The sequence below is a fragment of the Ursus maritimus genome, unplaced genomic scaffold, assembly GCF_017311325.1.
Source record: "Ursus maritimus isolate PB19 unplaced genomic scaffold, ASM1731132v1 scaffold_26, whole genome shotgun sequence".
NCBI classification, from domain to species: Eukaryota; Metazoa; Chordata; class Mammalia; order Carnivora; family Ursidae; genus Ursus; species Ursus maritimus.
The window spans coordinates 7,859,799-7,928,495 of NW_024425119.1; the positions used below are offsets into that span (position 1 = coordinate 7,859,799).

Genomic DNA, 68,697 nt, shown 5'->3' on the forward strand with positions numbered 1-68,697 from the left:
CAACTAGGTTCAGTGGCTAAAGGACTCCCACCTTGTATGAGAGCAATTTTGGCAATCATACTCTTATGCAAGGCCACTGAGGAAATAATAATGGGCTCCCTTTAACTGTTTATGTTCCACAGTCAGTTGAATCTCTTCTATATTCTCATCTTATTCAACATTATTTTGTAAGTCAGATAGCCCCTTAAAAAGTAATGTTACTCTCCACACCTAATAGTACTCTAGCTTGATGAAATAACCTTAACCCTGCAACTTTACTTCCAGATCTACATGGAAGACCTTGATCATGATTGTACTTCATTAACCAATTATCTTCTTACCCTTAGAAATGACTCGTGTAAGACTCGCATTGGTAATGCTGACTTAATTTGGTTTACAGATGATCACATCTTTTTTTTAAAAAAAGATTTTATTTATTTATTTGAGAGAGAGAGAGTGAACAAGAGAGAAAGCACAAATTGAGGGGGGGGGTAGGGGCAGAAGGAGAAGGAGAAGCAGACTCCCTGTGAGCAGGGAGCCCGATGAGGGACTGGATCCTAGGACCCTGGGATCATGACCTGAGCTGAAGGCAGATACTTAACCAACTGAGCCACCCAGGTGCCCCTACAGATGATCATATCTTAAAGATGAACATTATTGAGCTGGATATGCAATTACTTCTGTAACAGATATAATAGAAAGTTCTTATTATCCAAAATAACATCTTCATACTCTGGATTAATTGCACTAACTTGAGCTTGTCAATTGGCTAAAAATCAAATAGCAAATATCTATACTGATAGTCATTATGCCTTTGGAGTAGCACATGACTTTGGAATGTTATGGAAACAAGGAGGATTTTTAATTCCTCAGGACAACCTATAAAAACGGAAAGCAGGTTGCAGAGCTGTTAGATGTGATACAACAATCAAAACAACTTGCCATTATTAAGATGCCTCGACATTCTAAATTTGATACCATAGAAGCAAGAGGAAATAATTTGATTGATGTAACTGACAAATAAGCAGCTCTAGACAAAAATTTTGTCCAGCATCAAGAATGTTCATTGATCCTTGATACTAATTCTATTAAAAGGTTTTCTTTTAGGGCGCCTGGGTGGCTCAGTCGTTAAGTGTCTGCCTTCAGCTCAGGGTGTGATCCCATGCTCCTGGGATCGAGCCCTGCATTGGTCTCCCTGCTCTGCTAGGAGTCTGCTTCTTCCTCTCCCACTCCCCCTGCTTGTGTTCCCTCTCTCTCTGGCTGTCTCTCTCTGTCAAATAAATAAATAAAATCTTTAAAAAAAAGATCTTCTTTTACAGACTTAAAGGGGGAAAATTCAACCTCATCACTCAGATATGGGTTGGGTCTAACAAAAAACCTGTTGTTCCCTTTGGAGCACAAATACCTTTACTTTCACATACTCATGAGTTGACTCATTGGAGACCTGAAAAAATGATTTTATGGGGTAAACAATATATATGGAAACTTTCTCCTACAGTAGTCTATCAAGGGTATGCTTGTTGTACTATTTGCCCAACATATAATCCTGAAAAGCTATTACGTGGATCACAAGGCCATTTCTCTCTTCCCAAAGGACTATTTGAAGTATGGCAGTTGGATTTTGTCCAGATGCCACCATCTCAAGGATATTAATATGTTTTGGTTATGATTGGCATGTTTTTACATTGGTTTGAATCTTTTCCTTGCAAAAGAGAGCTATGGCATTAACAGTAGGCGAATTATTATTAGAAAGAATAATTCCTGTTTGGGGAATTTCCCCCTGAACTATATCGTGATCAAGGTTCCCATTTTACTGGACACATAATTAAAACCATTTGTAATACTTAGCTGATAATGCAACATTTTTGTTGTGCTTACCATCTGCAATCCTCTGGACTGGTGGGAAGAAAAAAATGGTACCATCAAGAATTAATTGGTAAAATTTTCAAAAGCATTTAAACTTCCATAGCCAAAATCTCTCCCACTAGTACTTCTAGGTCTGGGATCTACTACTTTTCAAAAGTATTAGTTATCCCCTTTTGAAATCACAACTGGACAACCCATGAGGTTAGATGAAGGAATGTATGAACCAACTTTATTAAAATTATTGACATTACTCTCAAGGTCTCATTATAGCTCTTAAACAAAATGAAAATTTGGTTAACAGTTTCTTTTATAGTGAGCTCTGGGGAGATGAAGATTTCAAAGACCATGGATTGCAACCAGGGGATTTTGTTTATTGGAAAAGACATCAAATAAAAGTCTTTGTAACCTTGCTGGAAGGGACCTTATCAAGTATTACTAACTAATCCTTGTGTTGTTATGTTAAAAGGTGTAAACTCATAACCCACATTTCTCATAAATCCCCTTCACCAGAGTGAACTTCAACTCTGTCTCTTACACTTGGCTCCAACTAACTAAGCAATGGTTGCCAGACCAGGATGAAAGTAGATGACATCAGGGTAGACTACTTTTCCCAAGACTTGGGACCAGGCCTATATTTCTACTCTTCTTTCTTTTTTGATTTGTAGCACTGAATATAATAAACCTATTTGTTTTCATTCACTTCCCTCTTTATTACATCCTGATAAAATATCATAGTTACCTGTGGATTTAACTAATATAACTTCAAATACAACCCTGTACTTTACTATGATGATAACTTACAAAAAATGTTCGTGATTCCTTGGACAGACTCTAATATTCCTTTAGCTTCTGATGCTTGTTTTTTTAGGATATATATATTATAAAGGACTTCTGTCAGGAAAAGCCTTTCAAAAAGTACTACCTAACTCAAATTTAACCTGCATTGTTTATGACACTTAACAGACTGACCATTGTGTCTCTATAAACTTAGATGATGATTTATTAAGAAAGTCTCCTGGGTACAATGGGAGAAACTTAGGGCAGCTTGTCCAACATGCCAAAATACCCAAGGTATTCACAAACCATGTTTTTGTGGATGGAATGGCCTAAGACCAAAAAAATAAAAATAAAAAATAGAAAAATAAAAAAGCGTATCTATCAAAGATGCTGTTTTAGGAGTGACTAGTGGATTCATCCACCTTCTAAATCTAACTTCAAACTTCACCATATGACCCAGAAGATTAGGAGAAGCCTTACGGCATACTTAGACTACATTACATTTAGGAGCTCCTATTACTCATTTAACACTAGTCTGGGAACCCAACACTTTTGGGTTCAAAATGTTCATCCCAATTGTACTAAAGCTGTTAGTTTACAATGGCAACAACACATCTGGTGGATAACTCAACATCGGCCCCCGTGAAGAAAGTGAGCTCTGGGTGTCATATGATCAGGTCTGGGTATCCTCGGTCAAGCTGAATTTGCCTTTAATAAAGATATGCCAAAGAAAAAACACTCTTGCCCGAAAAGGAAAATTAGAAAGATTTTATCTCAGAAAGAAGGTAAAGGATGGAAATCTGCTTGGGTTGCTAATCTAGCATTAATTAAATGGCTAAATCAAACAGCATACTATGACCAAAAATGCTCGTACCCAATGATAGGGAAAAGCATGTACTTTGACTGAAGGGTTCCTAGCCATGCTAATCCAAATGGAAGCAGAGATATCTATGGGCCAATGGCCTTCTTAACTGCAGAAACTGAAAATATATGTTTATGCAAATTATATAGCTCTCCTAATCTGTGGAAAATCATTAAAGTCTCTTGTAACTTATATAAATGTTCAGTTACTGCGTTAGTACTCAAGCTTATGGCCGACCAGACTTACGATGTTGTTTAATTAGTAGGAACAGGAACTGTTGTAAATACCACCAGAATTCTTCCCACTGGATGAAGATGGACCTTAATAGCCAATGATTCTTACTGGATTCCAATACTACTGATATCTGTGAATTCAGGCAAAGTACACAGTTATGCCCTGAACAACAAGGGAACCCTGAATTCACTCCAACTTGGCCTATAAGGGCTATACCTATACACACTAACGTGGTGTATGGGAAAAGAAGACTTTGCTGGGAAGATTTGTAAAACACTTCTGTAGTACTCCTTGATTTATTTTGTAATGAGAGTACTTTTCATCATAACGTCACTGCTATACGGTGTAATACTGGCTTTGCAACCCAAATAGAGTTGCCTGATGCTAACAAAAATTCTACTAATATTGATACTGATGACCAAATGTTTTGGGAGAGAGAATTACAACCACCACAAGATGTAATATCTATGGAAACGAACAGGCCAGAGAAATCATTACAGATAACCAGAAAATTTAATTACTATTTTAAACCAATCAGCTCAAACATACCACAAAGCACAAATAACCATAGATAAAGAAGATACTCAATTCAAGATTATCCAAATACCTGTAATGGATTTTTTTGATTCATCTCTTGTCTTTCTAATTCTGTACCTACTCTGCATTGGTTGCTTCCAATGCTATTAACTGGATTTTTATTGCTATTTATGTATTTATGTTATGAATGTTACAAAAAAGGCAAAGGGAAAAACTCACCACAAAGCACAGCTACAATGTTTGCACGATGGTTTGATCACATTGAAGAGAAAATTTAGCGGTAATATTCCTTATTAAAAGCCATACTGTTGACCCCCATCCCTATTCCCACATAGACTCCTAGGCCCCCTAAATCAGGCCTAGCATCAAGGGACAGAATGGACCCATGGCAGATAAGGAATCACCCTGACATCAAGGGACAAATTAATGATCATCAGTGCTTTCTGCCAGAAGATTACTGATCAAAGGCGGGGGGTGGGGCGGGCGCGGGGAAGCAACGAGAAAAAGACTCTCTAAAAGCCCTGATATGAGAGACGCCATTTTAGATTTCTTCCGGAGTCAACATGACGACACAAACTTTGTTTAAACCAAAAGCCTGACCTAAGGCCTGCCAAGCATCGGCTTTACAAAGGAGCAGCCTGAAGGAAGTCCTCCTGCCCTTAAGATGTCGATCAATGCTCCTACCCCCTCTGTTCTGTGATGTTAAAACTCGTGATTCCTGCCTACGTATTAATCTAGAACTTTTTTGAGAGACGGTACCTCTGACATATTGATTTATGGCTCTTTATGTAAAGAAGAATATAACTCCATAAAAACTGTTCATTCCCTGGAGCTCTTTCTTCCCTGTGAAGATTGTGTTTCCTGGGCAGCTGTCCTAATATGGGCTCGAAAAAAACTCTCTCTTTTCTGCTCATATTAGAGTTCTTTCTGGTCAGTTTATCTTGACAGAACTAATACAGCACTTTGTACTTTATAAGCCAGCATGGCTGGGCGGGGACCCTCTTTGGAGTCACAGAATTTTCGTTGTTCTCACATAGGCCTAGGGAACTATCTGGGGTCTCTCTCTCTCCTTTTTTGCCCCCTGGGGTCTCTTTTAAAAGAGTACTAAGCCCATTCTTTTTTTTTTTTTTAAAGGTTTTATTTATTTATTTGTCAGATACAGAGAGTGAGAGAGAGAGAGAGAGAGAGCACAAGCAGGGGAAGCGGCAGGCAGAGCGAGAAGCAGGCTCCCAGCTGAGTAAGGAGCCCAATGTGGGACCCGATCCCAGGAGCCTGGGATCATGACCTGAGCTGAAGGCAGACACTTAACAGACTGAGCCCCCCAGGCACCCCCACTAAACCCATTCTTGACCCTCATGACCTGATCACCTTCCAAAGACCCCACCTTCTAACACCAGCACATTGGGCATTAGGATTCCAACCTGTGAATTTGGCGGGACATAATCAGACTAGTTACTGCTTCTTGTCCACATTTACTTTCTTTTAACCCTCTCCCTCAGTTACACTTTATTTGTTCTGATATAGCTACACTTTTTTTCTTAGGATTTTTCTTTTTTTAATAAGTTTTAATTTATTTATTTGAGAGAGAGAAAGCATGAGCAGGGAGGAGGGGCAGAGGGAGAGGGAGAAGCAGACTCTGTGTTGAGCTGGGAGCCTGATGTAGGACTTGATCCCAGGACCCCAGGATCATGACCTGAGCCCAAGGCAGCCGCTTAACCGACTGAGCCACCCACATGCCCCTTCTTGGGATTTTTCTATGTCGGGATTTTTCACTATTTGGTTTTACTGAACAATAAACGAATTGGTATTTTGGCAAGCACTGTTTATATTAGATTTTTTACAATAATGCTGTAGTGGTGGGATTCTTTTCATGACTCCTGGCGTTTCCTTATAGGAATCCTCCTGTAAGGAAGCTGAGTTCTACACAGGCTACAGAGCCCTGGGGCGATTGTAGCTTTCCTATTGGAGTGGCTGGCTAAGGGAGGCAGTGCTAATTTGGCCAATGCCATTCTACATTCAGGGCCAAGGAGGAAATTGTTAACACTGATCTGGAATTCAAGCGGCTTGTTCACAGGCTGGAGAGTTGCAAAGTCTCAAAAAATTGCTGGGTGGGTTTCAAGGTGATATACGTATTGTGGGTAGGCTTGCTGGCATTGCCTGTGCCCTAATTTGTGGTCACTGTAATCTGTTAGTGAAATTAAAAAGGGGAAGAAAAACTGGCATCAGAGCGTCTGTCTGGCAGAGGTATTGGTCCTTAAGCTAAGTGCACAGGGTTTGAAACTTCAGGAGGAACTGCAGTTTCAAGAATCTACTGAGGGTCCTTTCTCCAGCTGAAACAAATGCAGGGACCAAGAGAAAGCCTTCAGATCTTAGAGATTCTATACAAGTGGCAAAAGCTGCTGATTGGAAACCATCTGTCCTCTACATTGTGGAGTCTGGATTGTAGGCAGAGCTCACCTGTCAAGGCGGCACTGGGCGCCAGAAGCTTGGCACCAAGGGCTGAACTGGAAATGAAATGTTCCATACAGAGGGACCCCCAGATGTTAAGTACACAATGCTCAAATTTACCTTTTTCTAAATGATTTCTTTCACTTGTGCTTAAGTTCACGAGCTATGCATTCCGAATGGTTGGCATAAACCTAGGGGCCTTAAGGTGAGGTCAAAAACGAACATTTTCTTCTTCCCTTAATACTACTGAATTTCTTGTTCAGTCTTTGGCAACATTAAGTACTGGGCTTTGGAAATAAAATTTTAATTTTTCCTGGGATGTCTGCTTTGGGGTCTGGGGATGGCTGGTTTTAGAAATTTTGTAGTTGTGGGGCTGGTGTTGTGATATTCTTGTGTTTCATGAACTCTTCGGACTTTTCAAAACGGGGCTCAGGAAAGGTTGGCCTGGGAGCTAGCACGGTCTCCGAAATCTTGCAGGAACTAACTCGTGCAGATTTCACTCGGTCGTGGTCGAAATCCCCAGAGGGCAATGCTGTGACCGCCTAGCACTAGGGATAGGAAGGGCGCCCGAAGGCACAGCTGGGCTCCTGGGACAGCCCCTGATCCCTTGGATGTCAGGCTCGCCTTCTGTTGGTTAGAATCAGCAGCTGTACTTCCGCACAGGCACACCAATTGGGCCACCTGGAACTTCTCTAAATTCCAGGCGACGTTGTTGCGGCACACGGGAGACCAGGTGATGAACCTGAGGTCGGTCCTGACCGCAGTGGCGGTGTCACCGGGAGCAGGCAAAGCCCCCGCAGAAAGGCGAAGAGGGGTGCGCCTGCGCGCCGTTCACCTCGCACTTGTCAAAAAGCGTCAAGGTGGGCTCGAACCAGCTGCCGGGTCGGACGTACTTGAGGGGATTCAGGATCTCTTGGTTTCTGGTGTTCTCCTGATGCAGGAACTGGTTGCTCGGGAAGCCGAGCAACGACCAGTCCCTAGAGCCCGAGGCCCTGCCGCAGCTCGTTCATCTGGGCGGAGTCCCAGACCTTTGGGCCTCAGAGCGAGGCCACATTCTCCCTGACAGCACCTTGTCCGGCAGGGACGCCAGGCTCCCCCGCTCCCCGCCGGCCAGGACGCTAGCAGAGAAGGCCTACACCGAGGCGTGGGGGCCACGGCCGGGCTGGCTGTAGGGCCCAGTGTCTATTGTTAGGATTTAACACCCTCATTTAATCTCATTGCTGAGCTCAGATAGCTATCGTGGTTAACAAGGCTGAATGTAATCTGGGATGGGAATGGAAGAGATGAATTTCCAATCTTGGGTGCAGAATATATTTAAATGTTAATGTATTGCTCAGAATCATTTTGAGGGTTTCTTGGGCCAGTGGTGCTGGAGAGCTCAAAAGAGGAGCAGTGGTTGACCTAGGGTGAATGGAGCCCTAATCAGATTCCTGATCTTTTCTCCCAGGTGGACTGCCACATCCTTAGTTGATGATATGCTTAATTGTTAAATCTAACAGGTTAAAGAGAAAAAGCCGTGGGAATGTCAGGGTGGGGGGGATGTTTGTACCACCTCTGATAGATGCTTCCTGATGGAGAGAGCCTCATATGACTCTTGTGGCCTCTCCATTCCATCTCTCACTTAGCGCTGGAGAGGAAGAGTGACTATCTAACTGGTAAAGATGGGAAGAACAAATGGGCGCGCTGCCCTTACCTTGGCCCTTCTTCCTCTTGGGAGTGAGCTGCCCACAGGGAGTGTATATTCTCTGCTTGAGAAAGCCTTCCCTGGTCTAATATTGTCTGTGTCTAGAAGGGTTATTCTAATTCTGGGGTTTAATTAGCCACCATTTAGCTTTTACACTAGGCTACTTACTCTATCTTGGCTTTACTGCTATTAAAGATAATATTTTGAGCTCCATTTGTTGCTTTTGTTTGCTTTCTCAATTACTCTAGAACTTGGAACAGAAAGAAGGATGGTAACTGACAATTGTGAATATGATACTTATGATTCTAAGTAACACTCGTGATTATTTTCTAAAATGTCCTTAGGGCACCTGGGTGGCTCAGTTGGTTAAGCGTTCTACTCTGATCTCATCTCAGGTCTTGATCCCAGGGTTCAAGCCCTGCACTGGGCTCCATACCGGCCGGGTGTGTAGCCTACTTGAAAAAAAAAAAAAAGAAAAGAAAATCTAGGGTGCCTGGGTGGTTCAGTTGGTGAAGCATCCAACTCTTGATTTTGGCTCAGGTCATCATCTCAGGGTTGTGGGATCGAGCCCAGCACTGGGATCCATGATCAGTGCAGAGTCTGCTTGACCCTCTCCCTCTGCTCCTTCCCCTGCTCAATCTCTCTAAAATAAATAAATAAATAAATTAAAAAAATCTAAAAAAAAATGTCCTTTTCATGTTTATACACACATGTGTTAGTTACATTTAATACTAAACATAAGGTTCTAATTTCTGGTTTGTGTATTAGCATTATCACATCAGCTGGGGTTCGGATGACCCTGAGGGTAACAATAAGCAACATCATTTTTATGACTCCCCATGATACTGAGCAGATTATGTAGCAGTTTCAAGGCTGTCACTGTGAGAGGTCTTGGCTTGAGTTCTTGGTGAACTGGGGAAGGTGGCAGGGCCTAGAGATGCCATTACATGTGTTGTCTTCTTGAGATTTAGAGAGAAAAATAAAATATTGTAGTTGGATGGCAAAATTGGAGATGGTGAAGTCAAAACACACGTGAGGGTAGGAGAGCCACTAACTTTTCCCGTGAGTGTTGAATTCAGCAGGCAAAGGAGAAGCAAGCTTGGACAATTGAGTAAGATGCTCTTTTTTTGTGCTGTGTACCGATGCATGCTGGGAAGCTCTTGAGGAGACCGATGCTGCTATTGCTGCTGGTGTTTGGAGATGACGCTGTTGCTGTTTATTGATGAAGGGCTTACTAAGCACCAGATATATGCTGATATATATCTATGTGCTAGATATTAGCGATCTCGTCTATTCATGGCTACTGTAGGTCCTGATGTTACAGGATTGCGGGGTTCTTGTCTCATGGAGTCAAACAATGAATTTCATGGACACAAAAGGGCGAAGTAAAGTGAAAGTTTGTTAAGTGAAAGTGAGAGCAGAAAGGAAAGAGAAAAGCTCCCTAGAGTGAAAGGGGTCCTGAATGGGTTACCACTGTGGGCTGTCACTGGAGTCTTTTATTGAGAACTGACGGGGAAGATTGTGGCCTTGAAATTCTCGTGCCATCTTTGTTTGAGCAAGGACTGCTGATAGCATCCTTAATGGCTCACTTCTCTGAGGTCTGGTCATTTTCCATGATTACAGTGTAGCTGCCAAAAAAACCCACACCACCCTCCTTAATACCCAGGTCCAGGTGGTCTGCTTTGTTCCCTTATTTCTGGTTTTGTATGCCTCAGCATTTCTCCATATTTGGGATTTCTGTGAGCCTGGTCAGGGGAATCATGGCCTCCTATCTCTCCCTGCCTAGACCTTAACTCTTCCCTTACTCACTGACAATGATTGCTGTTTCTGAGAGAAGTGAGATATATATATATATATCTCCCCCCTAAACATGGTGCCTGATGTGGGGCTCGATCCCAGGACCCTGGGATCATGACCTGAGCCCAAGGCAGACGCTTAACTGACTAAGCCACCCAGGTGTCCCTGAGGGAGATGATATCATCCCCATTTTACACATGATGAAGCTGGAGCTCAGACGGATCAAGTAACTTTTCCAAGGTCACACTCCCAAAAGCAGCTAGTAAATGGTCTGAACTCATTGGCTCATTCAGTCAGTCATTTCTCAGGTACTCACTGAGCATGTTGTATCAGCAGTTATTCCTAGTTGCAGGCAGTGGAAGCCAACTCTGGTAGATCTGAGCAGAAGTGAAATTTATTAAAGGGATCCTGGATTGATTGCTCACAGAAATGCCGGGAGCACGGGAGTACCAAGTGTGGAAGCTTCACAGCAGCAAAATGGTCAGAATATGGCTGCCTTGGGGCACCTGGGTGGCTCAGTTGGTTAAGCATCTGCCTTCAGCTCAGGTCGTGATCTCATGGTCTTTAGATCAAGCCCTGCATACCGCTCCTTGCTCAGTGGGGAGCCTGCTTCTTCCTCTCCCTCTGCCTGCCACTCACCCTGCTTGTGCTTGCTTTCTCTGACAAAAAAAAAAAAAAAAAAGAAAGAAAAAAGAATATGGCTGCCTCTGAGGCCGCTGTCTTTGCCAGGCCCTAGACACTTCAGTTTGTGATGCTCATCCACTGGGGCTGGACACTGGAAGCAGCCTGTGAGCACTGCTTCCTCCCTCATCTTTGATTTATTTATTTATTTGAGAGAGAGAGAGTACATGCGTGTCAGTGGGGGGAGGGGCAGGGGGAGAGAGAATCCTGAGGCGCACTCCCCGCTGAGCACAGAGCCCTTTGAGGGGCTCAATCCCAGGACCCTGAGATCATGACCTGGGCTGAAATCAAGAGGTGGCTGCCCAACCGACTGAGCCACCCAGGCACCCCTTCATCTTACTGCAGCCATCATTGTCCTTAGAGGCTCCGTAGTCCCTGCTTCTTGGTATGACAACCTCTGGATTCAAAGCCTAGGCAGATGCCTCTGATGAGTGAAGTGGACTGCATGGGCCCGGTCCAGAGCTGCTGGAGTGGGGAGCAATACACTTCCTGCGCTTCCATCTTCTCCCCTGGGAGGTGGACTCTATTTCCAAGACTCATATGACCAGGAACTCCCCAAATATGGTAAGGACATTCAAAAGCTGGGCAGCCAAAGGAACATCAGTCATATGTACATCTACTGTACGAATGGCACTGCTAGACATGGTGGAGAACGCAGAGATGAATCAGACCCTGAACCTGCCTTCAGAGACCTTATAGACCCATAATTCTCTTCCTTTTAATGTGTGCATTATTCAGCCCCATAGTTTGCAAATCTCTTTCACTCTCGTTATTTCATTAGATCCTTCTGACAGCACAGAACTGATGTTACCTCCATTTTATACTTGAAGAAGCTACAAAGTTAGGTAATGAGCCAGTCCTCTGACTCCAGGCTCAGTGCTGAGTGAGTCAACCAGCAATTAATTCCAAGGCATGTGGTTTCCCCATTTTGTTTTAAAGATTCTATTTATTTATCTGAGAGCGAGAGAGCAGGCAGGGGGAGGATTAGAGAAGGGGGCTGGATCAGGAGCTGAAGGCTGATCCCTAACCCAGTGAGCCACCCAGGCACCCTTCCCCCACATTTTAATGCTCCCGAAATCAGGAAGCATTTTATAATTAATGGTATATTATAGTTTAATTGGCAGCCCTTTATTCCTAGTGATATGTAAACTAAGGGAGCATCTTCAGTTGATAAGGTGTAGCTTCATTGGAATGCAGTCATTAGATAGGGGTAGGAAGTAAAGTAATAAGGGACATAAAGGTGATGCAAGAGATCAGGGAAGACTGTGGGGAATCGTACAGCCCACCATCCCTTGGGCCCTTATCTGCAACTCTGAATTCCAAAAGGCTTTTTTTTTTTTTCCAAGTTTGGCACCAAAACTCATTTGTCAGCAAAACCTAACCTGATGTGAAGTAATTTATAACTATAAGGGATACATAAATATAATATATAATTATAACCAAGTTATAATTTTAATTATTCTACTTACTGTGAAGATCAATATGTGTAGCTGCAGAAATATTAATGTTTGATAATGAAGCATTATTCCAGCCCCTCGAGGGGAGGGAGAGGGGGAGGTGTTACCTAATATTGGGTCCATTTACTGCACTGTCTTTTTAAAATATGTAAAATTCTGAATTTTGAAACCCATTTAGACCCAATGGTTATGGGTAAGGGACTCTGGATTGTATCTGAACTGGGGCTTGATTGGTGGATAGAATTTAGATGTTTGGAGATGTGGAGGGGATTTTAGGAAGAGGAAGAGCATCATCCCACACCAGCTTGGGTCTAGGTCTAAGTCATTATCCAACCATTAAATTTGCTTTAAGAACAGAAAGGATCTGCATTTTTGATAAGTACTCTCCCTTAAGTCATGATTCATACACAGTTGGAGGGTTGGACTTTCTGGGTTTGGCTCCCCCCCCCCCCCCCACAGTATTAATCTTCTCCTTTTCCCACAAATCACCTGACTTCCCTGAAAACTCTAACACACCCTTTGGCTGGAAAAGAACATTAGGCAATCGGTGGAATTCCCCACTCCTTTCTCCCCCTGGAGCCCTGGATGGAAGGACTTCAGGCACGACAGAAGTATGCAGTTCTTGTTTCAAAAGCAGAGGGAGCTCCAAGATCAAGGCTGAGTTACCCCTTCCCTTGTCATGGTCTCCCAGCCCCCTCTTTGTTTAGATCAGGGAATTTCAGACATGCACACTGGGATAGAGAATCATATGAAACAGAACCAGGACAGGGAGGCCAGCGGAGGTTCTTGCAGAGGGAGCGTCCAGGCCCGGTGCTGCTCTCCCGGGGAGCTGGCAGGGTGGCCCAGCATGCCCACTGGCACCAGAGAAGGGACTGACCCACTTGTTCCCATCCGCTTCTGAAGGTAAAAAAACTTAAAAATTGAAGAGCAGAGCTTTGATGGAGGAAGAGAGAAAGGCAGAGAACTTCACATGGGAAGGTTTAGGGCAAAGATGGAGGGCTGGAAGGAGCAAAATAAAAGAAGGCAGAATACAGGCAACTTCTTTACCTCACTACTTACCATTGTTTGCAGGGTTAGACACATTTTTGGCAAGACTTTTTGAGGAACTGTGGAAAGATAGCTCATCTTTTTAGTAAAGGAAAAAACCCCAAACCCTGGAAAATTCACATAGGAAATTGAAGGGATACCTTTCCTTTCCTTTTGTGTTTCTTGTCATTCAGCTGCCCTTTGTCTCATTCCCCACCCAACCCTGTCTCAGACCACTTCTCCCAAGGTCACCGCCTTCCCCTAGTAAAAGAAGCTCATCCCTCCATTGGTGGTCATTGGGAGCACCAACAGAAATATGCACAATAATAAACTTAGTAAAGAGAGCTGGTGTGAAGTGATAAAGGGGATCTTTGCCAAAAGAGGGGGAGAAATGTCCTAGATGGATAGTCGTGATGGGGAAAGACTCCTGAAAACCTGAGTGGAAATCGGGATATTGTTTTGTGAGGGCAGGAGAGAGACTGATAGAGAGGGGGCAGGGGTCATACGGGTGGGGGGTGAGGGAAGAGGAAGAAAACTGGGAGAAAGCGCTCATTTTCTGGGAGAAAAACTAGGCGACAATCCAGAGGCGCAATGGGAGAAGGGTAAGATCTAGTTTTAGTCTAGAAAATGAATTGAAGTAGAACCAGGGACGGTGTGAGAGGACAGGCATCCTGTGGTGACCAGTGTATGGCTTTGTTTAACCTGCGTGTTACTGTTATGGAGGTGACACTGAACGCCAGGTGACCCCCACCACCAAAGCAGGTGCTTGTGTTTGTTTGACAAATACAGCCAGCCCTGCCACCCCTTTGCTCCAAAGTCCAGAGGTGCTGCGAGCCAGGACCTTGAGGTGTGCTGTTCACCAGGGATGAACAAATTTCCAGAGATGTGGTAAGTGATCATGAGTCTGCAGAGATGTACGTGGACTCTATTCCCTTTATCTTCTCAAGAAAACAGCTCAGATCTGAAGCCCAGGTTTTGGTTTGACCTAAGCCTTTTTGCTTTATTCCAGCCTAAGATTCTCCTCCATGTGCTGTTGCCCTCCTCCCTTCTACCTGTTTCCCTCTCTTTCCCCTCCCTTTTACTCATGACAAATGCTAGGGCACTATACTAGTCTGCCAGTAGCTGGGTCACCCCCGTCTCCATATGTCTTTTTTTTTATTTTTTTCAGGTGCATTGTCCTGTTTTCCCTTTTGGCATCTGTTTATGCTGAGCCTACTATGTATGGAGAGATCCTGTCCCCTAACTATCCTCAGGCATACCCCAATGAGATAGAGAAATCTTGGGATATAGAAGTTCCTGAAGGGTACGGGATCCATCTCTACTTCACCCATCTGGACATAGAGCTGTCAGAGAACTGTGCATATGACTCGGTGCAGGTATATTAGAATAAGCACATACAGGATAGGGTTGGGGTGGTGGTGGAATGTTCTATTTTTTCTGTCCCCTTCTCTGACCTCCATGCCAAAATATTACCCTTTCTTAGCTTCCTTTCGACTCTTCTCTTAGATAATGTCAGGAGACTTTGAAGAAGGGAAACTCTGTGGACAGAGGACCAGCAAGAATCCCAACTCCCAAATTGTGGAAGAGTTCCAAGTCCCATACAATAAACTCCAGGTGATCTTTAAGTCAGACTTCTCCAATGAAGAGCGTTTCACTGGGTTTGCTGCATACTATGTTGCTGTAGGTAAGGCTCACCCTTCTCTATGTGCCTTAGTGATCCAGCCAAAAGATTAGAAGCAGAATAAACACTGAGTGATTCTGTGAATGAGGATTCCGTTTATAATTAAAACTCTTACGAAGTGTTGACTGGACTTGGGTCTATCCATGAATTGCCTTTGTGAAATTCAAACACAAGGTTGTATCTCAGTGGTGATGATGATAATGGTAAAAATAGGTAAGAAATAGTAATTTATTGAGAACCACTATAAACAGGACACTGTATTAGGAATTTTACCTCTATTAACTTAATCTTCACCTCAGCTCTTCCAGGTAGGTATAATGATCTCCTTACTTAAAGATACTTAAAGATAAGGAAAGTGAGGGCTAAGGAAGATAAGTAATTTGCCAAGAATCACACTAAAAATGCATGATATTCAAAACCATCCAATGGCAAACAAACCTTCAAATTCTGTGTGCTTCCACACCTAACTCCAGGTTAAAGTGAAGTTAGAACATCTCATAAAGCCAAACTATTGTTTAGATTTGACAGAAATGCCCAAATCCTGAAATGCTCTGTTTGTGAGGAAGGCCAAGAGTCTCTGGCATTGAGAGCTCCCTTAGAGCCATGCAATGGCAGGGCACAACTCCAGAATCATATTTTAGGAGAGTAATATAGAATAATACCATCCTGAAATGTGATGCATTTATTCACGTTAGCAACAGGCCTTTCCTACTTTTTCTTACCCTTGCAGTTTTGGGTTTAAACTCATTCTTCCTTCTAGGTCTTTGTTCTTGACCTCAATCTTTCTCTACTTTTTCTAGATATAAATGAGTGCACAGACTTTGCAGATGCCCCTTGTAGCCACTTCTGCAACAACTTCATTGGTGGTTACTTCTGCTCCTGCCCCCCAGAACACTTCCTCCATGATGATATGAAGAATTGCGGAGGTGAGCTTGGCATCAAGTGGAGTGCATGTTCCCTGGGATTTGGAATGGCTTAAGGCTTCAATTAGAGCTTTGTTGACCCTTCCAATTTTGACTAGCTTCAGCCTTGCTTTGGCACATCTCTTTAGTTACCCATAAGCTGCAGAGGAGCCACAAGAGTGGAAGAAGACAAGCTGCAGGGTCAAGTTAAAGGAGAGGAGAGATAGATGCCTGTGAAGAGTCTACCTGGGACTGTTCATTACCACGAGGGCTCCATCATAAGCCATGTGATGGAAACCCAATAGGCACTGGGTATCTCTGTTGATTTGTATGCGATGTGTAATTGTGGCATGTGGGCTCCAGTCAGGAATGGTCAGTTCATGAGAAGAGTCACAGAATGGGGCAGGATCTCCTTTGCTTGACCCTATATTTGATACTTTTTTTTTTCTTTTCTTCTTTTTCTCCCTTAGTCAATTGCAGTGGGGATGTATTCACTACACTGCTTGGGGAAATTGCAAGTCCCAATTATCCCAATCCATACCCAGAGAACTCAAGGTGTGAATATCAGATCCTGTTGGAGGAGGGATACCAAGTGGTAGTGACTATGCGGAGAGAAGATTTTGATGTGGAACCAGCTGATTCAAAGGGCCACTGCCCTGACAGTTTAGTTGTGCGTGATGAATGATTAGTTTTCCTCTCAACCCACACAGAGAGATTTCTCCTCAAAGACAAATTATCTTTCTTTCTGACCTCTCTTTTCCTCCCCTCCTTCTTATTTTATGTTTCTTTTATTACCTCCTTTACTTTTATCCCCTCCATTTTACCTCTTTCTCTTAGTTTTTTCTCTCTTCTGATTCCATCATTTCGTTTCTTTTCAGTTCGTTGCAAGAGACAAGCAATTTGGTCCTTACTGTGGTAATGGACTTGCTGCGCCACTGAATATTGAAACCAAGAGTAACACTGTTAATGTCATCTTCCAAACTGACCAAACAGGGCAAAAAAAGGGCTGGAAACTTCGTTACCGTGGAGATCGTGAGTATCCTAGAAGTTGCTTCTCGTACAATGTAAAATGCCAACAGGTAGATTGTTATATGGCTAGGTATCCTGAGAGACTTCACTTCTTCAGCAAGATCTAAACCTGTCAGTAGTTGTAAAATGCCTGAACCTCTAGGAATCCTTCAACTGGGCCTGCAGGTGCAGACAATTTGGGGTGGTTGGTTAGTATGTACTAACATGGCTGGGAGAATGGAGCTGGCTCAATGACTCTTCCTGGAGTGCCATATTATTTTAGACATCTCCATTGGAATGGTAGGCATCAGGATTAAGGACTACTGAATGATTTCAGAAAGTGTGAGGATGATATATATAGAATAGAGATTCTCCAGCTCTTTGGTAATTTTTTTTCCTGTCCTTTCCAAGCAATCCCTTGTCCCAAAGAAGTCACTGCCAATTCTGTTTGGGAGCCCGAGAAAGCAAAATATGTGTTCAAAGATGTGGTAAAGATAACCTGTGTGGAAGGGTTTGAAGTTGTACAGGTAAAGTACCATTAGGGTCTTCTCCCCAATCTCTACATCAGGATGAGCATAGTGGAATTGTCTAATGGTTCACTGAATGTCCTTGTTTGAGCAAGGTCTAACACCTTTTCCATAAACAGAACACCTCAGGATTGTCAGTCCTTCCTTGTGAGTCATGGAGCTTCTTGGCCAGATTGACACTCTCCTTCTGCCTTTAGTCTTCCTGGGGAAGGGGATCTGATATGCTGGGGCTATGTTGTCTTTTAGCCTCAACTCCTGGGTGCTTTGGGTCATTCTACTAAGATGTCCCCAAGCTTCTTGTGGTCAGGACTCCTCCTTGATCCAAGGCCAGAGATCGATTACATTTTTGATTTTGATTTCCCATATCTCTCCTTATAATTTAATGGTGATGTGTATTATTCTCCAGGGAAGTGTTGGCTCGACATCTTTCTATTCTACTTGTCAAAGTAATGGAAAGTGGAGTAATTCCAAACTGAAATGTCAACGTATGTATTTTTTTTAATGGGACTCTTTCCCCCCCTTTGATGGAATTTAAAAGATCAGTTCATCAAGATTCAAATTCATGTTTTCCTCTTAGACTTGTGAGAGAGTGGGTTGGATTTTTTTAAAAGATTTTATTTATTTATTTGACAGAGAGAGAGAGAGAGAGAGAGAGAGCACAAGCATGGGGAAAGGAGAGGGAGATGCAGGCTCCCTGTTGAGCAGGGAGCCCGATGCAGGGCTTGATCCCAGAACCCTGGGCTCATGACCTGGGCTAAAGGCAGATGCTTAACCGACTGAGCCACCCAGGCACCCCATGGATTTTTTTTTTTTTTGAAGGGAATCCATCCATGAAGTGCCAGCCCAGATCTGGTCCCAGACTGGCCAGATCAGCAGGTTTCTTTCAAAGAAAGAGGCTGTGGGATTGGTAGAGTTAGTAGCACCATAGATGTCCATTGCTGGCTTCTGCAGAGGCCTCCACCAACCACTGAAAAGCAGGTTCCTCCTTGTAGCTTTGAAGGGGCTATCTGAATTGGTCAGTGGTCTGGGGAGATTCATCTCAGATGCGCTTATGGATGTGAGGGGTGGGAAGGAGTGAGGGACACGGCTGGGAGGATGGAACTGGTTCAGTGACTCTTCCTAGAAGGGAGTGGCTATCCTGATCATCATTCACCTGTCTTCTTCTTGTAGCTGTGGACTGTGGCTCTCCTGAACCCATTCCGAATGGTAAAGTCGAAGATCCAGAACATACTTTATTTGGTTCTGTCATTCATTACACTTGTGAGGAGCCATATTACTACATGGAAGATGAAGAAAGCGGTAGGTTTCTTTGACTAGAGAAAAGAGGAGAAAGAATAAGAGTGCTGGAGAGGGAATAGAACAGTCTTTCTGGGTTTGAAGAGAGTTTGGAGAGAAATGAAGGTGATGAGATGGACTTTGTTTATCCTCTTGGCTTAGTCTAAAGATAAGATGTTCCTATGGGGATATAGGATCATGCATAGGGAATTATAGAGATCACCGAGCTCAGCTTCACAACTATGGCAGGAATTCTCCCTACAATATCCATTTTCATGTGGTTACCCAGTTTTTGACCAATTATTTAATGTAGAACCTACAGGAGTAATGCTTCCGGTGTCAAGTCACTATACTATGTGACTGGCTTTCTCAATGGAGAGGTCTTGGTCGTACTAGATGAAGGATTGCATAAGGCACAATATGTACCATTTCACTGATTTTAATTTGTTTTTACTTTTTAAAGATTTATTTATTTATTTTAGACAGAGAGAGCATGAATGGGAGGGCCAGAGGGAGAGGGAGAGAGAATGTGAAGCTGAGCACAGAGCCTGTTGCGGGGCTCGATCTCACGACCCTGAGATCATGATCTGAACCGAAACCAAGAGTCAGACGCTTAACTGATTTCACCACCCAGGCACCCCACTTTTAATTTAATGTATTTTCCCACCTGAAGCATTTTTCTAATTTTTTCTGTAACCCTCTTCTGCTTGGAGACTGTTCCTTCCCCTCCCTTGGCAGGACAGAGGCTAGAGGGATTGTGTAGAAGGTGTTCTCAAGATTCTTTTCTAGTTGATTTGATTTGATCCCCTCCTCAAATCCTAGAGGAGCTGAGGCTCTGCATGAAAGGGGGAATGGAAAAGAGGAGATGTGGTGGTGAGTGTGTCCTGTGTCTCTTATGCCGTTCCAGGAGAGTATCACTGCGCAGGCAATGGGAGCTGGGTGAACAAATTGCTGGGCACGGAGCTGCCAAAATGTGTTCCAGGTAATCAGGGCTCAGTCTTGGGGAGAGACCATAGATGCAGGTGCTGGTGTGTGGGGCCACTCTCTGAAAGTAGGTGCAGTCCTTTTGGGAAAGGACTTAACAGTCTGGCCTAGCAGAGTCTAGCTTGGTAAGGTGGAGTCAACACTGGGTTGTGGGCCTGCCAGGACCTTGGGGGAATTCCTCCAACGCACTGAGTCAGGCCAACTGACAGGAAATAGAAAATCAGCCAGTGACAGTTGGTATCAGATTCGGGGCCAGTTAGGTTTGGTAACGTAGCTGTAGTAGTAAGGGGATGTAGAATTGCTAAAAACAGGACCTGAAAATTGAGAGTGAGGAGTCCACACACAGAAACAAGACCAGTTGACCAGCCCTCTTATTATGTAAAAGTCTGTCTGGCAACAAGATATAGAGCAATGAAAGAAATGAGGAGTTTCAGACAGATCAGAATTGGATAGAAGAAGGCTTTCAGACAAAGCCATAATGATAGTAATAATAATAATAATAATAATAATAATAATAATAATCCTGGTAGTAACAACAGTGTTATTGAGAGCTAGGGGCTCAGCCAGTTAACTGCATTTATTATCTCATTCAAGTTCTTGCAACAACCCTTTGAGATATGATTAGTCCCATTTCACAGATGAATGAACTGAGTACAAGGTCATAGAGTTAGTAAGAGGGAGAAGTAGACCTTGAACCGAGGTCTGTCTGAGTCCAAATCCTTTTATGCTTACCTCAGAGTCTATTCAGGCTGACTACTGAGAGATTTAGGTAAGCTGACTTCATCTGGAATATAATTCAGTTTTAGTTGTATTTGGTAATAGCAAAGTGATCAAACTTGGAATCTGTGGGGAATGAGATGAAAGACGAAAAAAGAGAACGCTCTCTTTGTCCTACTTCCTTTGGATTGCTAGGAGGGACTCAGCTGCAATTAGGACTTCAGTAAAGAAGGTGATAAACACTCCATCTGGGTATCAGAAGAAGGTGGAATGCTTGCCTCCTCCACCATCTGTTTGAGGAAAGAGTTTCCCAACACTGTTTTCAGTTGGGCCCTGTCCCCATGGGCTGAACCTAGGATGAAGAGCACCTCTAGAGGGGCTGTTCATGGTGTGAGGCCCTAGCTCATTTGGACTCAGGAAGTCACACACCTCTTCAGTTTAACCAGTCTCTCCCACAAGCCTGCCTGTGGCTTTGGAAAAGCAAGATGTTTGGTGATTACCTTCAGGATGAATCTGGTACTGAGGTGGTTGACCAAATACAGGGTTAGCTCTATTGTGCTAGAGAATTCTTTTTTTTTTTTTTTAAAGATTTTATTTATTTATTTGACAGAGATAGAGACAGCCAGTGAGAGAGGGAACACAAGCAGGGGGAGTGGGAGAGGAAGAAGCAGGCTCATAGCGGAGGAGCCTGATGTGGGGCTCGATCCCATAACGCCGGGATCACGCCCTGAGCCGAAGGCAGACGCTCAACCGCTGTGCCACCCAGGCGCCCTGTGCTAGAGAATTCTGAAGCCTGGCAAGTTTTTGAGTCATTGGAGGATTTGCAGGAGGCCGGCAATTTATTTCTTGCTCTCTCTCCACCTTGTTCTTTTTCCTCCCTAGTCTGTGGTGTTCCCAGCAAGCCCTTTAGAGGAACACAGAGGATATTTGGAGGAATCGTTGCAGAGATTCAAAATTTCCCCTGGCAAGTCTTCTTTTTGGACCCATGGGCTGGTGGGGCTCTCATCGATGAGTACTGGGTGCTGACAGCTGCCCACGTCGTGGAGGGAAACCGTGACCCAGTAATGTACGTTGGGTCCACCTCAGTGGTCGCCTCACAACGGGCAAAAGCCCAGATGCTCACTGCTGAGCGTGTGATTATTCATCCGGGTTGGGAATTCCTGGATGCCCCAGAAACACGGAAGAATTTCGACAATGACATTGCTCTTGTGCAGCTTAAAGAGCCAGTGAAAATGGGACCCACTGTCTCCCCCATCTGCCTGCCAAGCACCTCCTCAGAATACAACCCCTCAGTGGGAGACCTGGGACTGATCTCAGGCTGGGGCCGAACCATGGTAAGAGATCATGTGATCCTGCTCCGAGGGGCAATGTTACCTGTTGCTCCCTTAGAAAAATGCCGGGAGGTGAAAGGGAAAAATGTCAATGTGGATATAAATTCCTATGTTTTCACTAATAACATGATCTGTGCTGGAGGAGAGAAGGGTGTTGATAGCTGTGAAGGGGACAGTGGTGGGGCCTTTGCTCTACGGGTTCCCAATGAAGAGACCCTCAAATACTATGTAGCTGGTCTGGTGTCCTGGGGCCCCCAGTGTGGAACGTATGGAATCTACACACGAGTGCAGAACTACGTTGACTGGATAATGAAGACAATACAGGAAAATAGTACCCCCAGAATGGACTAATCCATACATACACCACCGGTCTCTCTAAGGGCTATGACCAATCTTTTGCTTTCTGTTCTTCTCAATATTCCCGTTATTTCACCGTGATTGAGAGAAGACTTGGGAATATGATTTAAATAGAACTTGATTATTGGGATACCTAGCCGGAAGTAGTGTTTGATCATTACATCGTATTGGTCATTTGGTGTGGTCTGAATCGTGGGGTCCTCTCCCCTGAATTCCAACTATGAATAACAACATGAGAAAGGTGCTCCTATCTTACAATATTCCGTAGGGAGTTCCCTTTCCTGATGATGTCTGGTGTTACAGTTCTGACTCTGAAATTTATTGTTGGGCATCCCCTTGATTTTTTGTTTCCCCTTTCCCTGTTTGAAGTTCCCTTTGCTTTATCATACTCAGTGTCTACTATCTACTTGTAATAAATCATGGTTATAACCCAGTTCTGGCTGACTTGTCTTATTCCACACCAAGACCTGAGCCCCAGAGAAGGTTGATAAAAGGCTGTCGTGTCATGGAGATTCAGGCAGCTAGCAGCTCGTGTTGAATTGTTATGAAAACAGGGAATTCAGATTTTCTCCTCTCTTCCAATTGAGATTTCTTGTGGATCGGCACGAACATCATCAACACAAGGTACCATAGTTTGCTTTTGAAACTTATGAAATAAACCTGAACCTCCTTCGGAAGTCCACATACAGAATTGGCTGTTTAAGATCTTTAAGCATAAAATTTTGAGGTATAAGTTGTTTCAGTGTCTTCTGAAAATTAATTTTCTTTTAATACTTTGTATAACACAATATTTTTTTGTATAGTACAATATTACAACTTTGTAAAAAGGAAAAAAAAAGAAATCGAACATGCTCTCATCTGCTTTCCTTGTGGTTTTGATCAATTTGTCAGTCAGGCAACAATGTCTTCTCTGGGTTAAACTCTGTGGCAAGACATTGCAGCTGAAAATTCTGGTGAGGATGCACCCAAAGCCTCTCCCCTCTATTTTTTTTCTCAAGGGAATGGAAATTAAAAAAAACCCAAAAAAACAAAATCTTCTTCCTCACCACAAATTGATTAGTAATGAAAAATGACCACACAATTGAGACTAATTATTTTTTAAACTGTGGACAGGAAGCCTCTTTAGGGTGGCAGTTACCCCAACAGGGTGTCTTATGAAAGCCGTGGACTAAGAGTAAGAGTTGGAGTTCAGGAAGACTCTGGTCTGTTGGATGGGACATGAGGTTTCAGGAGAGCAGTTTTTATCAGAAGCCAAAAGGTGTGTATTTGGGGCCCATCAGGAAAGGACTTTGATTTTTCATAGACCAAAAGGGCTAAATTCAACAGTTGACCTTAGGTTGGAGGTTAGCACATGATGAAATAAACAGAACTGTAACTGAAAGTTCTGAAGAATTAAAGGAGAATTATAATAAGGAACCTTGGAAGCACCGTGTCAAGTCAACCAAGCAGCATAAAGCCATTTACATTATTCCTTGACCGTGTACCTCATAACCACCTTTGCCTACCTGCCTGTCATTACAAATCAATGGAATTGACAGTATAACCTGGACTACAATGTTTTGGGTGGGAGAAAAAAAGAATTGGAAAAATATTAAGAAATTTCCTCATGATGCAGAAACTGTCCTTTTTAAATAATTGAGATAATAGAAAAAAAATAACCTGAAATCAGACAAAGGAAATCCATTTATGCCAGGGTCTTCAGTCTATTTGGTTTATTCATTTGCAGGTGACCTGGGTATTAGTGACAGAATCCCCTCACTGTTACTGCCTTATGCAGTAGGATGGTTATGGTTAACTTTACTACAAGATCCTTTCCCTGAGTGAATGGCAGAGAGGGGTTCTAAATGAATCACCATCAGAGACTTCAGAGCCAGGAAGGACTCATTGCCAAGGCCTGGAAGGGCTAAGGAATTATTCATTGTGACTTAAAGGGTATCAATCATATTGCCTCATGCGTCACTTGGGAACAATGTGTGTCTGCTTCACCTGAAACTTGGGAAAAGACAACTTTTAAAAGCAGGTGAATTGTCACATTTCTTTGGTCAGAAGAAAATGGACTGGTGGATCCGTTTCTCATGCCAGGGAGAAAAGATGGTACCCAGGGGCCAAGAGGACTTAATGGAAGGAACCTAGTTGAAAGTGGACTAAGACAGAAGGTTCTGGCAGGATTTCGGGACCCTCTAAAATTGCTTTTAGTGTGATACCTAGAATCAGCAACATATTCCATAGAAATGTGACATTACACTTTCCGCATACCTGTATTTTTTTTAACTAAAAATATTTTTTAACTAAAAATAAGAGAAAGCTGTTTTTTTAGCTTTATTGAGGTATAATTGATAAAATTGTAAAATATTTAAAACATGTAATGTGATGATTTCATATACATATATATTGTGAAAGGATTCCCCCATCACATTAATTAATTAATCACCTCACATATTTACCCTTAAAAATATTTTTTTGGGCAAGAACACATTAAGTTCTACTCTCTTAGCAAATTTCAATTATATGATATAGTATTATCAACTATAGTCACCACATTATGCATCAGACCCTCAGACTTTATTTATCTTATAACTGAAAGCTTTTACCTTTTTACCGACCTCTCCCTATTTCCCCTACACCTCACCCCCTGGCAACCGCTTTTCTACTCTCTTTCTATAAGTTTGACTTGAAAAAAACTTTTTAAAAAGTTTCCACATATAAGCAATACCATGTAGTATTTGCCTTTTTCTGTCTGGCTTATTTCACTTAGCATAATGTCCACCAGATTTGTCCATGTTGTCACAAATGACAAGATTTCTTTTTTTTTAAGAAGCTGAATAAGGGGCGCCTGCATGGCCCAGATGGTTAAGCATCTGCCTCAGTTCAGGTCATGATCCCAGGGTCCTGGGATTGAACCCTGCATGGGGCTCTCTGCTCGGCAGGGAGCCTGCTTCTCCCTTTCCTTCTACTGCTCCCCCTGCTTGTGCTCTCTTGCTCTGTCAAAAATATAAACAAAATCTTTAAAAAAAAGTTAAAAGCTGAATAATATTCCATTATGTGTAATATACACCATATTTTCTTGATCCATTCATCTCTTGACAGACACTAGGCTTGTTTCCATACCTTGGCTATTGTGAATAATGCTGCAAGGAACATTGGAGTACAGATACCTCTTTGAGATATGGTTTAGCTTCTTTTGAATATATACCCCAAAGGGGTACTGCTGGATCATACGTATTTTTCTTTTTAATTACTTGAAAAACCTCCATACTGTTTTTCATAGTGGCTGTACCAGTTTACATCCCCAAAAACAGTGTACAAGTGTTCCCTTTTCTCCACATCCTTGCCAGTATTCGTTATCTTTTGTCTTTTTTTTTCATAGCCACCCTAACAGATGTGAGGTGACATTTAATTGTGGTTTTGGTTTGCATCTCCCTGGTGATTAGTGATGCCGAGGACCTTTCAACGGACCTGAGAGTCACTTGTATCTCTTCTCTGGAAAAATGTCTATTCAGGTCCTTTGCCCATTTCAAAATTAGGTTATTTCCCTTTTTGCTATTGAGTTGTACGAGTTCCCTGTATATTTTGGATACTAACCCCTTATTGGATATGTGGTTTGCAAATTTTTTCTTCCATTCTGTAGTTTGCCTTTTCATTTTCTTTATGCTTACTTTTGCTGAGAAGAAGATTTTTAGTTTGAGGTAGTGCCACTTGCTAATATTTGCTTTTGTTGCCTTGGCTTTCAGTGGCAATTCAAAAAAGTCCTTGCCAGACCGATGTCAAGGAGCTTATCCCCTATATTTTCTTCTAGGTGGTTTATGGTTTTAGGTCTTCTGTTCAAGTCTTTAGGATTAAAGACCTTTTTTCAGTTGATTTTTGTGTATGGTGTAAAATAATGGTCTAATTTTATTGTTTTGTATGTGGCAATCCAGTTTTCCCAACATCATCTATAGAACAGACTTTCCTTTTCCCATTGTATGTTTTTGGCTCCTGGTTTTTTTTTTTTTTCAAAGATTTTATTTATTTATTCAACAGAGATAGAGACCGCTGGCGAGAGAGGGAACACAAGCAGGGGGAGTGGGAGAGGAAGAAGCAGGCTCCTAGCGGAGGAGCCTGTTGTGGGGCTCGATCCTATAACGCCAGGATCACTCCCTGAGCTGAAGGCAGACGCTTAACCGCTGTGCCACCCAGGTGACCCTTGGCTCCTGATTTATTTCTGGGTTCTCTATTTTGTGCCATTGATCTATGCATCTGTGTTTATGTCAATACCATACTGTTTTAATCACTACAGCTTTATAATATAGTTTGAAATCAGGGAGTGTTGTGTTGCAACTTTGTTCTCCTTTCTCAAGATTACTTTGGATATTCAGGATCTTTCACGGTCTCATATAAATTTTAGGATTGTTTTTTCTATTCTGTGAAAAATGCCATTGGAATTTTGATAGGGATTACATTGAATCTGTAGATGGTTTTGAGCAGTAAGAACATTTTAACAATATTAATTCTAGTCCATGAGCATGGAATAGCTTTCTATTTATTTGTATCTTCTTTATTTTCTTTCATCAATGTTTTATAGTTTTCAGTGTATAGATCTTTCACCTTCGTGGTTAGATTTATTCCTATGTATTTTATTCTTTTTGATGCTATTGTAAATAAGATTGTTTTCTTAATTTCTGATAGTTTGTTGTTAGTGTATAGAAGCACAACTGATTTTTGTATATTGATTTTATATCCTGCAACCTTACTGAATTTATTGATTAGTTCTAACGATTTTATTTTGGTGGGATTTTTAGGGTTTTTAAATATAATTTCATGTCATCTGTAAATAGAGATAGTTTTACTTCTTCCTTTCCAATATGAATTCCCTTTATTTCTTTTTCTTACCTAATTGCTCTGGCTAGGACTTCTAGTACTATGCTGAATAAAAGTGATGAGAGTGGGCATCTTTGTCTTGTTCCTGATTTTAGAGGAAAAGCATTCAGATTTTCACTGTTTAGTATGATGTTAGCTGTGGACATGTCATGTATGGCCTTTGTTATTTTGAGGTACATTCCTTCTATACCCAGTTTGAGAGTTTTTATCATGAAATCATGTTGAATTTTGTCAATGCTTTTTCTGCATCTATGGAGATGATTATACGATTTTTATCCTTCATTTTGTTAATGTGGTGTATTCCACTGATTTGTGCGTGTTGACCTATCCTAGCAACCCTGGAATAAATCCCACTTGATCATGGTGTATAATCCTTTTAATGTACTGTTGAATTCGGTTTGTTGATATTTTGCTGAGGATTTTTGCATCATCTCTTCATCAGGGATATTGGTCTGAACTTTTTTTGTACTGTCTTGTCTGGCTTTAGTATCAGGGTAAAAGCTGGCTTCATAAAATGAGTTTGGAACTGTTCCCTCCTCTTCTATTTTTGGAAGAATTTGAGAAGGATTGGTGTTAATTTTCTTTAAATGTTTGGTAGAATTTGTCAGTGAAGACTTCTGGTCCTGGGACTTTCGTTTGTTGGAAGGTTTTTTATTACCAATTCAATCTCTTTACTAGTAATTGGTATATTCACATTTTCTATTTCTTCATGATTCAGTCTTGGTAGATTGTATGTTTGTAGGAATGTATCCATTTGTTCTTAGGTTGTCCAATTTGTTGCCATATATTGTTCCCAGTAGTCTATTATGATCCTCTGTGTTTGTATGGTATCAGCTGTAATGTCTCCTTTCACTGAACATTTTATTTATTTGCGTCCTCTCTCTTTTTTTCTTGGTAAGTCTAGTTAAAGTTTTGTCTGTTTTGCTTCTTTTCAAAAAACTAGCTCCTAGTTTCTTGGTAAAGCTAGCTAAAGGTTTATCTGTTTTGTTTATCTTTTCAAAAAATCAGCTCCTAGTTTCATTTTCTATTGCCTTTTTAGTCTCTACTTTATTTATTTCTGCTTGGATCTTTGTTATTTTCTCCCTTCAACTAACTTCAGGCTTAGTCTATTCTTCTTTTTCTAGTTCCTTGATGTTAGGTTGTTTGTTTTGTTTCTTAATGTAGGCATTTGTCACTATGAACTTCCCCCTTAGACGTGCTTTTATTGCATCCCATAAAATTTGCCATGGTGTATTTCCATTTTCATTTGTCTCACGGTATTTTTTGATTTCTCTTTTGATTTATTTTTTTGACCCACTGGTAATTCGGAAGCATGTTGTTTAATCTCCACATATTTGTGAATTGTCCAGTTTTCTTCTTGTCACGAATTTATAGTTTCATACCATTGTGGTCAGGAAAGATGCTTGCTATGATTTCAATCTTCTTAAATTCAATTAAGAGGTCTTTTGTGACTTTACATGTGATCTACGCTGCAGAATGTTCCATGTGTGCTTGAGAAGAGTGTGTATTCTGCTGCTGTTGGATGGGTTGTTCTGTAAATGTCTGATCTAACGTTTCCTTATTGATTTTCTGTAGGGATGATCTGTTGTTGAAAAGGGGTAGAGAAACTTGATTTATCTTGATCAAACTCATGAACTCTGCCATTATATTTTAATGATGGCTTAAAAAATTATTTCCTTTTGAAATATAGATTCACAGGAAGTTGCAAAGATAGCACAGAGAGGTCCTGTGTAGCCTCCATCAGTTTCTTCTAATGGCTACATCCTGTGTTAACTCCAGCACAATAACAAAAACTTAAATTGGCACAATGTGTGTGTATAGTTTTGTGAGAGATTGTAACATACTGAAATGATCACTTGTGGAGACTCATAATCACCCCTGCAATCAAGATACAAAACTGTTTCATCACGGCAAAGAATTCTTTTAGGCTACCCCTTTATAGTCACACTCTTTTCTTCTTTATTTTCTTTTTCAGTTAAAAAAAGACAATTTTGAAAGATCCAGCCTTTCTCAGTTGTGCTAAGGAGCTGAGGGAATAGGACTTCTGGTGTGCCCACCCTTCAGCTAGAGAAAGAGGGCAACAAGATAAATGATGGAGGGCAATGAAATTGTGGTAACAGGAACCACAGTGGGGGAATCCCAAAGCGGAGAGCATAAACTTAAAGTGAGAGTCCCATAATGGGTCTTGTTTCCTGGAGTGCAGGTTCTGTTTTTAAAATCTCTTATTTTACTACAAGGGAAAAGGAAGAACATAAGATACCAACAATGCCAGTAAGGCTCTAGTTCTAATTTTAGTCACTTTATTCTGTCTGACCTCTAAATAGGCTGTTTGCAATCTCTGTCTCCCTTTATGTTTAGCGTGGAAGCAAATTATTTTTTTTTGTCCTCACTGCTTGGGACTGACTGTGAAATATTTTTGGCATAATATGCTCAGGTTTTTCTGGGTATCCTTCTATTCATGGGTAAAATAAAAATGTTTCTTGATCTCTTTTAGATAAAAAGCAAGAAGAACTAAGGTTTCCAACAGGAAGAGAGAGAGAGAGAATGTTTAGAATAAAAATTTATAGAAGCCAGGAAAAAAGAAGCAAAAAGTCCCTGAGTAATGGTTGAAAAACCCAGGACAAAAGAAACAAAAAATCCTGCCATCACTAGATGCCAATGTCCCAAAGAACTCCCAAAGGAGAGACTCTGGTCTTCTCGTGGAACGAAGCACAGGCGATGAGTGTGGGGAAAAGCTGAACCCTAGAGGCTGGCCAGAGAAACCCTGAGAGAGATTTCAGAAAACAATAATCATTTCGGTTGGGCCTAGGCGAACTCTACTTCCACTTTGGGAGTGTGTGATTGGAGGTCTCTACTTGTGACACAATTTAATGACAAACATTTTCCCCCCAGCAATTTACGATGTTGTGTTAGTTTGTCTTAGGCGGCCCTGACCACCTTTCCTGGTCCTTTACTGCTGGAGCCCCTTTGGGCATCCTGTACTGTCCTCGCTACCATCCTTTATCCTTCAGTGCAAATAGATATAAATCAACTCATCAGGTTGACCTATATCTAAAGGTTTGAGGGACTTCTGCTCCTTGTTAATGACATTTCAATCATTAGCCAGAAATGGGAGGGATTTCTTGGCGGGGGGGGGGGGGCTCAAAATTTTCCTGAGACCCTGGAAATCATACCACTTCCCTACTCCTATCCCTTTAATGATAATAGTAATTTTTATTGCATTACATCAGACTGAGTGAAAGGTGTGTTGAGAGGGTCAAGGGATAAAAAGTATGATTCTAAGATCACAGTCACAGAGAAAGACTTTGCCCTCTGGTTATAGAAGTTAAAGCTGCAAGATACCAGAAGGACATCTCCCCAGTGTAGCCCACAATAATGCCTGGCACTTCATTAAGCCTGTTTCATGTATTTGTTCATTTAACTTCAATATTTGTATGAGATACTATTGAATGAAATTGGTGTGAGATACTATTATAGACAAACTGAGGCTCAGAGAGGTTAAGCAGCTTGCTAAGTTACCATGGGTAGAAAGAGACTAGGCCCCTTGACCCAAGAGCGAATTCCCTGAACGACCATACCCTCTTGCAGCTCACTCAGTGGGTGACTGTCTTTTCCTCCCCAGGCCGGCTTTCTACAGGGCCTGGCAGTGTGTGACTCCTCCAGCCTCATTACCATGTACAGACCATTCTCTTGTTTCCCCGGCCGCTCAGTGTTGAAGGTCATGGCATCAGACTGTATCATCTACATCTCCTGGAACCTGGGTCATTCCCCTCATTTCTCAATGATCTTGGTTCCTGATTCACTGTCTTTCTAACACTATTCCTGTCATAATTTTTGGCAATTTCAAAATACAGATAGGCGATCCTTCTAAAGCTTTGGCCTTATAGTTCCACAAATCTTCAACACTTTTAACCTTCCGCTTTATCTCAGCCACACACTCTCGTGGTCATGCTTCGATAGACCTTCTCATTCCCGGTAACTGTAACCTCTTCTATTATCCCGGCTTTGCATATCCCATTCTTTTGCCCCACCTCCTATTTTTCCAAGTCAATTCCTATAGGTCTACACTTCCTATATTCTACAATACCAGAAACCCTAATACATCAATCCTACTGCATATTTACTGTCCAGTACCCTCTCTGTACTTGGTCCCCTCTTTACCCAGCTTAAATTCAATATAATAACTCTCTTGCATACAACTTGGACTCCTGTCCCCTTCTGTGGCTTCAGTATATTCACCTGGCAGAACGAAACCCGCCTCCTCTATGCCTGTATTGGTGCAGCTGATAGTGGCTGGTGGAAACCATACAAGCTAACTCATATAACGGTCTCACGAAGGTGAGAACAACTATCTCATTTTAATTCGTGACCATGAATCCCCAGTGGATCCTAATGCTCCCAGGCAATCAAAATTCCCTAATCCATTCTTTCTCCCACTCTCCTTGGTGATTATTTCATTCCTTCTTCTCTCTCCTCAAACCCCCAAATCCTTCATCCACACTCTTAGCCAATAAGCTTATTTTCTACTTCACCAAGACAAAGTAACTTAACTGAGTCCCAGAACAACGCTCCAGAATATTTATAGAATACAAAAATATCCAGCACCCAACAAGATAAGAATTAGATGAAGAATTAGACAAATGAAGAATTAGAGAAGAACACCTATGGAAATACCAGCATCTTAAACTCTACTTGCCTCCCTGTTAGCAGAGATAATGCATCCGTGCTTCCAACTGGGTTCTATCTCTCCCCCACTTCCACCGACCATCATCATTTCCCCTCTCTATCATGTAATTCCCATCAGCCTATAGACATGTTGTTACTTCTCTAATTAAATAAAAACCCTTCTTTTGACTCCAGTTCTTCCAATAGCTTGCCCTGTTTCTTTGTTCCTTCTTGCAGCAAATTCCTTAAAATAATGGGTTATACTTTTTGTCTCTGGTTCTTCTTCTCCCACTCTCTCTCCAACTCCAGTCTGGCTTTGCCCCCATCATTGCACCAAACTGCTTTTCTGGCTCTCCAGTGACCTAGGCATTGCTCTATCCCAGGATCAATCCTCAGTCTTCATCTTGACCCATCAGTGACATTTGCTCAATCAATTGATCACGCTTTTGCCTTGATGCATTTTCTTTCCTTGCTTCAAAATTCTGAACTCTACAGGTTTTCCACCTACTTCAGGGGTCACTGTCTTAGCTCAGGCTGTTGTGATGAAATATTATAGACTAAGTGGCTTAAACAATATCTCACAGTTCTGGAAGCTGGGAAGTCCAAGACGAAGGTGCTGGCAGATTCTGTTTTGGTGAGGTACCTCCTCCTGGCTTGCAGACAGCTGCTGCACTGTGTGCTCACATGGCCTTTTATTGGTGCCTAAGTGTGGAGAGAGATGTTCCTTTTCTTATCCCACCCTCATGACCTCATCTAAACGTAATTACCTCCTAAGGACTCCAACTCTGAATTCCATCATACTGGGAGTCACATTTATTCCGTAACAGTCACAATTTCTGAGCCTCCTTAGGCTGATTGTTCCTGTTCTCCCAGACTTTTATAATGACATGCCTCAGGGCATAGGCATTGATTTTTTTTCTCTTCTCTATCCATCTGTACTCCCTTGGTGGCTTCATTCAAACTTGTGGCTTTAAACACCCATCTATATACGCACCAATGACTCCAAACTTTGCATTTTTAGCTTAGACCTGTTCCCTCAACTCCAAATTTATACATCAAACAGAGTATTCAGCATCTCTTGTTGGGTGTCTAGTGGATATTTATTTAATTTTCTGAACACACGGGATGAAGTTATAGCAATTGTTTTAATGTTCAGTCTTCTAATTCTTACGCCTGTGAGTTTTTGCTTGGTTTTGATGCATTTTTCTTCTCATTATGGATCATATTTCCCTGCTTCTTTGTATGCCTCATATTCTTTGATTGGTTGCCAGACTTTGTAAATTTTATCTTGTTGGGTGCTGGATATTTTTGTAATTCTATAAATATTCCGGAGTGTTGTTCTGGGACTCAGTTAAGTTACTTGGAAACAGTTTGATCCTTTTGGGTCTTGCTTTTAACATTTGTTAGATAGGACCGGAGCAGCGTTTAATCTAGGGCTAATTGTTCCTTACCACTGAGGCAAGACCCTTCTGCATCCCCTACCTAATGCCCCATGAATTCAGTCAGGCTGGTGGGATCAGGCACTTTGCCCAGCCTTACTGATTGCCCGCTACTGTTCCATACGATCATGTCATAAAGCTTTTTTTCTCTATCCTTGAATAATTTTCTCACATATGGGTGAGAAAATTGTAGGGCTCTTCTGCAGATCTCTGGAATTCTCTCTGTGGCTTTCCTCTCTCTGATCCTCAGTTCTGTGAACTTCAATAGCCTTGGTCTCCCTGCATTTTTGGCTCAACTAGGGAGTCAGCTGAGTGCTACCTGGGTTTCTCCTTCCAGTACCTCATCTTGGAAACTCTCTCAAGGGAGTAAGCTGGGGCAATCATAGGGCCATCATTGTCCATGGTTACTTGGAATTTAATGTTTCGAGAACTATTGTTTCATATATTTGATGTTTTTGTTGTTGCTGTTGCTTGTTTGTTACAGGAGGGCGGGTAAATTAATCCCTGTTACTCCATTTTGGCCTTAATCTAATAGGCATCTGAAATTCAACATGTGCAAAAGGGACCTCCTTCTGTTTTTCATGAGATCTGCTCCTCTTGTAATCTTCTGCATCTAGTTGACTTCTCTCTTTCTCTCATTCAGCTCTCTCCAATATTTATTCCATCAGGAAACCTACTGGTTCCTCCTGCAAATTTTATCCATAATATGACCACTTTACATCAATTCCACTGCTACCTCTTGGTCTGAGCTACCATCACCTCTTGCCTGGATTACCATAATTGCTTCCTAACTGGTCTTCTTTATGCCTTTCACACCTGCAATCTGACCTCAATTCAGCAGCCAGAGTGAGCCTTTGAAAATGTAAATTCACATTATTCTGCATTGGCTGTCTCTGCAATTCTCTAATGGATCAAGCATATTCTTGCCTCAGGATCTTTGCACTGGTTGTTTTCTCTTCCTGGAATTCCTTTTCCTAGATCTCTGAATATCTAAGTTCCTTCAATCTTTGCCAAATGCCCACTTTCTCAATGAAGTTACCCCTTTGAAAAAAATTTTTTTTTTAAGATTTCATTTATTTATTTGACAGAGAGAGACAGCCAGCGAAAGAGGGAACACAAGCAGGGGGAGTGGGAGAGGAAGAAGCAGGCTCCCAGCGGAAGAGCCTGATGTGGGGCTCGATCCCAGAACGCCAGGATCACGCCCTGAGCCGAAGGCACCCCACCCCTTTGAAAATTTTTTAAATTAAAGAATATTTTAATTGAGCTCCATCTATTTTTTGACTAGATAAAGCATCTACATGACTTAAAACTTGAAAGACCGAAAGAGTATAGAGTGATAACTTTTCTTCTTACTCCTGCCCTTCCCTAGAAACCACCATTGTGTCTTGTATATCTTTCCAGCAATATTTTATACCTATAAAAGCAATGTATACCCACTCCTCTTTTTATACAAATAGTAGTATTTTATACACACTGCCCTGCTTTTTATGTTTTTCATTTAAGATTGAATAGCTACATTGTATTTCATTATGTGGATATTCCATAGTATACTTGAAACTTTGGTACCAGACCTTTCAGAATTCAGGGTTCTAATGCTTTGCTATCATATGCAATGCTTCGATGACTAACCTTGTACCTATATCATTTATCTCACATGTGAGAAGATCTGAGAGAAAAATTCCTAGAAGTGGAATTGCTGGGTCAGAGGCATGTGCATTTGCGGTTTTGATTGCATGTTGCCAAATTGCTCCTTACAGAGTTTGTATCACTCACATTCCAACAAGGAATGCATGAGTGACTGTTTTCTCTACATCCTCACCAGCTAGTATAGTGTCATTGCCAATCCTACAGCTAAAAAGATGGTGTCTTAATTTAAGTATTTTCTTTTCTATGAGTTAGCTTAAGCCCCAAACCTTAACCTTAATTTGTGTTTTCTTTTCCGATGTCTATTCATAGGACATTGGTTTATCCTTATTTTTTTTTATTCCGGTGCCCTTGAAAGATAAGCCGCATAAGACTTTGGAGGAGGGGAGTGGGAACCAGGGGGATCAGAGCCATCACTGGGCTCTGCTGGGATCACCTTTGATGATGACGATAAGGACAAAGGACTCAGAATCTTAACTTTGCCAGGAACCTTAGAAATAGTTGAATATTTTCATTTTCGTTTCAGTTTTTGTTCTCATCACTTCCTCCACCCACTCCATTCCCATCTCCATTAGATGGGAGGTGCTTCACTTCTGAAAAATACTAAATTACTGAAATCAGCATGTGCTCTTCAAACACGCTGCACACCACTTGCAGATGCTTCTGTGTAGACGATACAAGAAAACATTTTCCTGTCATTTCTGCCGTGTCCGCAATCCTGAAGTCTACAGTCCTGACATCTAAAGTGCTCTTAAAAACTGAGAGTGTTTTTTTTTAAAGATTTTTTAAAATTTATTTATTTGACAGAGATAGAGACAGCCAGCAAGAGAGGGAACACAAGCAGGGGGAGTGGGGGAGGAAGAAGCTGGCTCCCAGCGGAGGAGCCTGATGTGGGGCTCGATCCCATAACGCCGGGATCACGCCCTGAGCCGAAGGTAGACGCTTAACCGCTGTGCCACCCAGGCGCCCCAAAAACTAAGAGTGTTTTAATAGTTTGGCACCAAAAGTTATTTAGTGGCAAAACCTGACCTGATGGGTAGCTATTTAGAGTCTTTATTTCTCTCATATACTGTGAATATTCAGATGTTTTTCAAAAAATTATTCCTCTGTTTTGTCGCCCTAGAGTGCTGCCCTAGACCCTGCTGGGGACATTACAGAATAGACAGTATGTTATGTTTCTGAAACCTGTAAGATCTTGAGCACTGAAAGGCACTTGGCCCTGAGAGTGTCAGATAAGGGTTTGCAGACCTGCATTTGGACTTAAAAATTCTCATTCCTTGGGAAGGCTTTAACTCTGCACTGGTCTTTTTATTTTTTATTATTTTAAAAAGATTTTATTTATTTATTTGTTTGTTTGTTTAGAGAGAGAGCATGAATGCGGGAGGGGCAGAGGGAGGCACAGAATCTCCAGCAGACTCTGTGCCGAGCACGAAGCCCAATGTGGGGCTCAATCTCAAGACCCCAAGATTATGACCTGTGCCGAAACCAAGAGTCAGATGGTCAAATGACTGAGCTACCAGGTGCCCCTGAATTAGTTTTTTAAAATTCAGGCCTGTGTATGTCAGTTCATGTAAAGTTGTTCAAACAAGTCCAGAAGAGTCAGTTGTGCAATAACATCATGACCATTTCCTATTATAAATACCTACAATGCTTATCCCAAGTTTCAGGTCCTTCTCTGACCTTTAAATGTGTCTTAAGTAATACAAGTTATGTGAAAATATTGTTAATCCTTCAACTTGGAAACAAAAATTTCACACCACTCCTTCTCTTACGAAATATTTAGAGGGGCCCCTGAGTGGCTCAGTCAGTGGAACGTGTGACTCTTGATCTCAGAGTTGTGAGTTCGAGCCCCATACTGGGTGTAGAGATTATGTAAATAAAATCTTTAAAAAAAAAGAGAGGAATATTTAGACATCGGAAAGTAAGCTTTTAAAAAAACCTGTTGTATTTGCAACTACCTGCATGGGAAAATCAGGATTTTCTTCATATTGTACAATCAAAACAAAATTAGAAATAAATCGTTATTGGGGTGCCTGGGTGGCTCAATCATTAAGCGTCTGCCTTCAGCTCAGGTCATGATCCCAGAGTCCTGGGACTGAGTCCCTCATCGGGCTCCCTGTTCAGCGGGGAGTCTGCTTCTCCCTCTGCCCCTCCCCCAGCTCTCATGCTCTGTCTCTCAAATAACTAAACAAAGTCTTTAAAAAAAAGGAAAATATTGAATCTATAATCCTAATTGTAAATGTGTGCATAAACTTTTTTGTTTTCATTGCCTTCCTGAGTTTTGTTTTTTTTTTTTTTTTAAGTAGACTCCACACCCAATGTGGAGCCCAGCACAGGGCTTGAACTCACAACCCCGAGGTCAAGACCTGAGTGGAGATCAAGAATCAGATGTTTGGGGCGCCTGGGTGGCTCAGTCGTTAAGCGTCTGCCTTCGGCTCAGGGCGTGATCCCAGCATTCTGGGATCGAGCCCCACATCAGGCTCCTCCGCTGGGAGCCTGCTTCTTCCTCTCCCACTCCCCCTGCTTGTGTTCCCTCTCTCTCTGTCAAATAAATAAATAAAATCTTAAAAAAAAAAAAAGAATCAGATTCTTAACTGACTGTGCCACCCAGGTGCCCCTACCTTCCTAAGTATTTTAAGTATGATCTCACTAAATATTTTTATATTGATTAAATACTGCTTTTAACTCATTTTGCACACTGGAATTTCTCATAAAATTTTATTTGGAAAGAGTTTCAATTATCCAAAGGTACAAAAATGGAAAAGAACAATGATAAGTAGAGATTGTGGAATATATCTTCTGTAATCCTTGGAGGAAAGAAAGGTGACTTTTGGGTTGTTTTAGGTGACGAGCAGGGATGGGGTTATAGAAAAGAGCATTTATTTCACACGGTATCTTTCTGCATCAGTGATTTTAATATGGATTCTAAGTGGTTATCAATAACTGGTCAGATAATTTTTTTTATGCGCTGCTCTCTGGATTCTGACCTAGTAAATTCTGGGCTCATCCCTCCCCCTCCATCTCCTTCTTGATCCAGTCCACATAGTTGAGTAATTTGGTGTAGAAGCCATAGCCCCTGCTGCACCCGATGCCCCAGGAGACGATGCCCGTGGCCACCCAGCGATCATTGTTCTCATCCTTCACTGCAAAGACCCCTCCACTATCCCCCTGACAGGCATCCTGCTTTAGAGACGGGTCCCCAGCGCAGAACATGTTTTGAGAAAACACATCGTTCCTCTTATTTTTCCGGAGCCAGCTCTCACACGCCTCTCGCTTAGCTACGGGCAGACGGATAAACTTGAGGTCATAAGAAAGCCTCTCCTCCATGATCCCAAAGCCACTGACATAGCCCATGAGGCCCCTGTCATAGAAGGTCTCGTTGTCAGGGAGGCAGATGGGGAGGAGGTTGGGGCCCAGGGTGACACTATTTTCCAGCTCCAAGAGGGCGATGTCCCCCTCAAAATTGTGGGACTCATCCTGGCGGTAGTCTGGGTGGATGCTGACCCTGCGGACAGGGTGGTTTGCTAGTTTTGTGATCTCTTCCACGCTTACGTGGCCCAGGAACACATCCACAGTGGCGTTGCTTTGTGCGTCGTGATCCTTGGGGTAGAGGGTGTGGGCAGCTGTGAGGATCCAGCGGTCGCCCAGCAGGGCTCCACCCCCTCGCCCATAGATGTTGGTGAAGGCCTGCCAGGGGAAGTTGCCCAGCTTGGCTTTTTGCCCTCCAATGATGCGCTGCTTCTGTTCCACAGGGTGGACGGGTTTTCCACACACTGGAGAGGAGAGACAGGGAAGGCAAGACAAGTCAGGCCTGGCCCGCCTTCTTCCCTTCTGTGGTCAGTCAGTTCCCCCTAGGGCCCCTCTTTCGGCTCCGGGCTCTTTCCTCTTTCTCCTCCCATTCCCACACACCCTCTGTCTTTGGCCTTTTGTCAGCCTCTTCTCCTTGTTCTTGTTTATTTCTTCCTGGGGGTTTTCTTGCTCTTTTTATTCCCAGACTTCCCATCTGCTCAGTGAAAAAGGAATGTCAGGACGGAGTCTGATTCTCTGGATTCCTTTCTCCCTCTTTCCCTTACTCCTTTTGTCTATTTTTGACCTCAAGCTGGAGTGTCTCTCCATTCACTTTGTCTCCACTCTTTTCCTGAGGCCCTGCAGGGCTGCAAAAGGCACTGGGGATGGCCCCAGAGGGCTTCCACTCACCTGGCAAACAGCGAGGAACCTTCGATCCTTCCCATTCATTCTTCCAAATGCCCTCAGCGGTGCAGGTATAGGCCCCTGCGGGAAGAGGGGGCTATGATCAGGATGGGAGGTTGTGGACAGGGAAACCAGGTCTCAGAGGCCAATGGGCACTGAGTGTGCAGGACAGGGAGGCAGGAGATTCGGAACGACATGGACAAGGACAAAGGAAAAGGTTCAAATACATACGGATGGAATATCAAAAGTGTTGAGAGGCTCTCTACATATATTTTTGTTTTAATGTCCAGTGAAAAAATCAGAGCACTTAACTCTGATGTGATCCCTATTTATGGAAAGTAGACATAAAAACTGGAAGGAACGTAGGAAAATCTTATCAGTGATTGCATCTTGGTAGTGGGATAGTAGACGGTAGCGGTAGCTCCATGTTCTGATTGCTGACAGTGCACCATGCATGTTGCTAAGCACTTTATCTACGTTATCTCATTTAGGCACTGCAGTGACACTTTCAGGGATGCATTATTATCTTCATTTTTTGGAGGAGGAAACTGAACTTAGATAATTTGCATAAGGTCACAGAACTTCTAAGTTCCAGAACCAAGATGCAAACTGCAGATTGTCTAACTTCAGAGCCAAGCTCTTAAATAATACCATATAATCTATATATAAGATTTTTTTTTCCTTTGGATGTTTCAAACCTACAAAGCATGTGATTTAGTTCATTTTAAAGAAAAGTTTTGAAGATGAGTTTGAGAGTCATTTAGTAAGCCTAAACGCAAAAAAATCACAACATAGTAGTCTGGGGGCTATGTGGGGAGAATGCTGGGGGAAGTCCAGTGATCTAGCTGTAGTGTGGTTGTGGTGGTGATGGTGGTGATAGTAGGGGTGGTGGTGATGGTGGGGGGTTGGGCAGTGGTGATGATGGTGATGATGGTGGTGATGATGGTGGTGGGGTGGTGGTGTTGCTGGTGGTGGTAGAGGTGGGGGTTGGTCATGATGGTGGTGATGCTGGTGGTGATGCTGGTGATCATGGTGAGGTGGTGTTGGTGGAGGTGGAGGTGGGGATGATGATGGTGCTTGCGAGGGTGGCAGTAGTAATGGTCATGCTGGTGGTGGGAGGGAGCCGACTGTTTATGAGACTTAGGACTTTCTTTGTATCAGCTCAGTTGCCTCCTTCAACCCTATTAGATGCTCCTTGGCACTGTACTTTAGGCCCCTGAAGCCAGTGTCCAGGGCAGATACCTCAATATACATCCCCTAGGGATTATGTTGGGAAAATCTCAGAAGACGTCCTGAGAAGATGGAAGGGAGAAGGCTGCCATTTGCATGGGTCCCTACCTCGTGCGGTCTCGCTGATGCCGCCTCTGGTGTGCATCTTGTAATACGGCTCCTGGCAGTAGTACTGGATACGGGACTGGTAGGTGTTCACCCCCTTTGTGGTGATGTAATTGAAGGCCCCGTTAGCCAGGCTTTGGGGTGGCCCACAGTCCTTGACTTGGAGAGAACACAGGGCAGTATGAGAGCTGAGAGGGATGGTACTGGAAAGTCTGTGGGAAGAACCTGAGTTTTCTGCCCACAGAACAGGCTGAGAACCTTAGGGAAATATGGTCAGTCGGGGGCGCTTGTGAAGGATAGGAACTAGATGGAGTAAAATTTAGTTCTAGGTAGAGCCCACCAGCGCTGCTGACTGGTTCCTGAGGTGGGCCATAGGCTTCAAGGGACAAGTGAGGGGGGAGGGTGTTTTGGGGGGTTCTTCCTTTCATAGCCTAGGTCTCCATGGCTGGGGGGTGGGAGCTCCCCAGGGGCAGGCACTTGCTGAGTTGTGACTTACTCTTGCACCTGGGCATGGCACGATGCCAGGTGCCATCCTCCTGACAGACAGCTGTGAAGGAGAGCAGCACTTGGTTTCCCTGTTTGAGAAGAGGCAGACAGAGGTAGAGGTGCTGTTAGCACAAGGAGGCACTGTGGTTCCCTTCCTGCCTTTCCCACACTGGAGTAGCGGGGAATGTCAGACATTCTCAGGCTCTCAGACCTCTGCACCCCCATGGATGTGGCTCCTTTGTTTTCCTCGAACCAGAGTTGCAGATGGGAGCACTGAGTCACGCAGGGGAAAGTCAGAGCAGGGGCTGATTGTCAGACCCGATAATTCTCTCTCCAGACTCTTGTCTGCTTCCACTACGGTCCAGTTGATGCCCACTATTTTATTTTATTTTATTTTATTTTATTTTATTTTATTATTTTATTTTATATTATTTTATTTTGTTTTATTTCATTTTATGTAGGCTCCAGGCCCAACGTGGGGCTTGATCTCACGACCCTGAGATCTAGAGTCGAATGCTCTATGGACTGAACCAGCCAGGTGCCCCTGAACCCCACAACTTTAAATTAAAAAAAAAACAAAACAAAACACGAGCTTGGTAGACCCAAGGGTCACTCCAATTGTATGTTTTTTAAAATAGTATTTTAGTTTACCAGCTTTCGTGAAATTAACCAATAAAACCATGGTCTTTCCTGAGCCTGCAAAGCTGAGGACAGGGTGGGGGGCCCAGGGTGAGAACACCATTGTGCATAAAAAAGCCCTGGGCATGTACTAGGAGATTTGGTTCCAGTCCTCCTGTACAAAATCATTGTGATGTTGAGTGAGTCACTCCTTGCACTCCACCCTGCCTTTTCAGTCCCTAAATCCTACCGTTATCACGCTAGGCCAGTAGGTCATAAACTTCTCTGTACATTAGAATCACCTGGGTAGCTGTAAGTAATCCTAGCTGCCCTGGGAGGACCAATGGAATCAGTCTCTGCAGGGGCTCAGACATCAGTGTTTTAAAATTCGAAGGGTTTTCAATGTGAGGTCAAGTTTGAGAGCAGGTAGACCAGGTGATCTTCCAGCCCAAACATGTGTGAAGCCAGCTGGGGCTCAGCCTAAATCTGGTAGGAACCTACCCACCTGAACTGCTCCTGGAGGGCTGGGTCCGCTCTCTCCGTCGGCCCTAGGCTCTTACCTCCACAAGCTGGTAGCCTTGTTGGCAGGTGACAATGAAGTAGTCACGGAACTGGTATTGAGGCTGTAGGTCCTGGATGATGGTGAACTTGTCTAGGGTCTGGGGCTGGGGGCACTTGATGACTGTCGGGGAGACCAGAGGACATATTTATTTCAGAACCACTGTCCTTCTTTTGTCCCGTCTGATTCTGCCCTGTTGCTGGCCAGTGAGAGAGGCCCCCAGGCAACCTTACTTTCGGTGGTATAATGCAGCTTCCAGCCTCGGCTGTCCCCCGACTCATCTGTGAAGAACAGCAGATCCACCGCATTGCTGTTGCTGTCAAAGTCAGCGGGTCTCTGCTTCCCACAGAACTCGCCGATGTTCCTCCCGCTGGCATAGATCTGGTGGGGAAGAGGGGAGGGCCATCTCTCCAGTTCAGACATTTTCCCACTGGGCCAGGATGGTGGTGGTGGTGGGAACTCTGCTTTGTGTGTATGTTTTCAGCTGGAGGAGTAAAGGGATCCCCAGGACCCACTTGCCTAGCCCGTGTGCGACGTTGGTCATTCCTGTCCCAGTTGGCCAGAGGATCTAGCGGGAAGCAGGGATGGGAGGAAGGGAGAGCCTCAGGGAGTAGGATGGCTGTACCTGTAGCTGGTCATAGGGGCAGTGTACTTGCTGGTGGTCATCGATCTCGAAAGGCTCCAGGAACTTGAGGTGGAGGGTGAGGCCGCGCTCCACTCGGATGCTGTAGTTGCAGCGCAGGTCAGGGGGGTAGGGCCGGGGGTACTCCAGGCTGGTGATGTAGCCGGATGGCTCTGTGTACAGCTCACTGGCGCACTCGGCTGTGAGAGCAGAGAGGGTGGGGGTCACCACGGACTCTCTGGATGGCCCCGCAGTCCTTGCTTGGCCCCTGCCTCCCTCCCACAGTGCCCCAACCTTACCCTGGCAGGAATGCCCATCCTTCTGAAGCTCATAGCCTGGACGGCAGGAACAGAAGTAGCCACCAACATAGTTGTGACACAGGTGCTGGCACTGGGGCTGGAGATTCTCTTCAACTGAGTTGCGCTGGGAAGCACATTCATCGAGGTCTGGAAGACATTCCAGAAGGAAGGGTTAAATTCCTGCCTGTGGGGGACTTCTGCCATGGCTCTGCTCTCAGAAAGGTCATGCACCAGAGACACGCACTAAAGACAAAATCGTCTCCTGGCTACCTGGAACTCCAGGCCTTTCTCTTTCTCTCTCTCTTTTTTTGGGGGGTGGGGGAAGGGACCGAGGGGGAAGGAGAGAGAGAATCTTAAGCAGGCTCCATGCCCAGTGCAGAGCCTGACCCAGGGCTCAATCTCATGACCCTGAGATCATGACCCAAGCCGAAACCAAGAGTTGAACATTTAACTGCCTGAGCCACCCAGGAGCCCCAGCTTCAGGCCACTCTAATGCTTTCTGGGAACTGGCCCATGGTGACAGAATCCAAGTTGGCAGGCCTCTCCTGGAAAAAGCTCTCTTGAGGGGAAAAATAAGGAAGGACAGGCTTCCTGCTTCAGTGGATTCAAGATTCCCCTTTTTTTGGTCCCCATGCATCATGCCTACAGCCAGAAAAAAAGACACCTAGGGGCCACTCACCCACAGCTTGGTAGTAGGCCAGGAAGCCCTTATAGAACATAATGGTGCCATTCTCCTCATTGGAGAAATCCGTGTGGAAGGTCAGCAGCATCTTGTTCCCTTGAGACATAAATTCCTTTTCTTCTGGGGGGTTGCCCAGTGGAGAACCCAGTTGCCCACAGAACCTCCCCAGCGTTTTTTTGTCAGCAGAGATCTGGTGGAGCAAGACAGGGGTGGGAAGAAGAGCAGCTGAGGAGACCCGTCCCACGTGGAAGGTCAGCAAAGTCCTCCTCCTGTCCCGAGGAGTGAGTGGTGACCCCCCGGCTGGACCAGCTTCCACCTGGTCTCTCCCCGCGGGGCTCTGGCTGTTGTAAACCTCCCCTTGGTGACTTGCTTTCTTTTTGTTCCCCCAGTGACTTTCATCCGTTCATCTGAGTCTTCAGTGGCTAACTCCTGGCATATTATCCTGTGTTGGTACATCACCCCTTCCCTGTTCTCTGTCCCCTGGCATGTTTCAGACCTTTCTTCATTTCCACCACCTGCCATGCTCATCTTCCACTGGAATCTGGTTGTCTCCACACAGCCCTTAGCACCCATTCATTCCTGGGGACCGGAGTGGTCTGCTGAGTTTTCTGTCCAGTTACTCCACCTCACCTTGTGCGAACCATTCACGTCCAGCCGTGCCTCCTGATACGCTCAGCTAAGTGGGAGCCTCTCCAGCCTCTGCACGGGCTAGCATCACCTAGCTTCCCACTTTCTTCACAGGTTCCTTAACCCCTCAGAAGTGGAAGACATCCTGCCCCCACCCCATCCCTCACCATCCCCGCCACCAAGACCCCTCCCCCCAACCCTGCAAACTTCTCCAGTCCTCTGGGGTAGAAGACGTATCGTTTTCATGTTATTCTCTCGTAACCTCCAGAGGGTCTCCTGGGAATGGTATTTACTGCATGTGTGTAGGCTCTACTTGAATCCCGAATCTAGAATCTCCTTTTTATTGATATGGAAAGTTGAGACTGGGAAGGCACACTTGGCTGTTACAGAGGTGAGGAGACTGAGCCCATGGACCTTGCTGAGGCTTCTGTTGAGCTACCACCTCACACGGTTCTATTCCCCATGTTCCTGTTTAGGAAGGCAGCCATGGTGATATTCTACACGGAAACAGGGAAACCGAGGCACAGCAGTTTTCCAAAGACCCCCAGCAAGTCAGCCGATGGGGAAGGTTTTTCTGACTCCTATAGACAGTACATTTCCTGGAAGTGAGGCCTGTGCGTTCCCTCCCCTGTGTTTCTCCCTTCAGTGCTCACTAAGGGCCTCTAAGTTCAGGGGACGCCCCATCCATGCTGTCACCGGACTCTCCGAACTCCACTTGGCCATCAGCTCTTGCAGGGCTGGGGCTATGTCCGTGGGTGGGGAATGCTATCCAGGCTGATTAGAGCACAAGTCCTCAGTTTCCAGAGACACCCAGCTCTCCCTCTGCCTCCCAACCTGATCCCCTACCTTGACATAGTCATACAAGCAGCCTTCAGAAGGCTCCAGGTCAAACTGCCAGAAGATGAGCTTCACCCTGAATCCTGTGGGCACTGTGATCACAGTGGTTTTCTCAAAGTTGCTGGGGTAAGGCTTGGGGTACAGAGGAGAAGTCACCTCCCCAAAGAGCTTCTGCGAAACAGGGATGGAGTCTCCCACTCGGCAGAACAGGATCGGCACCAGGAGATATAAGAGCCACCTGCCGACAAGAAAGTGGGTGTCTGGTGCTGGAGGGGTGCGGCACCCCTGCCATTTGGGCAGTGCCTGGGGTGGGGGCTGGGATGGTCATACCACTCGGTATTTTCCTCTCTGGCCATTTTAGACCTTGCAGAGATGTTCTAGGTGGGGGTGGTGAAGTGGCGAGGCTGGTCTCTGCAGCCGCGGCGTTGGGTGTCCTCCCCTCGGGCAATGTCCAGTCTAGAGGTCATCATACGCCCTGTACCTCCCTCCCCATCCTCCTCCCCTGCCCTCTCCCACCACTCCCCTCCCCTTCCCGGAATAGGGCTGGCTTGGGACCAGTTAATGGAGGGCGAGGGTTTCCAGTCATGGCTCTCTGATGGGGCTTCCAAAGGCTCCTATCCAGAGGCAAAGGCCTCTGGGAGAAAGGTCCTATGGAATATGGAGTCATGTACTGAGCACACCCCTCGTGGGCACAGTGGGTCCCTTCATCTTGCTGCTCCCCTGCCATGAGCTGGGAGGAAGCAGGGAAGATGGCCATTGCCTCATGGGTGTAAGGTCTCCTCCTCAGGAGGAGGGATGGGGGGGTATGTGTTTGCCTGTGCATGCGTGTGCCTACGGGAATAGGTAAGGTATGTGGGAAGGAGGGGTGTTCCTGTCTCCCCGAATGAATTTGGGAGCAGGGTTGCGTCCCATGCCCAGGATTCTCTCCTCTGGCTTCTCCCTCCCTCCCAGGGCCCCATCAGCCTTACTCACATTTCTCAAGGCCAGTTTTTGGATCCAGGACTCTCCTGACAGCGTCTTCATCCACTCTGTGTTGACGGAGAGAGCGGTCATGCAGGGGAGGCAAGGGGGAGGGAATGACTGTGGAGGGGAAGGAGGGGACCATTCCGGGAGGAATGTTGTAGGGAATGGACTATTTGCATAAACAAAACGAAAAAAAAAAATCTGTTTGCAGTTTAATGTAGTTTTGGTTTTGAAATCCCTGATGGTGGTGCCACCTGCTGGCCGGCCTGGGGAAGGGCCAAGGAGATGCGCCCGAGTTTTCAGAATGGAGAAAGCCTTTGGTCGGAAGCCCAGACTTCTCGTTTTCTAAATCTGATCTGAATTCTCCCTTTCTTCAGGAACTGCTGCTGTGTTTACAAGGTTCTGACGCCAAAGGCAATGGAAATCGCAGTTGAGGGGGGACTCTCTTTTCTACATTGCCCTGGTCCACGAATCTGGTTCTTCCTGCCCTTAGTCACCCAGGAATGGCCAGCGTTTTAAAGTCCAGGATGGTGTGACAGGAAGCACAAGGCAGAGAGGGCACGGCAGGAGCGGACGGAAGAGAATGGAAGAGCCCCAGCCTGCTTTCCCCATGAATGACACTTAAACATGGAACACAGATTGCTATGTCAGGGTGACCCTGCAGCTGCACTAGGGGCTCTTTTAAGACCCTTCCTCCTCACTTCAGTGAACTCAGACTTGCCAGTGAACTTGGCTGTTAGAGACGCAAGGGAAGCTGAGTGAGGGTAGAGACATCCTCTTCGTCTGGGCATCTGCTCAGGTGTGTGAACCCCTGAGAGTCATGGCTGCCTACGGCTAGGCAGACAGTGTGGCTGTGGACCAACGGTGACTTGGTCTTTTCTGAGAGAAAGCCAGGCCTCCGGGAGGGGGGGCACTCTTGTCTCTGCTGTGCATCAGGCTATAGTCTCCTAATTTAAAAGTTTGCTCTCTGTGGAAGCCTTTCTTGCTCAACTCTCCATGGCTCAAATACCTGACGGCACTGGATTCCAGAGGGAGGCTCAGGCAGAGCTGGCCTCCGACTTGGAGGCCTTGATAGTCTATCCTGCTTGTTTCTCCAATTGGATTCATCCCTCCTTCCCCCCACCCACCTACCCACTCATTCACCCATGTATGGACTACCTATCTAATACGCCAGGCACTTTCCCAAGCAATGGATTGCAAGGACTCACGAAGATGGGGCAGTTCACCATTAGGCAGTGACCAAGTCATCACTGCATGTGGTTAGAGAGCAGGTACAGGAATGGGTGAGGTCAACCAGGGTGTGGAGGGCTCCTCCAGCAGGCCTAAATGTCAGAGCTGAGGAATGAACCTGATGGCAGGGCTGATCCATGACATACTCCCTGATATGACCCATCACCTTGTCAGGTCAGAAAAGACAAAAGATAGAGAAGGGTAAGGACTAGATGAGGAGACAAGAGAGAAGGGGATTCTTTTTTTTTTTTTAAAGATTTTATTTATTTATTTGTCAGAATGTGTGTGTGAGAGAGAGAGAGAGCGAGCGCACAAGGAGGGGGAGTGGCAGGCAGAGGGAGAAGCAGGCTCCCTGCTGAGCAAGGAGCCCAATGTTGGACTCGATCCAAGGACCCTGGGATCATGACCTGAGCTGAAGGCAGACGCTTAACTGACTGAGTCACCCAGGCGTCCCAAGAAGGGGAATACTGAGCATTAGCATTTTGACAGCACTGTGTGTGTGTGTGTGTGTGTGTGTGTGTGTGTGTGCGCGTGCGTGTTGTGTTCATAGTGGAGAAAGAATGGCAGAGACCACAGGTGAGGAGCAGGTGGTCCCAGAAGGTAAGTCTTCACTGAAGTTCTCCTGTCCATCCCAGGGATTCTGAGTTCTGTCCTGGCATCATACACCATGGCTGCAAAGTGACAAACCTGGGCTTCATCAGCTCAGTCCCGGCCTGCCTCCCCTCTGCCCGGCCACTCAGAGACTTTGACTTGCACATTTGTCGTGTACCCTTGACTTACACCAAGGACAGAAAGAAGAAACAGCCATACGAAGATTACTCCTGCACTGGTTTAAAGACCAGTATTGAAGAGATTGTCTGTTTTATTGTTTATTCCTCTTAGGTTTGGGTTCTGGGGGAAAAAGTTTCTCTACTAAAGTAACGGTATGTTACTTTCTGTGGGTAGATCCAGACAGCTGGATCTATATAGCTCTATAGATATAGGTATGTGTTTTTCTGCCCTGGCAGGGAGAAACATCATTTTTTTCAATTATAAAAACAAATAAAATAAAACAAGTACATGTTCATTAAATACAATTTAGCAAAGTTTAGTAATTGCAGAAAAATAGGGTATTTTAAAGTGTTTTAAAAAAAGATTAATTAATTAATTGATTAATTAATTTGACACAGAGAGAGAGAGAGAATACAAGCAGAGGGAACAGGAGAAGCAGGCTCCCCACTGAGCAGGAAGCCCGACTCAGGGCTCAATCCCAGGACCCCAGGATTATGACCAGAGCCAAAGGCAGACGCTTAACCTACTGAGCCACGCATGTGCCCCAAGATTTATTTATTTTATTTTAGAGAGAGAAAAAAAGAGCAAACACAAGCGGGAGGGGCAGAGGGAGAGAGAATTCCCGGCAGACTCTGCACTGATCACAGAGCCCTACTACAGGCTCAGTCCCACGTCCCTGAGACTACGACCTGACCAACACCAAAAGTCAGACACTTAACTGACTGAGCCACCCAGGCGCCCCTAGGGTGTTTTTAATAGCCTTTTATACCTAGGTTTAAAAACAGTTTAAAACATCGAAGGAACCACATGTATGTACAACTTCGAATCCTGCTGTATTTCAAAGATCAATTTAACCTTTAATGAGGTAGCTAACTTGACCTTCAATGCTAGCAAATTTGCTCTCTTCTGCTTTATGGTATTAATTTTCTATTCCCATTTGAACAATTGTATTTTACTTGTGTCTTTCACTGTAAATCACCTTAAGACCTTATTAAAAGTCAAAGAGCTGGTCTTCTCAGGTGAAGCCCAGACCCGGGTGTCCAGCAGCGTTAGTGGGTGTCAGCTCCAATATCGAGCCCAGGCCTGGGCTCAGCTTGGGGTCTGCAGGAGATGGGGCCAGCAGGAAAGTGTGAGCCAGTTGTTGTCATCTTCACCGAAGCAGGAATTCCCAGGGAGGACCTGTAAGGATGCGGGGATTGGGAAGGGGAAGCACAGTAGGTCTCGAAGACAATCGGGAGCTATCATGGTGTCCTGGGAAGCCCATGGCGGTCCCATCCCAGCTGTGGGTTTTGGGCAAGTCACTTTATCTCCCTGGGCTTCAGTTTCCTCATTTGTGAAATGTGGATAATAACACCTCCATTGCAAACTTGCTGTGAGGAGTCAATGAAATTACCCGTGAAGAGCCTGGTATGCAGAACATGTAAGTCAAAATGGGCTATTTACTAGGATTGCAGCTAGGAGATATGGTGCGGGCTGAAGCCAATAGTTTGAATGTGTGAAGGCCAACTAGAGGGGCTTTGGAATGTTTTGGAAATGAAAGCACTTAAGACCACATCCCCCATAACCCCACTTGAACAGGGGATGAGAAGGTGACAGTCTCCCGGGAGAGTAGGGAAGAAGCCGTGTTCCGCAGGAGATGAAGTTTAAAGCGAAACTGGCTGAGATGTGGGCCAAGCGCAAAACAGAAGGAAGGTGGAAGAGGAGGAGGAGGAAGAGGAGGAAGAGGAGGAGGAGGAAGAGGAGGAAGAGGAGGAGTCCTCGGCAGCGGCAGGGGAGCTGGGAAGGAGGAGGAGTTCTCTCGCACAGGGGACAGGGCAGCAGTCACTTGAATAGGGATTCCCTGTCCCCGTCCCCATCCCTGAGCCCAGCCCTCCCTCCTAAGCAGCTCCACCGCTGAGTGGCACTGCTCAAGCGCCCCCAGGGTCAGTCCTTCCCGTCCATCACTCCCTTGATCCAGTCCAGGTAGTTGAGCACTTTGGTGTAGAAGCCATAGCCCTTGCCACAGCCGACGCCCCAGGAGACGATGCCCGTGGCCACCCAGTGATGGGCGCACTCATCCCATACCACATAGACACCACCGCTGTCCCCCTGGCAGACACTCTGCTGCCTCATCTTATCCCCAGCGCAGAACATGTTGGCAGAAAACACCTCAGACCTCTGCTTCTCCAGCAGCCAGGCCTGGCAGGCCGCCCGCGGGGCCACGGGCAGCCGTGAGTATTTCAGCTCGGTGGTTAACCAGCCCCTGTCCACGCCGAACCCACTGACGTAGCCCCACACGCCGCTGCGGTAGAGGGTCTGGCGCTCGGGCAGACAGACCGGGAGCAGGCTGGGGCCCAGCGGCACGGCGCGCTGCAGTTCCAGGAGCGCGATGTCCCCGTCGAAGTTGTGGGACTCGTGCTGGCGGTAGTCCGGGTGCACCACCACGCGGCGCACTGGGTGGCTCCCCAGCCGCAACATCTCGTCGATGCTTGTGTGGCCCAGGAACACATCCACGCTCCGGTTCCTCCCGAGAAAGATGCCGTCCTTGGGATAGATGGTGTGGGCGGCCGTGAGGATCCACCTGTCGCCCAGCAGGGCCCCGCCTCCGCGACCGTAGATGTTGGTGAAAGCTTGCCAGGGGAAGTTGCCCAACTTGGCTCTGGAGGAACCCAGGGCCTCCTGGTTCTGGGCGATGGGGGTGACGGGCCGGCCGCAGACTGCGAGAGAAGAGAGAGGTACAGGGGACATCAGCAGCTGTATTAAGATGCATTTGTTAAAGACTTGCTTCTGTGAAGCTGTCTCTTCCCCCGTCCTGCCCCAGGCATTTTCTTTTTAAATTTTTTTTATTAAGATTTTTAAAATTTATTTATTTATGTAACAGAGAGACAGCCAGCGAGAGAGGGAACACAGCAGGGGGAGTGGGAGAGGAAGAAGCAGGCTCCCAGCAGAAGAGCCCGATATGGGACTTGATCCCGGAACGCTGGGATCACGCCCTGAGCCGAAGGCAGACACTTAACGACTGCGCCACCCAGGCGCCCCCAGACATTTTCTTTTTAAAAAAGAATCACTCTTATTTATTTTACCTTAATAATAGGACTTAAAAATTTAATTCCAGTGTCATTAACATGCAGCGTTATGTTAGTTTCAGGTGCACAATATAGTGATCAGACAGCTCTACACGTTTCTCGGTGCTCATCACAGTAAGTGTGCTCTTGGTCCCCTCACCTGTTTCCCCATCCCTCGGACATTGTAAGGCCTCTTCTTCAGACTCTTGGTGGGGCCATCCTGAGCTAAATCATGCAGCAGGCAGTTTGTCCTCAGTGCCTGTTGCCTCTGTTTTCTGTGTCCTTCCTTCCTCGTTGACGTTTTCCGCCATCACCTGCCCCCCAACCCACTCCCCAAACACTGCATCAGCCTGGCCTGAGAGCTTTCTGAGGGTCAGGAGCGAGATCTGAGAAATTTATTCAGATTGGGTTAGAAAGGCAGTGCTTCACCTCAAAAAAATGGATTTCAAAAACGGTGAACTTGAACCCTCGTATCTTGCTGGTGGGAATGTAAAAGGATGCAGCCCCAGTGGAAAACAGCCTGGCAAGTCCTCAAAAAGTGAAGCCTGCAGGTGCGACGTGACCTAGCAATGCCACTCCTAGGGATAAGCCCAGGGGAACAGAAAATATATGTTTGCACAGAAACTCGTACACGAACGCTCATAGCGGCCTTATCCATAAAAGACAAAACGTGGAAACAATCCAAATGTCCTTTAATTGATGAATGGATGAACAAAAGGTGGTATATCCATGGGAAGGAATGGAATCCTGACACCTGCTACAACATGGATGAACCTTGAAAACAGGCTAAATGAAAGAAGCCAGACACAAAAGGCCACATGCTGCACAATTCCCTTTATAGAAAATGTTCAGAACACGCAAATCTACAGAGACAGAAAGTAGATTCCTGGTTGCCAGGGGGTGGGGGAGGGGGACTTGGAGGTGCTGGGTTTCTTTCTGGGGTGATGGGAATGTTCTGGAATTAGTGGTAATGGTGGCGCGACCTTGTGAATATACTGAAAAATGACTGCATGGTGTACTTTAAAATGGCTAAGATGGTGCATTTTATGTTACATAAATTTTATCTTAATAAAAAGTCTTAAGAACATGGCCGACTTCCTGGCCCTGCGGCGTGTAGGTAGGGAGATATTTTGGGGACAGAGAGCCTGTGTATCCTTAACGCAGACCATCCCGAGAGAGGGGTTTCTCTTCCTTCTGCTCTTCTGACCCTCTTCTCCTTTACTGTCCCCTCTGATGAACTTCTTTTATGCTTTTACTTTCTCAGTTATCTCTTGATCCTGAATAAGGGACAAGATTCTTGCCTCTCCTTTTCTGGACCTTCTTGGTTCCCCTCTTCTTCTGCCCCTTCTGCCTTTATCTCTCCCTGTCTACCCTAAGGCTTTCCTTTAACCCTCCGTGTGCCGCTCCCACGGGCCCCACATACAGCTGAGGTTTCTTCAGGAAGCGGCCACTGGGTGGGCGCTGGGAGGTCACTACTCACCAGGCACGCAGTGAGGAAGCTCCTCCCCATCCTGTGTCCCCTTCCAGGGGCCCTGGGGTGTGCAGGTGAGTGTCCCTGAGGAGTGAAATGAGGGGAGGCAGAGAAACAGGTTCAGAATTGGGAGGTGGGGGTGGGAGGTGCCCAGAGCGCCTCGGCCTCTTGGTGGGAGGGAGGCAATAGGAGCCGGTTCTCCCGCAGGCGCAGGCGGGGACTCACCTGTTGGCACTGCCTGATAATAGGGCTCCCGGCAGGCATTCTGGATCCTGGAGGGGTGGTCTCCAGGTGCGCTGGTGGCCTCAGAGGCTCCCCTGGCCTGGCCGATGGGCCGACTGTGGGTCACACCTGTCGGAAACCAGTAGTCAGGAGGACCCCAAACTGGCAGCCCAGGGATTGATTCTGGCCCAGGGCCATATTCAGTGTGATTTGCACAGTCTTTCATTTAGAACATTTGAACTATTTTTCACTGATCAGATCATCCATGACAAAAAATGATTAAAGAAATGGAAAATAACTGTGATAAACAGGGTATGGGGAAACAGGCATTTTCATACATGGCTAATCAGTACCTATCAGCAAAACCTCTTTGCAGGGAAATTTAGCAATGCCAAAACTTAAATTGCAAATGCTTTTTTGCCTAACATTTCCATTTCTAAGAATTTGCCGTCCTACGCAGGCGCAAGGATGTATATACAGGGATATCCGCAGCAGGACTGCTTGTGGCTGCAGAGTAGGAGCGGAGGACCAGCGAAATACAGGACGCGCAGCAAATGGACACGACGTGGTCCTTAAAAAGAATTAGGCAATGCTAGCCACGTGTATATGGGATGATCGTTAAGACATATTATTGACGGGCGCCTGGGTGGCTCAGTCGGTGAAGCGTCTGCCTTCGGCTCAGGTCATGATCTCAGGGTCCTGGGATCGAGCCCTGAGCTGGGCTCCCTGCTCTGTGGGAAGTCTGCTTCTCTCTTTCCCTCTGCCCTTCTCCCTGCTCGTGCTCTCTCTCTAATAAATGAATAAAATCTTTTAAAAAAGATATATTATTGAGTAAAAAATGCTCAATTTAAGACACTGTGAATATTATGCACCCCTCCCCCACCCCCCATGCAACAATATGTATATTTGAATGGCATGGAATGTCTTTGGAAGCACACCCAGGAAGTGGACAACAGGGTTGCTTCCAGACAGTGTAGCCAGGGACTAAGGGCCAGAGATCAGAGAAAGACTTACTTCTTACACTATTCCCATATTATATTATTTTTATTTACCGTATTATTTTATTTAAAAAAAATTTATCATGTGCATGCATTATCTTTCAAAAAAACCTGAGTTACCATTTGAAAATCCAGAATTTCACTTAAAAAATCTGGACTCGCGGCTTCTCTTGAAAGAAGAGATGATGTGCAAGCATCGGGCCTGTACATCCGCATGGAAACAACTGCTGGAGCTGAGCCACGGCTGCCCCTTTAACTGGGCTGCTCAGCAGCAGGGGCACAGCAGGGGTGGGCGGTGGGGTCACTCAAACTTCCACTTGTCCCTTCAGGAGACAAGGGGCCATGGCTATAGGCAGAGGCTGCACACCCAGGAGGGACACTCACCCACAGCTTGGTAGAGGGCCAGGAAGCCCTTGTGGAGGCCAGTGGTCCCATCCTGAGAGGAGGCGGGGGCTCGGAAAGTCAGCCGCAGTCGGTTCCCGGGGGACACAAACTCCCTCTGACCAGGGGGGCTGCCCAGCGGGGAGCCCTGCTGCCCACAGAACCGGCTTGGATCCATCCCACTGGCTGTGATCTGAAAGGGAGGGGGGGCAGGCAGGTGTGGGGTGAATCTGCACCACAGGGCCACATCCTCTAGAAGGTCTGCACACCTCTGGGGCTCAGAAGCTGTCCCTCGGGGAGCTTTCCTCAAGGAGCGTCCTGTCCTATTACTGACCCCCAGGTATCTTTTATCCGTGACCGGATACCTAGTGTATTTCTTTAGCTTACCGTAAGTATCTCGTAAAGCCCACCGGGGCTTCCTACTTTCAAGAAGCTCCAGGGTTTCTCCAAACTGCCTGCTGGATTATAAATTCTAAGAAGGTAGGAACCACGTCTATTTTGCTCTGCACGGACTCCCTGATGCTCCACATGAGACCTATGGCACCACAGCCTTGAATTGACAAGTATGCAGACGTAAGTCCTTCCCGTCTCACCTCCCCCACCCCATCACCTTCCACTCGTCTGAATAACTTGCAGTGGCCAACATCTGTGAAGCAGCAAGACTGCAAAGACTCGAGCCCCTTGGGTTCCTAGCTTTTTCTCTTCTCCTTTTGGAATGTTCCTCCTCTCACCCCAGAAACTTTAAGTGAAGCCCCCGACAAGGTATGAAATCTACGGACACAAAATGTACACGGTGTGTGTACCCTGGCTAAGGTTGCTTTACTACGTGCTTGAAGCAGGGTGTCTCTGCTTCTGTTCCTTCTGCCTGCCTCCCCCCTGCTCAAATCCCTTCTTGTGGGTCCCCCAACCCAAGGAAGGGCACCTTGGAAGGAGTTCCCCTGGCCCATGCTTCATGCCTAATCTCTTCTCTGGGCACACAGCTCACTGGTCAGCTCATTTGATTTCTGACTTTCATAATGACCTACATATCCTGGGTTCTTGCTAGCTCTTTGTTCTCTCATTCTCCCCAAATCTCAAATTCCTTTAAGGCTCCCTCCAGCTCCATGAGTACAGTAACTGGGGAAAGTTGGCACAAAGAAAAGTTTTCAATCACCTAGAATGTCTTGCTTGGGCATGTCTCAATACTTTTCCTCCCTTAGGACATTAACATATTTAATGTCCCTACTTAAGAGACCTACTCATGGGGAAGAAGCATTTTACTCTAGGAAACTGTCCTTTATTGACAGACTTGGTTGTTAACTGCTCCAGTTTTCCTCTTACCCTTCCGCATGAGTTGTTGGCTAACTAAAACGACTTAGGAGTCTAACTAAGCAAAGTACAATGAACACCCGACTCCCAGTCCTCAGACCTATGTTAAATTCCAGACTTTGCCCCACCTCCCTGTGTGACACGATTGAGGGGGGCGGATTTCTTAACCCCAGCTCTCAGTTTCCTCCTATAAAATGGTCCATGAGGCCTCTTCTAGCCAGGACAATATCAGGCCCCATGACAGTTGTCCAGAGTCTGCACAAGAAACAGTGGTGAGGAGGACGCTAAACACTTGCTCATCCCAAATTCATTCTGTTGTGTGTTCCAGAAGCTTGGATTTCATTCACTCATTCATTCATTCATTCATCCCTTCAACAGGTACTGATTATGTTCCATGTGTGAGACACTGTGATAGGTGCTGGGGGTACAGATATGAAGAACACACAGTTCTGCTACCGAGGAGCCCACAGGCCAGTGGAGTATATTGAAAAGTAAAAATGGAACTGGACTCCAGGGTTTTAAGTTCTGCATTTATGGTGTCTGTGTGATTTGCTCTGGAAGCAGAGAGGAGGGAAGGCTCCTCTTCCTGGGCTTGAACTCCCTCCATGACAGGGAAGAGTCAGGCCTGGATGGAAACTGCCCACGACTGAGAAGAGCAGGGCCTCAAGCCAGGTGCTCAACAGACATAGGCTGAATTAAACGAAGCATAGTCCCGACTTCCAGGAAAATCTGAAGCAGTAACGTGATCGAGGGCAAGGAAGTGAGAGGACGTGACAGCAGAGCAGGGGTGTCGACATTTTGGAAGATGGGACAGAGATGGACAAAAGGCAATGAGCCTGCAAAGGTGGAGGCCACCAGAAAGCAAGCAGGTTCTCAGCACAGAACCCAAGAATTTTCAGAAATTGGGGTAACCAGGCACCCCCGAGGATGAAGATGGAGGAAAGGGTGATGGAAAGCCGGCGTGGGGAGACCTCAGAACTCTAGGTCCCTTTGCCCACCCTGTGCGTCCAGGCAACTCCCTCAGCTCATGCTAGCAGATGACCTGAGCACGAGCCAGACCCTGGACTTGGGGTCCCCCAGCACACTCAACAGAGGAGGTGAAGACCAGTGCAGGAAACAGAGGGCTTAGGTGAAAGTCTACATTATCAAGCAGTGAGATTCCCTCCTCTGCTTGTTTACCCGAATGCTGGCTAGCCTGAGCAGGAGACCAGAGGATTCCGATCTGAGTTCAGCCACAAGCTAATATTTGGGAGGTTCCCCAACAGCACAAATAGGTCACCTTGTTGAGAACTCTATTTTCAAACCCGTCACTTCACAAATTGTAGGTATCCACATGGAGCACCCAGTGCCGTCTGAGTATTTCACTCTTAAATATGGACGGCCAAAGATTCTCAGACACTGTACGAAAGTTTCTAACATGATAAGCAGAGACCAAAACAAATGAACAATAAAAGGGAAACTGGATGAAGTAGAGATAATACAAGGAACAGAAGAAACATTTAAAAATAATCCCTGGGGAGGGAAAGGATATTGCCTCTATGAAACGAGAACAATATTCTATACAAAGGTATGTTTGGAAGATAAGAATGAGCTTTTAGATATGAAAAAAAACATTAGCAGAAAATAATTAATAAAAAGTTCGTATTTAAGGGGCCCCTGGGTGGCTCAGTTGGTTAAGCATCTGCCTTCAGCTCAGGTCATGATCTCAGGGGCCTGGGATCGAGCCCCATGTAGGGCTCCCTGCTCAGTGGGGAGTCTGCTTTTCCCTCTCCCTCTGCCCCTACCCCTGTTTGTACGCTTGCTCTCTCTCTCAAATAAATAAACAAAATCTTAAAAAAAAAGTTGGTATTTAAAACGAGGAAATCTCCCAGAAAGTGGAGCAAAAAGAGATGGAAAACAGAACAGAATGGATTAATAAAACTGGAGAATCAGTCCTGAATTTACAAGAGCTAAATTTACTTTCTTTCTCCAGAAAGAGAAAATAAAGAAAGCAGACATCTGGAACTTATTTAAAAAATAATACAAGAGCAGTGGGTGGGGAAATGTGTGAAATAGGTGATGGGGATTAAGGAGTTCACATGTCATGACAAGCACCAGGGGTTGTACGGAAGTGTTGAATCACTATATTGTACACCTGAGACTAATATGACACTGTGTGTTAGCTAACTGGAATTTAAATAAGAACTTAAACAAATGAGTAAATGAGAAGAAAAGTACAGCATAAGGAATCTAATCAATAATATTATAATAACAGATGGCGACTACACTCCTTGGGGTAAGCACAGAGCAATGTATAGAATTGTGTTGTCAATATGTTGCACAATTGAAACTAAGATAACACTGTATGTCAATTATACTTCAGTAAAATAAAATAAAAAATAAACAGACATAGGCTCAGAAGCCTAAAAAAAACCAAAAAAAAAAACCAAAAACCAAAACAAAACAAGAGCATTCCCAGAATTGAAGGACTATATTTAAAAAGTCTCTAGATCAGGGGCACCTGGGTGGCTCAGTTGGTTAAGTGTCTGCCTTCAGCTCAGGTCATGATCCCGGAGTCCCAGGATTGAGTCCTGGGATCCAGTCCTGGGATCCAGTCCCGCGTGGGGCTCCCTGCTCGGCAGGGAGTCTGTTTCTCCCTCTGACCCTCCTCCCTCTCATGGTTTCTCTCTCTCTCTCTCTCACTCTCTCTCCCTCAAATAACTACATAAAATCTTAAAAAAAGGTCTCTAGATTAAAAAACCCTGTACAATGAGTACAAAAAGATTTGCATCAAGGTACCTGGGAATGAAAACTTAGAATAGTGGCAATAAGGAAAATGTTCCAAAAGTTCTAGACAGAAAAAACTAAGGACCAGGAATCATACTTGTACCAGACTTAACAACACTAGAGCAAGCTGACCGTCTCATCAAAATTCTGAGAGAGAATGGCTTGTAATCCAGAATGCATCCCCAACCCATTATCCATCAACTGTGAGGGTAGAACTAAGGCATTTGGGGGTATGTGAGATCCTTTACAGCTTATTCCCTCATACCCTTTCTGGAGCAGAATGTGCTCCTCCAAAATGAGGGACTAAACCAGGAAAGAGAATGGTATGGGGTTTAGTTCCAGCACGGACAGATACAGGAAATGCCCAAAAGGAGGGAAAAGGGAACTTCCAGAACGCGTGGGGCTCTAGAGAGCAAGGAACTCAGAAAGAGGAGATAAATCATCACCAGCTCTTTGGGTGGGAGGTCACCAATGCAAAGGAGGACCAAGAGCTTGGGATCTGTAGTTGATTATGTCGAGAGGAGATTAAGAGTTGGGGAAGCTTAGTTACAGACAGAACTGAGCAAACTAAAAATCAAAACAAAAACAAACAGAAAACCCAAAAAAACTCTATGCGATTACTGACTCCTGGGAGACCCAAAAGCCGGAGAAGCAAGGACACATAATTATTGTACACCATGTGCTCAGAAGGGAATATTTTAAAGTCATGACAATGAAAATAACAAAAAATGCTAATAATGGTAGCTTGGGAGGATGGGGTGGGGCAATGCGGTGAAGGTCTAAGAGACGTAAAGCGAGTCCTCACCTTCTATAGTGGGAAATTAAGTGATCATATGCAAAAAAGTAACACAATAAGCATGCTATTTATACACATGGAAGTAAACGCCAGATGGAGCAGCTGCGTGGCTCATAGGCGCTGCCGCTGGGAGAGGCGCTGGGGCTGGGAAGAAGGCTGGAGGCTGCTGTTTTCATTATAAGCCTTGTCGTATACTTATTTTTTACAAGAACTCCGCGCATGGATTATTTTGATACGAAGGAAATTAAACCCAAAAGATAATGTAAAGTGCTGTTTTTACAGTATCCTTATCCTGCAGCTTGAAGAGTCACCTAAACTTTTGTTATTATTTAGGCCCAGCTTCCTGATCAGACGGAGCCTGCACTCCACAGATACTTGGTGGATCTTTACTGACTGATGTGTGAGTCCTTGCTCTTTGACGCCAGGGTTTTGCAGTATGTGTGTGTCCCTCCGTACAACTTCCAAAGGCAGGGCCTGCCCCGCCGCCCTCTCTCTTGCTCTGTGGGGCCCAGATGGTAGCAGGGGCGCAGGCAGGGCTGCTGGCGGAAGGCAGCGCCCTGGGGCAGACCTGGCCCCCAACTAGGCTGCCTGGGCTCCTGACTTGGGCTCTTCATCCATTCTTTGCCATTCAGGGCACAGCCACGTCCCCCTGCCTCTGGGCTCCAGGCCAGGAGGCTCCCTCCCAGAGTCCCTTCAGGACCCCCACGATAGCTCACTGTGACAGAGTCCTGCTCACAGTCCTGGGACGGCTCCAGGTCGAAGTCCTGGAAGACCAGCCTCACGGCAAAGCCCTCTGGAGCCTCGATGTCAGTGGAGCTTTCTTGGCCTTTGAGATATGGCTCCGGATACCCAGGGGATGTCAGCTGCTCGGGTAGCTGCTTGGCCAAGAGCACGGAGCCCTGCGTGGGGCAAGACTGGAGGACTCCCCAGAGGAGTAGCCACCACCTGTGAGTGGGTGAGAGCAAGATATGGCCACACGCCTATGGCCTGGGGCCTGTGGAAATATGAGGAACAGGGGCAGGCGAAGCTGAGAAATAGAGAGGCCCGCAAAGGCATCTGCCGCTGTGGCCTCTGCCCCTGAGGCCTGGGCACCTGCTGGCTCCTCCCTTAATGCCCCTCCTCACCCTGATTCCTTCCGCCTCCCAGCCCACCTAAGCTTGGACTCTAGAGTTTTCCACCACTGCTCGTGTCCCAGGACAGTCTCAATCAAAGTAGGGCGCTGTTTTCTGCTTTGGCAAATCCCAATCCCACCCTGGGATCTGGGGGAGCAATGGTGGTAGGAGGGAGGGACGTTTAAATATGTTAGTCCTCCTGGCTCTGAGCCTGACCAACTCCAGGGAAGGCTGCTAGAGGCTACAGGCAACTTTCCAGTTCCCCGGCAGTAACTGGTTCTGTGTGTGTGCGCGTGCATGTGTGTGCGTGTGTGTGCACGTCCCTGGGTCCCACCGTTCCCTCTGCCCGCCATTTTCCTCTCCTCCAGGCCTTTCCGTGGGCACACTCACATCTTGCCTGGGCAGCTTGTGGGGTGGGGGCTTCTCCAGTGGGCATTTCCCCACTCTGAGACCAGGCATCTGGAACTGGACATCTGGAACCAGCGAGAGGACTTGGCCCACACCAGGGAACAGGAGGTGGGGCTGGGGAAGGCCCTGCGGGGGAGGAGGAAGAAGTTACTGGAAATGAGTTAAGTAATTCTCCACTGTTCCCTTTTTCCTAATTCTCTGGGTTGAGCGCCACCTGCTGTCTGATTCAGGAATAGTTTGCCCACCACAATACACAGGAAAAACACTTCCCAAACCCCATTTACCCTCAGAAAGTATCAGGGGGCCGGGAAGGCACCAACTCTTGACTCTTGTACTGTTTAAAACTAATTTTTTACCTCGTGCATGTATCACACGGGAGGGTGGCTCCTGCGTGAAGGCTGTCACCTTTAATGGGCCATACCTTTCCCCTCATTTTGTTACCAGACTGCCTCTTGTAGAAAGTGAAGTTTGTGACCCATGAACTTGAGCTGCTCCTTCCTCCTCTGTCATCAAGTATGGGTGGGGAGCACTCGCTTAGGTAGCCTTTTAAATCCTGCCCACAGCCCCTGGAAGCTGGTTGCCCAGACTTCTTTAGACAGATACCAGAGGCCATGGCAGGGGGCAGAGGCTGCCCTTTCTGCACCCCCAGGAGAGACACTCACCCCTGGCTTGGTAAGGGGCGGGAAGCCCTTGTGGAGGCCAATGGTTCCGTCCTCAAAGGAGGCAGGTATGCGGAAAGTCAGCAACAGCCTGCTTCCTGAGGACATGATCTGCCCAGAGAGGGAGGCCAGTGGGGACACCAGCTCCAAGCAGCTTCCCTGGCTGTGATCTGAAAGAGGAGGGGATGGGGGGAAGCCCGCAGATGTGGGGTAAATCTGCAGCATTGGTTGGCACAGGGTCACGTCCTGTTGTGGACTCCAGCTCCGTCTAGAAGGTTTGCACACCTCTGGGGCTCAGAATTATAACATGTGATGGCTTTGTCGAATGGTTCTCTCCCAGTTCCGCGCACCACAAAGGCTGCCGTATGCTAAGAATGGCTCCTCACCCACTCCAGTGCTCTTGGTCCACTCTTCGTTCAAGAGGCTCTCCGGAAACCCTTAGGGACACTTCCAAGCAGTGCCCCAGGCCAGCTAGCAGGCTCCATTAAGGCCAGGACTGTGGCTACCTGGCCCGCCATCAATGATCGCTAACACCGTGCCTAGCGCATGGACATGACCTTGAAACACATGTGGTTGGATCTTGACTATATGGGTAGAAAGCCTCTTAGTTGGCTTCTTTTCTTTCCCTCCCATACTGACCCTCAAATCCCCCTTCCTCCAGCCCCGCTATCACTTTGCTAAGTACTTTCCTGCTACCACTTTCTGGGACCTGACTTCTGCTGCTTCCCCTTCTTCTGCAGGATACCTCCCCTACCCCGCAGAGGCAACAAAACACATACCCTTGTAGTACAGCTCTCTAATACCAGAGTGAGAAAAATCTAAAGATACAAAATATACTAAAAATGGTATACTCCTGTAATACTGTACAATCCGGTAATGGCAATAAGCAGCTCCTTCCAGGCTCTCCCTGGGTCATCCCAAATGACCAGGCTCCTTCTCAAGCACCATCCCTCTGCGTTCTGTTCTACCCTAGAGCATCCTGCCTCCATCCTTAGTCCAAGGGAGAGCTCAGTAGGCAAGTCCTCTCACCCCCGTTCCAGAAGTAACCTCTACTCTGGGCCCACACACTGCTCAGGTCCCTGGTCGTCTGTTTTCCTCCTTTTCGTTACTTCTTCCTTTATTTGTCCCACACCCCCACTGCTTTCCTCCCTTTCTCCAGGCCTTTGTGTTCTTGCTTTCCTCCTCCTCCCTGATCCAAGCCTCAGCTCCGACAGCTTCCTCTCCTCCAAGCCTCATGTCACCCCCTCTTCCTGGAGAGTCTCTGGCTTGAGAAGGCCGCTGCCTACTGAACTTGAGAATTTTTACGGTCTTCAAGTAATAGGGGTACGGTGGAGATGGTGACCCCAAATATCATGGTCAGGGCATTTGTCTTCCTTCTGTCACTGCCAGGGCGGGGTGGCTATGGGCCACACGTTCCAGATCCCCTCCAGTTAATTGGATTTGGGATTTTGCTGCTTCCCTTCCTCCTTTTCCAGCTCTTCCCATGAGGCTGATTCCCAGCTTTCCTGGTAGATCAAATGGCAAGGATTCCCCCTGTTAATTCAAATTATCACAGACTCTTAAACTCTTTGAAAAAGACAAACAGAGGAATGAGATTTTACCTTTATGCTTGAAAGGATAAGACGGTCCCAAAGGTATTCCTCTGGCCTAACAAACAAACAAACAACAATCTCATAAGTCTTTATGCCTTTTTTGAAATTGAAGAGATTTTTTTCAGGGGCACCTGGGTGGTTCAGTCAGTTAAGTACCTGACTCTTGGTTTCAGCTCAGGTCATGATCTCAGGGTCGTGGGATTGAGCCCCGCCTCCAGCTCTGTGCTGGACATGGAGCCTGCTTGGGATTCTCTCTCTCCCTCTCTCCCTCTGCCACCCCCCCCATCCCCGCTTTTGTGCACGCGCTCTCTCTCTCTTATGCGTGCTCTCTCTCTCTCTTTAAAAAAATTAATTAATTAAGTATTATTTTCAGACTAATAAGTTATCAACGGCCAACCGGAGTTGCTGACTTTTAAGGTTTACAAATTACATTGTATTGGTCATACAGCAATCTTCTGTGATGTCTGTCTGCATGTCTTAAAAGATTCCTTTGTGCAAATTACACTTCTAAAGATGATATAAATATACATAGAACAGGATTACATATTTTCACACCAGTGGGACTGAATGTTCTTGATTCACCACTTTATCAGAATCAACTCTATGAAGCAGAATCGTGTCTGATTTTCTGCAACTCTAGGATAAGAGGGACTCTGTTCTCATCTTGCTGAGATTTATTTTGTGAGCATTTACGGGGCTTGCTTTTGAAAACTGAGCACCAGAATTTCATTTTAGGGCATTTAGAGGGGGGAAAAAAGGCAGGCCTGAGAAGCTTCAAATGTACAAAAGATAAAGTTAACAAACGGAATATGAGACACATTCTGGTTTTCACCTATAATTGGGAGACAGGTCCAGTTATTCCAGGGCAAGTGAGAAGGTTTGGCCCAAGGAAGGCAATGGGGCTGTGGCCAGGGAAGGCTCCAGGAGGAGGCAGAAGGTCACTGGAAATAGAGTAATTCCCAGCATGACCTTTAAAAAACTCTCTGGGGTAGACAGCACTTACTTGCCATCTGGCTCAGGGATAGCTAGAATGTTGGAGACAGTTTTTTACCCCAATTGAGGCTGGATGTCTCTGAGATCAAGAAGACCTCTTACCACCAACACCCAGACTGAACTTGAAGGAGAAGCTGAAGGAAAGTTTGGTGGGGGCCATGCCAGCTGTTCATTTTTAAAAATTTCTCTTTCAAAGACTCTTTTCTATTTCCTTCTGCTCCAGGTTCTCTATTAATCACTCCCCAGACTGCCGTTGTCTCTCCTCTGTGCCCTTCTTTCCAGACTGGGTGCTCTGGGGGAGAGGAGCGATGGCCATGTGGAAGCCCCAGGACACTGCCTCACAGTGGAGAGAGGAAGGATCTAGTGAAGGCGAGTAGAATTTACCTCCGTGGACTCCTCTGTTGCTGGCCTGCACTGCTCCACCTTGCCTTCAATTGGAGATCTTGAGATACAGCTGCTGTCTGTGGTCCTGCCTTCTCATTGGATGTCAGAGCATGTGAGGTGGCTGACTGTGGTCTGCGTGGCCCGTGGGAGGGAAGCATGAGGGTTGAAGTCCAGGTTGGGCCACTTTGTGCCAATTGCAGCAGTGGGAGGAGCAAATGGAGCGACCAAAGAGGAAGCCTTCTACTGCCCCCTGCAGGTAAAAAGCTCGGACCTGTGGGAACTGCCCAGGAACAAGAGGGAACCTGGCATGAGCCCCCCAGTGACCTGCCCTGGGAGGAAGGGATATTGAAGCAGCCACTGGATCATAAGTCTTGGGGGCCGGGTATTGTGTTGTCTCTGGTTCTTTGTCATATTCTTTTGATTATGTTTCTCTATAGGCACTCCCTCATACACCTGTCTAATCACCTATCAGCCCTGCATTTCTTTTCACCCACCCTGATTCACCCACCCTGATTCAAAGAAATTCTTAGAGGCAGAAGTGCTACTATCTCCTCATCATGGTCATCATCTCCCCGAGGAGGTCTGATAGGCCTAATAAGATTGTTAGTGCTTGACCCACAAGGGTATTATCTCTCCCTCTCTTTGTAGCTTTGGTGGACTAACTTTATCCAATCTTCCAGAACACTGTTAGGGTCATCTGTTGGGAGAGCATATGTCTCAGTTTGGTTGAAACTGTCCCAGTTTACACTGGTTGTCCTGGTGTAATTATTACTAGTGCCTCCTTCCCTTTCAAAAGAGTCCTGGTTTGGACAACAAGCTATCTGGTCATCCGAGGGCAAGGTGCTTTGCAACTACTTCAATATGGAGGCTCTGCTGCATGAGACCTCCCTCTCCCCAGCCGCACCCACTGTCACTTGTCACTGTGGTGGCTACCCCAGTCTGAGCCCTGATTACCCGGAGCCCCTTCTGGCAGCTCTGTGCCCACTACACCAGTTAGCATGCTTTCATGAACAACAGGACACTGCTCTGGAATCGCATGTAGGACACGTGCTCACCAACATATCTCTGTTCCCTCCCTCTCCACTGAAATCTGAGCCTCCCTTCTCTTTAATACTTAAAAAAATGTCATCTTAATGAACTCAGGTCTGAAAGGTGGGAGGGGACGACTTTGTCCCAAAGTTCTGAGGTCTGTCTACTAACCCCTAAGAACTCATCATGACAAAGAGGTTGGGAATATCCCCCAAAGAACCCTCCTGCTTCTACCCTGCCAGGATGGCTGGAAGGGAGGGCAGGGAGGAGTCCTCAAAACAGAAAAAAAAAAAAAAAAAAAAAAAAGAAAGAAAGAAAGAAAAGAAAAAAGAAAAAAAGATGGTGCAAGAGATTTTCAGTGTGTTTGGAGTGAAAAAACCACTGTAGTGGAGTAGTATTGTAACTCACTCTGTCTCTTGGCAGCAGTGTAGACTGCCCTGTCAAAAACGATTCACCAGGGGCTCCTGGGTGGCACAGAGGTTAAGCGTCTGCCTTCGGCTCAGGGCGTGATCCCGGCGTAATGGGATCGAGCCCCACATCAGGCTCCTCCGCTATGAGCCTGCTTCTTCCTCACCCACTCCCCCTGCTTGTGTTCCCTCTCTCGCTGGCTGTCTCTATCTCTGTCAAATAAATAAATAAAATCTTTAAAAACAAAAACAAAAACAAAAAAAACGATTCATCATCAGAGAGTGGGGATTTGAAGCTGAGACCTTTCCCCCACAGATCACTCAATGAAAGCATTCCTTTGGAAGTTGAATTGTTATAGAGGGAATTCCTCATATGGGTGGAAAACTATCTGTCCCAACTCCTTTTTCTCCCAGGCCTAAGAAGAACTTACATTCAGACCCCAAGACATGCACATTTAGACACATTCATTTATTCAACCAATATTTCTTTCTTTCTTTCTTTCTTTCTTTCTTTCTTTCTTTCTTTCTTTCTTTTTTTTTTAAGATTTTATTTATTTATTTGACAGAGATAGAGACAGCCAGCGAGAGAGGGAACACAAGCAGGGGGAGTGGGAGAGGAAGAAGCAGGCTCATAGCAGAGGAGCCTGATGTGGGGCTCGATCCCATAACGCCGGGATCACGCCCTGAGCCGAAGGCAGGCGCTTAACCGCTGTGCCACCCAGGCGCCCCTCAACCAATATTTCTTGAATGTTACTATGTACCAGGTATTCTAAAATGTGGAATGTATGGAAATTTTTACATTCCATTTGGTCCTACATTCTAGACACACACACACACCTGTCATAGAAAAATCCATTGTGTCTTCCGTTTTGCATCTTGTAATGTGGCTCCTCACAAATGCAGCAAGTTACAGACCCAAACAGGGTATGTTCTGCAACTTTGGTTTTTCCAGGCTGAAAACGTCTGTATGGTTCATGGCTGTAAGGGGACGGCAGGAGAGTGATGGTCAAGACAGACAAAATTTCCCAGGTAGAGTCCTGGTATCAAGTCTACCTGTCTTCCGTACCCTAATATCTACCACACCTGGGGATACTGTCCCTTATTCATCTTTCGAGGAGCAGGCCACTCTGGCCAGGATTTCTCCCCTCTCCTGGGAACACTGAGCATCTGGGAAGCCAGAGACACATCCACAGGGGTGAAAAATGGTCCCAGTCCATGAGCCATCTGGTGGGAAGAAACCAGATAATCAGAGCTGAGGGTCCGTCCCTAGCTTCCGTTCAGAGCATCATTCCCTAGTCTGTGATGGGCAGGATTGTACTCTGCTCCTAAGCTTGTGCTCCATTCGAAGAGGGGCACATACTGGAGTTCTGAGTTTAACCCATCCGAGAAGACTTTTTTAGAGATGTTCTGGAGGACGAGGAGGCCTTAAAAGGGAACTCCAGGGCACATTGGGTGACCAACTGTTCAACTTGCCTGGGGCTGAGGGCTTGCTTGGGATGTGGACCTTTCAATTTAAAAACTGGGCAAGTTCTGGGTGAACCAGGATAATTTGCCCTAGTAGACAGGGGTTCAAGAGCTGAGTGGAGGCTGGGTGGGAAAGAGGCAGGGAGCTCAGGGTGGGAAGAGGCAGTGGCCATACTGCTGCTGGTGTCTTGAGCAGTCCAGAGCCTCGAGGTGGTCCCTGTTTCGAGGAATCTAACACTTTGAATATGAAGGCCTGCCCTCGTCCCACCTAGGTGGGTGGCTGCAGTGAGTGTTGGGGTCGGGGGACAAAACCTCCAGGGACTTGGGAGTGGAGAGGGAGCCTGATGGCTCTCTGCAGCTGGTTCCTGCAGGCCCATGTGGGGCTGGGGTTGGGAAGCTGTGCCTCCATCCTGCATTCAGGACCACCTCCCCTGCAGGGGGGCCTCCTCTCTGGCTGGCAGAGACGTACAGGTGTTTGTTGCTCTGTAGTTTGTAGCCTGGCAGGAAAAGCAGAAGTGGCTACTCGAGCCATTACGGCGTCAATACAGATGCAGGGGCTCTTCAGGGCTGGCACTGCATGGGATGGTACCCTTGCCCACAGCTGGGAGTGGGGATGTAGGAAGAATGCCAGCAGTTGATGACTCAGGTTCTGGAGCATTGGGGAAAGGAGCATGTCTGAGTGAGAGCTAGCACTCTTTTCTTAATACTCTCATCACGAGACACTTTCGCTTCCCTTGACCTCTCTGGGGACACAGGTGCTGGGATCGGCCGTGGAGTTAGAGCACCAAGTCTTTGAACCACCTCCACACACATCACATTGTGTGATGTCTGGCTCATAATCAGGTTGTCAGCTATTTGAGTGTCTCAGGGATTTCTACCCTTGTTCCCCTGAATCATGAATGCATGGGTCAGACTCCAGGCAGCCTAGCTAAGACTGAAAGAATTCAACTTAAATCTGAACTACTGGGGCACCTGGGTGACTCAGTTTGTTAAGCTTCTGCCTTTGGCTCAGGTCATGATCTCAGGGTCCTGGGATTGAGCCCCCCATTGTCATCCAGGCTCCCTGCTCAGCAGGGGGTCTGCTTCTCCCTCTGCTCCTCCCCCCTACTTGTGCACTCTCTCTCTCTTTCAAATAATAAGTAAATAAAGTCTTTAAAATTTTTTGAACTACTGCTCTCTCAAGATAGTCTGCAGTTTGAGTTAAGCCAAGCTAACTGCCTACTTGAAAACAACCAACCAACCAATACTCTTCGGAAGAACAACACAGAATCCATAGTCTTTATAATGTATTCTCATTGCGTCCAGATTACAGTCCAAAATTATTCCAAATATGAAGAAACAGGAAATACGAACCACACTCAAGAGAAAAGACAACAGAGATGTCTCCCAACATGACCCGGATGTTGGGATCTGTACACAAGGATTTTGTCAGGCAAAGATGCAAAGAAGAATATGCCTATGTTAAAGAAAGAAGATAGGAAACATAAGCAGAGGGAAGGAGTTAAGATGGCGGAGGAGTAGGGGACCCCTTTTTCAGCCGGTCCCCCGAGTCGAGCTGGATAGGTACCAGACCAGCCTAAACAACCACGGAACCAGCCTGAGACGCAGGGAGATACATCTGGATCTCTACAAATGAACATCTCCAGCGCTGAGTATTGAGGTACGAAGCGGGGAGCCATGAAACCGTGCACGGATATCGGAAGATAAA

General features: G+C 45.6%; 3 protein-coding genes and 1 pseudogene across 6 annotated transcripts; 1 reads left to right on the forward strand and 3 right to left on the reverse strand.

Moving 5' to 3' along the window:
- Window positions 1-6,412: 6,412 nt before the first annotated feature.
- Window positions 6,413-11,214, reverse strand: LOC103656220 (annotated as a pseudogene).
- Window positions 11,215-13,095: 1,881 nt separating this feature from the next.
- On the forward strand, window positions 13,096-22,563 carry C1S (complement C1s). Of its 3 annotated transcripts, none has more exons than XM_008683521.2 (12): window positions 13,096-13,225; window positions 14,072-14,236; window positions 14,517-14,724; window positions 14,855-15,032; window positions 15,830-15,955; window positions 16,402-16,601; window positions 16,810-16,963; window positions 17,351-17,466; window positions 17,873-17,951; window positions 18,637-18,765; window positions 19,649-19,723; window positions 21,325-22,563. In XM_008683521.2, the coding sequence occupies exons 2-12, from the start codon at window positions 14,214-14,216 to the stop codon at window positions 22,122-22,124; spliced, it is 2,088 nt and encodes a 695-aa protein (XP_008681743.1). In that variant the 5' UTR covers window positions 13,096-13,225; window positions 14,072-14,213; the 3' UTR covers window positions 22,125-22,563. The 3 variants fall into 3 exon arrangements, with proteins under 3 accessions (XP_008681743.1, XP_008681744.1, XP_008681742.1); XM_008683522.2 differs by having other exon boundaries at window positions 14,111-14,236; XM_008683520.2 differs by having other exon boundaries at window positions 14,138-14,236.
- A 14,876-nt stretch (window positions 22,564-37,439) lies between these two features.
- C1R (complement C1r) lies at window positions 37,440-46,112 on the reverse strand. Its single transcript, XM_040642120.1, has 11 exons — window positions 45,964-46,112; window positions 45,001-45,229; window positions 43,525-43,717; window positions 42,846-42,992; window positions 42,550-42,746; window positions 42,158-42,305; window positions 41,926-42,047; window positions 40,758-40,836; window positions 40,265-40,420; window positions 38,933-39,007; window positions 37,440-38,508 (listed from the first exon to the last, which is right to left on the reverse strand). Coding segments are annotated over exons 1-11 (2,118 nt in total). The 5' UTR covers window positions 45,966-46,112; the 3' UTR covers window positions 37,440-37,738.
- A 2,502-nt stretch (window positions 46,113-48,614) lies between these two features.
- Window positions 48,615-60,606, reverse strand: C1RL (complement C1r subcomponent like). Of its 2 annotated transcripts, XM_008683517.2 has the most exons (6): window positions 60,444-60,606; window positions 59,658-59,886; window positions 54,075-54,264; window positions 52,696-52,821; window positions 52,480-52,554; window positions 48,615-50,651 (listed from the first exon to the last, which is right to left on the reverse strand). In XM_008683517.2, exons 1-6 carry the CDS (start codon window positions 60,524-60,526, stop codon window positions 49,879-49,881), a joined length of 1,476 nt encoding a protein of 491 aa, XP_008681739.1. In that variant the 5' UTR covers window positions 60,527-60,606; the 3' UTR covers window positions 48,615-49,878. The 2 variants fall into 2 exon arrangements, with proteins under 2 accessions (XP_008681739.1, XP_008681740.1); XM_008683518.2 differs by lacking the exon at window positions 59,658-59,886 and having other exon boundaries at window positions 60,444-60,599.
- Window positions 60,607-68,697: the final 8,091 nt, after the last annotated feature.

Bases quoted from the DNA above. Each gene is read 5' to 3' on its own strand.
- C1R (XM_040642120.1), bottom strand. The intron at 40,837-41,925 runs GTAAGAGCCTAG...CTTCTCAAACAG, and splicing joins AAGGCTACCAGCTTGTGGAG to GGAAACCAAGTGCTGCTCTC. The intron at 39,008-40,264 runs GTAGGGACCCAT...CTCTTCCCGCAG, and splicing joins CATCAGCGAGACCGCACGAG to GGGCCTATACCTGCACCGCT.
- C1S (XM_008683521.2), top strand. From the start codon at position 14,214: ATGAACAAATTTCCAGAGATGTG. The intron at 14,725-14,854 runs GTATATTAGAAT...CTCTTCTCTTAG, and splicing joins GTGCATATGACTCGGTGCAG to ATAATGTCAGGAGACTTTGA. The intron at 18,766-19,648 runs GTAGGTTTCTTT...ATGCCGTTCCAG, and splicing joins CATGGAAGATGAAGAAAGCG to GAGAGTATCACTGCGCAGGC.
- C1RL (XM_008683517.2), bottom strand. From the start codon at position 60,526: ATGTCCAGTTCCAGATGCCTGGTCTCAGAGTGGGGAAATGCCCACTGG. The intron at 59,887-60,443 runs GTGAGTGTGCCC...ACCCACTCACAG, and splicing joins ACAAGCTGCCCAGGCAAGAT to GTGGTGGCTACTCCTCTGGG. The intron at 52,822-54,074 runs GTGAGTGTCCCT...GGTTTCCGACAG, and splicing joins GGCCCTCTACCAAGCTGTGG to GTGTGACCCACAGTCGGCCC.